Source organism: Schistocerca gregaria, chromosome X, assembly GCF_023897955.1.
Source record: "Schistocerca gregaria isolate iqSchGreg1 chromosome X, iqSchGreg1.2, whole genome shotgun sequence".
NCBI classification, from domain to species: domain Eukaryota; kingdom Metazoa; phylum Arthropoda; class Insecta; order Orthoptera; family Acrididae; genus Schistocerca; species Schistocerca gregaria.
The window spans coordinates 427,474,616-427,546,704 of NC_064931.1; the positions used below are offsets into that span (position 1 = coordinate 427,474,616).

Sequence of the window (72,089 nt, forward strand, 5' to 3'; positions counted from 1 at the left end):
CGTGTAGTTTAGCACGTGACTCACTGCGCCATCTGCAAAGACTTAACGATTCATCTGTGTGCGCACTGGGACGACTTTGTCCCGTGAGCCTTGTAATTTTAGCTATTCCGCTGCAACAAGTAAGAGCTTTGCACACGACTGCATTCAGTTTTGATTGTCAGCTGACAACACTAATTCTCCGAAGTAGGTATCGGGACAGCCAGAGTAGTTTTAACTCCTTAGATACACCAGCAGATTAAAACTGTCTTCGTCAACATTTATTTAGCCACAAGCTTAGTAGTAATCTGTCGTTCGTAATAATTATACCTCGTTAACACTTTCGCTGCGGTATCGGTGCAGGCATGCAACTCTCCAGTGCGGCCCGCCAACGTGTGAGTGTGGGCCGGTAAGACTAACAGCAGGTACCGCTCGGAGCCAACGTCCCTAAGCACACCTGAGCTACAGGCTGACGTCAAGACCTTTTAAGATCTGTAGGACCATGTTCTATACTGACTGACTCAGATGCATTACTTCAAATAAGCGTCGACTGTATTGCGGTCATGTTTTAAAGTAGGTTTGCTGTCTGACACCTATAGTGGTCACAGGCGTCAGATGTTCGTGATTTGTTGATAATTGAACAAAATATAATTCAAACAAAAAACAAATCAATGCATTCAGGAAAAATTTCGATTCCGAAACGCAAATTCTTAAGAAGGGATAAAAGGAAACTGGATTCATTTGAACTTACATTTACTTCAAATGCGTGTTGGTAAGATTGATAGATGTCAATCTAGTAGCATATTTGCTCCTGGTACGAGAGAATGGACCATCTACATTTATCATAGATGCCCAGAGGACGCCCGGATGTGTAAAAATTATTCCTGTAATCGCGGATATTTAGCGTTACCCATATGTAAAGAAACACCCAGGATAACTAGTAATTCGCCTATACTTAGAGGTTTCCATTTATAGATCCTAGATCCCTCTTGTATTTTCGCTCAGCAATATGTTGGCTGCATTATCGTTCGTTTCGTCAACTACAAGTTGCAACAATCTGAAGAAATCCATGGTAGAATTGCCACCAGGATGAATTTGCAAAACGCCTTCCTTCGTAAATGGGTGATACTGCATATTATGTGGTTCTTTATGCCAGGACTCCCCTGGATTCTCCGACAGGTCGAGCTCTTTTTCGTCGTCTATTTCCACACAATCGTCGTGATACGTATTGTCAGATTAGGAACTGTCACGAAACAGATTCGAAAGCTGTGCTTCCATGCCATCATTCTGCAGTCTCTAAATGACAATCTCCGTGGTATGCCTCGTTCTCACTACACAGAAAAATCACTGTCGTCTAGTACACTAAGTAACTGATCCTCTGTCAGTTTAACGCTTTTCCTGCTCCTTTTCACATTGCAAGGTCCAGGTGTGTTTATTAGCCGCTATTACGAACACTATACGTTCGGTAACTGACCACACAAAAGTTTACAGGCTGTGAATCTACCTTAGACAATGCAACTAGACTGAGTAATCCGACAGCGAGCGCTGACGCTTAGCGTCAGCCGCACTGGCTTGCGGCTTCTTGTGACGCTTGTAAGCGGCAGCCGCAGCGAAAATGTTAATTCTTTAGTATTTTGATAGCCCGAGACCTAATATGAAACTTTCATACGAAATTAACAAGCCGAGGAGCTGCATAGAAATTACCTCAAGAATGAGACTACTGCGCGATCCACGGAATTTCATGACTTTTCCATTTTACTATGTACGAGTTTCTTTCCACTTTTATTCGCATATGAATGATAGGTAGAACGACTGCAGGAACGACCGTGTTCTGCAGTTTGATCTCGTCTTTGCATCCTCTATGGCATCGACACGCAGGGGGTTTTAGTGTGTTTCCAAACTCGCTAAGTACCAGTCGTTGGTAGAGTATGTAATTCTTCCGATCTTTTATTAGTCCCTCTCCACGTTATCACACCCAGCCCAATGTAAGGCTCGTGGCTTTCACCGCCACAGAACCTTTCCAGATGGTAACTAGTGTGCAAAATACTGAACATTCTATATGTATTTTTACACATTTCACCTGTATCCCCAGTGAATTTCGTCCTGCAGTTTCGTATGATGATTTGAAGTTCAGGTGCAACCCCTAAAGTTTCGCTGCAGTGTGGGAGGTTCGCTCCTCACAGAGGCTGTAACTGATCTCACTCTGCGAATCACTTTGCATTGCCATAACTGTATCGGAAAAGTTGCAATAGGAACTTATTTCAGTAACTTATTTCAGTAACTCAACAGTGCTGTGGTGCTTAGGGCTCAGATGGTAACAATTGTGGAAACCCTATACAAGTACCTAGAAAGTACTGACAAACTAAGCTAATGACTTGATCCGTGGATAAGCTACAGCTACTATTTTCTTAACGTAGTAGCATTTGAAACACATGAAAAACTTCAAGAAGTATTTAAGAACTCTAAATACAATCAGTCGCGTATTCATACAACAAGGACTAAAATTAACAGGTGAGGAAAATTAAAAGTAGACTCGTGGAAAAACGGTGATGTTAGAAACTAGGCCTACTTGGTACAGGTTGATCAATTGCATTTTAAGTATCGTACCATAGCACTAAGCGATGGAATCTCTACCTTAAGGGCGGATTAGTGGCTGCGCCAATACATGAAGTACTTACATCCAATATGTATTAAATCTTGTGGCTCTACGGAGAGTTAATTGCGTGAGGCTTAACAGCCGTTTCATCAAGATCATGTAACAAATTTCAATGCTAAATACTATAAAGAATGTACTGGACATCATGAAAATAGGAACTTTAGCAAACTTCTGTATGCACTATGGTACAGGTTAACGGTATCCATGACATTTTATCTTTAAAAAGACTTGCGGTAAACTTAATTAACACTGATTAACATTTGTGCAGGAACAAATGCTGCACGGTCATCACTACAGGCCGAAGTGGTTATATTTTAAATTCCATAAGGAAATTAATAGCATGACTGCTGGTGCAAACTATTGCCCTAGGTAGTTTTTATTCCCATACGCGACGGTGAGTCATGTAGCGAGTTAGAGGAAATAAGATCAGTCATAGGCCATTTGTGCATTGATTGCCGACACAATTACCTTACAGCTCTGGTACCGTTCGGTAGGTGAATGTTACCCTTTATGGCGGCTACGGCGTAATGTGTACCATACTGTACTGGTGTCCTTTCACGTCAAGTCACGACAGGAATTACGGGCTTCATGAACAGTTTTCTGATGGCATCACTGTTTAGCAGTTTTTAGGAACTTGTACTTTGAACATAGACTCAAAGTCGTTGACGAAAATAGGGAGAGAAACACTTCGGGTAAATTTCCTTCAGTTTTTGGGTTCCAGTTGCCTAAGACTGAAAATATAGCAAACTCGTTTTCGACATGCCAACTTTATTAAACGTGGCTAACATTTAAAATTCCACAGGAACATAAAACCTCTTACAACAGATGTTTCAGAGCAATAAAATTTAAAATCTATTGCATGTCCTCGCCACGTTTAGTGAAGCATGCTAGTTCCAATACGCATTCTCTAAACCATTATGCTTGCTTAATTTTGCATATTCGTCCAGACTTTAGGCAGATGTTGGAGAATGCCATGTTGTCAAGAGCATTACATGTTTGTTTCGTTGTTATACAGTTCGTTCCGCTACTCCCGATCCCAAGACAGAAGCTTGGCTCAGGGAAGTCCTAAGCTGTGCTGCCTCCACAGGCTCGTCCGGTCTGAATTTGTAGAAGATACCCGCAACAACACCGCCTACGCACGGCCCCACCCAGTACACCTGCAAGAGAAAGGCCAAATAAATATGGAGAAGTGTCAAAATTACAATTGTCAGTAACTCACTATCATAACATTTCACTTTCCATTGACTACACACCCAGTGGTTTGTCCATGAGCCTGTAACGAAAGCCGGTCCGAAGGAACGAGCCGGATTCATACTAGCTCCAGTATACTGCATCTGCAAACAAGGTAATTTAGTCATGGATGATTCTTCAGTAATATTTCTTCCTTAGATTTAAATTAATGTGAATGACTGCACAGCTTATTGAATATTAGGCGTTCGTGTCATTCACGTGCGTTTTCTTTTTCCGCTGCAATCAGGTTTTGCTCTCATTATGTACATCGTGAACTTTATTTTTCAACGTCGGCCATTTGGGCGCTATGCTCTATAACATCCTACTGAATATATGATTTCGTAGTAATGTTGCTCGCAGATCTCTAACGTGTTCTCTCATTTTAAATCCGGAGCTTCGTGCTTCTGGAACTATACTTGGGCGCTTAGTCTGGTATGTACTGAAACTGAACTCAGTGTTCGTCACAAGGAAGAATTCAATTTGGCGTACAAGACAAATGCGATTCGGAGAGTTAATCTCGAGCAGATTTATAGTTACCCGATTCTGACCTTTGCGTCAGTATGTCATTTTGCTTGCTCTCTGAAGACTAAATAGTGTCAACATTCTAGAGTAATTTTATTTGTAGTATACGTTATGGGCAGCTATTGAATGAAACTGAACAGCGAAGAATCTGGAAAAGTTCTCGAGCTGCAGAATTGGTCAATACGGAAGTTGAACTGAAGGTATAAATCTTGACTAGCATTGAACTGTCAGCACTTCGTACCTTACAGAAGACCGTAGTGATTTCGCAAAATCTGACGCCATGCGTTAATGGTAGAGTTGCAGAATAAGAAGCAGCGGTGAAGTGTTCAATAGTTAGGCAGGTATCTTAACCTTTATCAAATTACCAGTTTTATGTACAAATGTACGTCGAACGTGTGTTACCGGTTTCTGTATATTAATCCAAGCACTATAACCTACGTAACGTCCATAATTAAATCTCCAGTTGACGTAGGAAGAGCTTCAACGTTAGCATAGCAGTGGTTCACAGGCAACTATGGAACCATATCACTCATCGAAATTAAGCCTTACTGCACCAATGCACAGCGTCCCTTGGCGGGCGAGGAACATACCGCGAACAAGTGGCAGGCTGTCACTGAGAGGCCGATAGTGAAAGGTCCTGCGGTTGCCGCCCCTCTCGCGGCGCCCAACACTGCGCTGTACACGGCCATTACGAGCACGAACGATGTGAACATCTCGACGAAGTAGCCCTGTGTGGGTGTCACGAGCCGATTCAAGGCAGTAACGCCCAGCGTTGCTACCGTCTCGTTCGGTGTCAGGACCTGTAACAACCACAACATACGGTTACAAGGAGGCGGCGGCTGCTGCTGCGGCAGAAAGCGCTATGTTGAATTACCTGAGATTTTACGTTGACATAGGAGCACAAAAATTAGAGCACTTAATGTCTTGCTACGGTTAACACGTATCAACAAATTTTATAGTCTTAGTATTGTTCTTGTTCAGGAAAAAACTTCGAATAAACTCAGGCGAGCCATCAGTGACGTGTGATTCACAATCAGGAATCTGTCCGTAAGCTTAACGTTCAGCAGTAAGCCAACTATTTGAACCGCATGCTTCCGTTTAGTGCCCGTGTGTAACGCCTATATGTTCAGGAGCCAATAAGGGAACAGGGGTTCCGCACTCCATTCGTTCCAACACAGACGGCATCGGAAACCACGCTTTGGATGTAGAAGATTACCAAGGATTTTAGTCGCTGGTCCGATTATCATCTTGCTGTCTCAGAACATTCCGTTTTGAATTTTTTTTACGGAATGAATGTGTCGTTTTCTGGTAACGAGTTTCCACGTACAGTCATGGCCAGATTTTAAGGCATCTGAATTAGAGACGTGTTTTGACCAGTCTAATGTGCGGGTTTGAAACAGCCTTTTTCTTCCCATTTAATATCTATTTGTTACAGCTAAATAGCTACATTAACAGGTTCATCCCTGAGTACCTGGAGCACGGATGAACCAGCGGTGGCGCCCACGCACTGCGCCGTCACGTACAGCAGAGCTTTCAGCGGGCCCAGGAAGCCGCCCACCACAAAGCCCATAGTCACTGCCGGGTTCACGTGGGCGCCACTTACGTGACCCAGCATCTGAAAGCAAACATTCCGCCAGTTTTATTTATTTTTATCAACTTCTTACAGTACGACTACCAAGAGAGGCAGTCATAGTGGAAAATGACAGTGTTAGCTTCAACACTTTGGAACAGGACGAATAACTTAGTATTTCATGTAGAGTGTCAGGATTTGTTTGATTTCGAACGAAGTGCTTCGTAACTAGTTTAAACATACTGTAACTGCGACGTTTGTTAAACACTACAAGAAATACCAAGTTTAAGTTCTAGTAACTGTGCTATTTTACTCTGTCCTCTTTCATGGCCCTTTATTTTCTAAAGGTGAGGCCAGTGTTTCCAAAATGTGTTGAAGGTGTATAGGCTTTGTGCAAAGCCATGATGCCCTCAGGTTCCGAAATTTGAACCTGAACTTTTATTCGGAGCAGTAAAAACCTTATGCTGTTTTCACTTTTGTTATCAACATTTGAGCCGTGGCTCAGTATTAATGGCACTTCGAACAAAAACTGGATTTTCTTTTTCCGAATACACTGCGGATGCATGTAAATTAGAAATGTATTCTTGCGAAGAAAACTGCAGTCTGCCACTTAACGTCACTATACCAATAGCGCTTTGTCTTGTCCGATACGTAGCTCTTCAGATAGGTTCACGTTAATACTTGAGTCATTTAAGAGAAATGGAATATAGGTGTCAGGTACCTGTTGATTAAACTGTGTCTAAGACCTGCTGTGGAACTATTTGGCTAAGAAAATACCATTAGAAATTTTACTACTTTTGTAGAAGAAATAAGTTTGAATAGTCAGGACGTAGACTTCAGTTTCCTGGTGTGGCACAACGCTCCTAATAATCTTTGCAGTGTCTTATTTTGTGGTGATTCTGTGAGCACAATACTTTCATGTGAATACTCTCCGTTTGTTTGGCCGCTTATGAGTGCTGTGAAGTAGATTGTGTTGAAGGTCAGATTCTGCTCTTACAAACACGGTTATTTTCACTAACTAAATTCTGACTGTCAACGCAGTGGCTTCTGCCTAGCCATTCCTGTAGCGTTCGTTTGAAGTTCATGTATAATTGTGCCAGACTTTTACGTTAGGGGCCTGCCAATAAGTTATATAATATCGCAGTAGAATAATTGCTCGAGTTCCCCGACTCCTTCAAGCCATAAGTTTAATGCGTTTGTTCAATTTTCGTGTCACGGAACGAGTGATTCGTTCAATATAGGTGACAACGGTAACCATGCTTTTCTAGATAAGACCGTCTTACATCTAACCCTCACCACGGTGTAGATAATAGTTCTTGAGTTCACTTTCCCATTTAAATTGTTCATCTCGAAACCCACTTCGTTACCTAGTCGGAGTGTCAGTTCAGAACCGTTATTGCCTGTGCTTCGAGACTTACGTCAATAGTCATACTAATCAGTCCATCGTTGCCATGAACTTAATGTTTGTAATTTTAGCTAATATGGCCGGCTGTAACAAACCTGGAGCGACGTTTTTGTCTCTTCCTGGAAGTATTACACGCCCTTTGAGTTTTCGAAGTGTGGCTGACGTTTTTCAGTAAGGCACGATGAAGGCAATAACAGCACCGACACAACTCGCAGAACTTGCTGCCGTTGCCGCGTTTGCTGTCCGTCGCCAAATCTCAGCCGCAACAAGCAATGACCTGGTACTAGCTCGGTAGCAGCAATGTAATTCTGTCCTTAAGGTATTTCCAATTCGCGTCTCATACTTATTGCAGTTTCTTTACTTCCGCCAAGTTACCGCTACACTGATCGAGTTTATCCTTCTGCAGCGCGACCATTACCGCTGTACCTACCTGTACAAGGCATGCGACAATAAGTCCAAATGACAGGGCGATCTGAACAGTGGTCGGCTGGTAGCCTTCGAACCATGCTGTTGTAGTCGATCCACACCCGACTAGCACCAACAGGAACGTGCCGATAAGCTCCGCAACCAATTGTCTCAGCAGTGTTTTCCAGGGCTTCAGGTCGTCCAACACCAACAGGTCCAGGAAACCTAGAATGATTAGCGTTTCTGAATCAAATTGGCGATCGGAATATTGTACCTGCCAAGACAATTTACATTCGCACGTTCATGATTATACAAAAGAGCGGAAATTAAGTTATCAGTATGTGTGAAGGAGAAAAGCCAGATGAGTGAAAAATTAAGCCTTCAAGTCGTCACGAACGTTTGTGAAACTGCTCAAAGAAACCGTCTGAAAATTAGGACTGACAATGAGAAGTCTATCGTAGTTTTTATGCCAGCACACTAAGTTTTTTGTCTGGCCATGTGAAGGCTAGTATCACCGACTACTGTCGAGATTGATACTGTTCAGTGATATTAAGGGTTATTTATTGAGAGGGTTTGGGTGTAACTTATTACCAGTAAACCAGAAAATATATCCGGCCAGTAGATACTAAATGCTATTAATGTAAAGCTGTGGCAGGTCGCTAGTTAAGAAATTTAAGACTAAATGTGTAGGATAATTTGAGAATATTTAAGCTGTAGGAGACACCCCTCTGAACCTATTTCACTTAAGTGAAGTGATGAAAATTGGAGAGCTTTTCAAGGGAAAAGCTGTCCATAACTAGGGAAAAAGTTGACACCAGCGATCTCAAAAGTGATCCAACTCTCGTAGTCGAATAGGAGAGCTGGGCCCTAATCGTTTGTTAAGTTATATGTAATTTATTACTTTAAAGTTACGAAAGAATCAAAATTATGATTTAATTTTTAACAAACTGGATAGTATGGTTCAAATGTATAGTTAGTAAACAGAAGGAACATTCAATTTTCGGAATTAAAGGATACGCTACGAAAAGTTGAAGTGTAATACTAGCCAGTGACCATGAACACGGACTTAGGGAATTGTGCGTCGTCTCCCGGCCGCGGTGGTCTAGCGGTGAAGGCGCTTAGTCCGGAACCGCGCGACTGCTCCGGTCGCAGGTTCGAATCCTATCTCTGTCATGGATGTGTGTGATGTCCTTGGGTTAGTTATGTTTAAGTAGTTCTAAGTTCTAGGGAGACTCATGACCACAGCAGTTACGTCCCATAGTGCTCAGAGCCATTTGAACCATTTCGTGCGTCGTCTACGACGTCTGGATTGCTTTTCAAGTGTAGTTCCCAACAGACGCCTACCAGCGACAGTAACATGAAAAAAATCTAGATAGTTTTAGGTGAATAATTACTTAACGAATGGATATAAAATGTTTCCGAAGGTAACTGAACGAATTTATCTCACAAATTCAGTTGTTGCATTAGGCGTAGATCTTGTTCAGGTAACACATTGGAGGACAATTGTTAAGTATAGCCGAAGGATAATCACTGAAAATTTAATTACTACGTGGAAGTTTACGTACGTACATACCATTTGTGGGCATACTGGATAGGAGGGGCACACTGTAGCCTTTACAATACAAGCCGACAAATGTACAATGATTCAGAAATGGTCAGAAAGTAAGTAACGACAAACTTAGGCTTAAGATAATTATGGCGTTTATCCACAATACTTTATTATTGTGTATTATATGTCTGTGCAATTTCTGACAATTTTTTCCAACCATAAATAACCAACGAGGTCGACAACTAGCCAATCAATGTTATAGCTCACTATGTCAACTACCTTCAAAGACGTTTATGAAGTAGTAACGTCTGTTAAAAGATTTAAGACTACTCAAAAACAAGTCACTTTGTGTCCCAAGTAAAATTGTAATGACAATAAGATAGATTAAACTAGTTGACATTCTTGGAGGAAATGTCTCGTTTCACCAAGATCAGATTTGAAAATTCAAATGTGCCCAGGAAACACTGAAGTGAGAAATCACTAAGCTTTTCACAAGGTAAAAATATGTGGAGGTCAACTTTAACTTACGGGAATTACGTTCCTTAAGATAAGCAGCCAGCAGAATAAACATATCAGAAGCACGAAAATAAGACGAAAGCATAAATAAACCTATCAAGTAGTACAAAAATAAATGTGAAGACCGTATCAGAAGAACGGAAAGACTGCTTAAGCTAACGAAATGTCTACCACCAAGCTATCCTCTGCCGTATTGACAATATTAAGTACCCCACCCCCGAAACCACTCCCGCTTCCTCTAAAGTTTAGCTGCCATTTTTTACTACCACTGTCTCAGCTGTAGCATGCCTGTATACTCTTCCGTTGTCCGTTCCGTTATTCCAGAAGGCTTTCGGTATTACCCCTTTTCTCTAACCAAGTTGAACATGATTTTTCCCGATTTTTCCTCCTGTTTGAATGCAGTAGCCTAGTTTCGCAAAGATCTATATCACATTGTTCTTTAACTATCGTAAATGACTGCAGTTTATATTTGGCCCTCACCGACCTCACCTCCGTGCCTGTAACAGCACTAAGCAGCTGACTGCTTCGCACCTACCGTCAGACACTAAAGCTACACAACAATTCTCCGGGAAGGTAAAAATTATAAGCTATGAAACATCGCTAAGTACTGTTCTGTCCTCTTCACCTGAGGTAATCTGGTGCGACACCGCTTCCAATAAAACCTAGTAGGAAGTGTGCAATGAAAATTTAATTCTACGTGAAGTGAAGGATGGCTGGAATATCCCACTAAATTTGACAAACGGAACCGCGCTCCGTACAAAAGAGTGAGCTGTTTGTTGTAAGTATTAATACTACAATGAAAGTGCAGGTCGGTAATGATGGGAAGAAAATCCGATATTCTTACGGATGCCACGAGAAAAATAAAACTGCCGTTTTCCTCCTGTTCGGATACCGAGTACGGAATGTTAACCTGCAAACTGTTACATTATTTTTTCATCTACAGATGCTTAATGGATATTACGAACTTTTATGTAAAAATTAAGGTAATTGTTACAATAAGCTTCACGTTTTACATGTTTATCGGGGGGGAGGATACGTCTCTCTTACACTGCCGAACCTCAGGTATTTCTTTTGAAAAAGGGAAAGAAACCCTGATACTACTATGTTTAGTACCTCTACCCTTTATTTCAGAAACAATTTGAGAACGTTAAATTTGGACGTACTGCAAGCTTAACTACGTAGGAGTTAACTACCGATTAAAGGATAAAAATACTTAATATAGAAGTTGGCTTTTAAGAAGTTCCAATTTCGTTAATGGCGAAGTAATTTTTTTTTATTTTTTTATTTTTTTTTTTTACACAAATTACTATTAAACAGTCGTTGCACGGGTGGAATTTCCTTTTGAACTGAAGCTTAATTATCACTAAACACGGAAAAATTTACAACATCGGGAGAAATATGTGCAGGCCTAGCGCGATGGTTCACCTTACATCTTAGAGCCTGATTCCGCTAACGCTTTTTTGTTTACAGGGATGTCTTACTGAGACCCTAATTCTATTACATCCTATTCATTTATTTACTAGGAGCCTTCCCAATGACAGAGCCTTTCTATCCTGTGAGCTGCTTACACAAAGCAACATCTAAGCAGGCAGCAACATGAAGCTGCAATTCTGAACTTAGAATTCCAAGCAGTTCGCGTTCGAAGCGTTCGTGTGCGTGTGCGTGTGCTGCACCGAATTGTCGACGGGTCGCGTGGCATACAGGAACAGTTTTTTAAACCGCGGAAAAATTTTGACGGAAACCTAGAGCTGCGTAAACATTTCTAACAAGGAACGTCAAGCAATGATACCTTTTTACGCCGAAGATAGCACGGCTTCCCATATTTTAGACCGTAACCCTTACTATGAACGCAAACAAATAGGAAAAAAAAAGGTTTATCTGTTCTGTGCGTTGTCGGAGTTACTCTCGCAGTGTTCAGCACTGGGTAAAAAACTGTTCTGTGGTAGAGTTATCCTAATCCCTCCCTCCGCTCCCCTCTCGCGCAATGCTAGTTGATCAAGATACGCTTGTGTACAAGGTAGTAGCCGGTACAGAAGTGAAGCTTACAGCGCAGGTCGTTAATTGGGCAATGAATTTCATAGGTGAGAGCGTTGCGGGTCAGAGGCGACGATCTAGTTAAGATCCCTTTTCGGCCTTCCGGTCTTAAGCTATTAGCGAGTTGCTTCGTCTAATATGCTCTTCATCACGAAGCTGCGAGACGAAACAACGGATTAACTCAGAGGTATCACAGTAACTACGCAGCAGTTAGACTACTGCCTACTATTAACTGTTTCTGCCGTTCGTAAGGCATCCGACTTCAGCATTTAGCCTGGCACTTAATTCGGGCGCAGCGATTAAGAATTTAAGAGCCGAGAGGGGGAGTGTTATTACCACACTATTCCTTATTGACAAGTTGTAGATAAGAACCTATACTTTCCCTCCCTCCCTCCCTCCCCACCGCTATAATATATGCAAATGTCACCATCCACGGATTGTGACCTACTTAATGTTAGAGGCAACGGTGAAACTACGAGTTAGGCTCACCAGAACGTGTAAACATCCTTCATCACAAAAACCAATGACGCATTAGGAATACCAACATCTTGGTCTTTCGAAACCGTCTGGAATTGTGACAGACGGGACTAAATTTAAATTTAACCAAGTATTGTCTTAATTAAACACGAAATGTAACTGCTTAAGAAACATTGGGTTATGATGAAAAGAAGCGTTGTCTTCGGCCCTTTCAAAATAAGCCACGATAATCAGTCGGGATATTATTTGATTAATATGCGGAGTTCAGAGAGCTTTACTCCCACCACTAACATAGTAAACCGAATATAAAATGTGGACGAATAGTTGCATAATCATCACTGTTAATAATAGAGAAATCGTAAATTCCTATCTCACACATCCGGAATTCATTCATGTAATGTTAGAAAACACACGGGAGAACGATTCAACTACCAAAACACCGTATAAAATAATCAGGAGTAACAGCAAAAACGTAAATGAAGGACAAACACCTACATTAACGTTTCTATCTCCAAATAATTGTAAGAGCCTTCAGGCAAGCAGATTTTATCGCATGCTATACTACAAATTACGAAGAACTACGACTTACATTGCGAGGTAAAAAGATGCTTCAACGCGAACATACACATGTTGCTATTCTATAACAACAACAGCGGCGTTGCTAACGGTATCAGAGTACGAGTGAACAGGCTGGCTGCTCCTACATATACCTCTACTTGACCAAACACTATCGCAGCAAAGACGGCACAGGTCAAGACAGCAGTCACTGCTGAACGTGCTACACTATAGTCTCTGTCGAGTTTGCATATCACAATTTCTTTTTTTGTTTAACACAGCGCCTCTGTCCAGTTTGCATACCACTATTTCTTTATTTTTTTGACACACCGCCACTTTCACAGTGTTTTAGATGCTACATTTATCACTCAAAGGTACATCCCTTTTTAAAGGAGTGCTTCATTGTTTTACTTTTCCTGGTTTTAATTAGATGTGTAGCCTCCAAACTTTAACGTTTCAGGTAACAATAGCATCTGACAACCAATCCTCGTCTATCGATAGCATGTAAAATAAAATCTTGCAAGTAACTATCATTTCATTCGATAAACTTCAATTGAAGGATCCAACAGAATTTAACGTTAATGACATCTAATGGGTAACATCAATAGGCAACTTTTTAATTATCAATCTTCTGTTGCTGCTGGCTTTATGTGTAACATCTAATAGAGAGGATTAGCTATATTTTGTTGCAGTCGGTTTAATTCTACAAAGGATGGCAGACTTAAATGAAACATAATGTCTTGTAGAGCCAATGTTCCGTGTGGTTTTAGTGTTCCGTTAAAATATGATTCGGCATTACAGCTACAGGCTACAGGTGTTATTTCTAAGTACAATTAATTTATACATTTTTCAAGAACCATGTGGCTACGATTGGTCTCTGCAGTTTGCCGTTGAACTTCCCTCCAGCAACCTTATCGTTTCCCCCTAATGACCAGTCCTGATGTTCTATGAGGCTAATATCAATACAACACACCGACTCTACATCTACACGCCTTACACATCGTTTCAAGATGCATCTTCCGCAATTTCCGCCTTTCATACAACGAATCCGCTCTGACATTCATCTTTCCTAACATATCAAATCCGTGCTTCCCTGTCCTTTTCGGCTGCAGGGTTCGCTCCTCCTTTCACATCATTTCTGTTACTTTCCTCTCGATAATCATGCTGTTGCCTCCATCCTAGCCTCCGTAAGCAACGTCAAATGACTCCAGGAAGCGTCAAAACACTAGTCTTCCTCTACACGTCTGACACACAGGCTTAATGCATTAGAAATGTTTAGTGTCATCATTATCATACTCTGCTTCACAGTCTAAGCCTGAGTTTGATATTTTGCTCTTGACAAGTGCCATCTGAGAATTTTTATTATCTTATAACTTCTTTTCCGTTAAATACTATGAGTTGAGCTATAGTTTTTAAGAGTTTATAGTCATATATTTTGGCTATTGTCTACAGCGGATGGTTTTCATTTCGAGAGCTACCTTCAGGGGACATTACACTCAACCACGTTACTCTTGTAGAACTAACAAGGGAAAGGGAGACTTCTTTTGCTAGTGCCTTTGTCCCGCATTTTGCGAAGGGTCGGCATTCTTAAGATCGGATTTGCATTGTTAGTTTTCATGGGTGGCCAGATGCCCTCCCTACCGCCACCCCATATCCCCCGGGATAGAATAAGTGTACCCCAGCTGTTTGCGTCTAGTGTAAGCTATGAAATACTGCAAACATGTTTGAAATGTCTGCGAGGCGGGTAACTGAGGCGCGACGTGGGGACGAGCCGGATATTCACCCAGGGGGATGTGGAAAACCGCCAAAAAACCACACCCAGGCTGGTCGGCACACCGGCCTTCGTCGTTAATCCGTGGAGCGGATTCAATCTGGAGCCGGCGTGCCTACCAGGAAGCAACGCATTAGCGATCTCGGCTAACAAGGGAAAGGGAGACGTTACGTATATTTATACAAAACGGAAGTTTAAAAACAATGAGACAAGTACATTTTATAGTGATACAGCAGTTCACTTTTAATTGTAACAGAATATCGATTCCCTACTAAGCTATCTGTCAGACAGCAGAAACCAATTAATACAGATAGGGTAAAAAACTGGAAACCTTGCTATGATCCTATAATTTGATCTCAATAATTAACTTTCCAACCAGCTGGACAAAGACAGTAGAACCCTAACTAATAACGTTTTCTTTGATGAAGCTCAAAACAAGTAAATAGTTGTACACCCAGTAACAAATGTTGTCTCTGATAGTGATGCAACGATAGCATAAATGAGATAGTGCCCTACAGCACAGCTACTGCTCAGTAGAAACCACAATAATTAATGATTCCAGCACATATATTTTTACAAATAGTTTACAAAATCATACTGGGGATAAAATTTATAATGAAACAAACGCTAACATAAATTTTAATCTATTTCATGATAAATTCATATCACTGTCTGAGAACAGATTTCCACGTCAGCTAATCAGAAAGGCCGTTAAACAATCATCTAAAAAAACATTGGATCACTAGAGCTATTAAAATTTCTTGTGGAAGGAGAAGAAAATATATCTGTTAGCAAAAACAAGTAGAGATCCTGCAGTAATTGCACACTACAAAAAGTAATCAAAAATATCAAAAGTTTTAAAAAAATCAAGAAACATGAACATTATTTCAGAAATCAGTAATGTTGACAACACACTTAAGGCTATATGACATGTAGTGAAACGAAAGACAAAACAACAGATCGTAGAACTAGATAAGTTCACATTGAATTCAGTGGAAGGGCTCTAAATAATCAGTGACAGATAGTAAATACAGTAAACAATCATTTATTAATTGTAGTAGACATTATAAGGACAAACAGATCAAGGGAAATGAAACAGTACGTTGAACAAATAACTTACATAAAATTCAGTCATATGGATGTCTCACCCACTTCTCTTTCTGGAATTAAGAAAAATATATATTCTTTCAAAAATAAAAATTTGTCTGTATTTGATGGTTTTTCCAACAGAGTTAAAGATTTGTTCCCATATAATAAGCCTTATATTATCTTAAATACATCATGCATCACTAACTCAGGCCATTTTCCCAGAGAGATTGCAATATACCATTGTCACACCTCCCTATAAAAAAAAGTCAATAATTGCTGACCCATTTCACTACAAATATCAGTTTTCAGAAGTTCATGTATTCTAGAATAGTACATCACCTTCAGGGACTCACACCTAGTGAGTACGTGGCTGGCGACCATGGGGTCCTGAGCTGAGTCCTGGTATTGCTTGCGCTTACTTATGCCAGGCTCCTCACTTTTATCTTTCCTATTTGGCCACCCTCTGCCAACTCTTGTTCTTTTCCGACCCTGACGCTATTAGGTTTCGAGGGCTAGGGCTCTTCCATTTCCAACCTATACTTCTACTGAGCCGAATATCTCCCGGGATAAGGAGATTACCTTTTGTCAATTGCCAACGGCCTTCTAGGAGGGCGGATGAGCGGCTAGAAGGAAGGGCACTCTCTTGCCCTTGGGATGGGAAACTGCTCCTAAAGGCGGAGGAGCCACAAGGTGGCCAACGGCATAGAATGGAGAAGGCAACGGGAAACCACTCCATTAAAGACCCGGGCGGGTATCCCAAGTATCAACAGCTTACGATGGAAACCTCTTTGGTTAAATTCTCCGGAGGTAAAATAGTCCCCCATTCGGATCTCCGGGCGGGGACAACCAAAGAGATACCAAAATCCAAAACCATTAATGTAAGAAGGATAGAAACATGGAACGTCAACTCACTTCTTAAATGTGGTAAACTGGAAAACTTGAAAATGGAAATGAAACGAGTGGATATTGATGTACTGGGAGTCTCAGAAATGAGATGGCCAAACGCTGGTGACTTTTGGTCAGGGAATTACAGAATCATACACACCGGAACAGCACAAGACAATCCCGGGATTGCAGGAGTGGGAATTATCCTCAATAAATAGATGGGGTTAAGAGTAAAAGGATTTGTTCAACATAGTGAGAGGATAATTTATGTCCGATTGGAAACCAAACCAAGAGACACAATCATAATCCAAGTATACATGCCAACTACGAAGCACGAGTCTGATGAAATCGACATGATGTATGACCACCTTGAAGAAGTAATTGGCAGAATTAAAGGAGCTGAAAACCTTGTCATCATGGGAGATATGAATGCCGTTGTTGGGGAAGGTAAAGAAGAGGATGTGGCAGGGAATTTTGGATTAGGATTAAGAAATGAAAGAGGGGATAAACTTGTACAATTTTGCTAAGAAATACACTTTGCATTACAAATACCTTCTTTAATCATCATCCAGTAAGAAGATATACTTGGAAAATGCCTAGTGACATTAACAGATATCAAATTGACTTCATATTAATGGAGCAAAGATTTAAAAACCAAGTTAAGGACAGCAGATCATATCCAGGCTGTGATGTGGAAAAATGACCACATACTCGTTATCATGAAGACTGAACTAAAATTCAAGAACATTAAAAAAAGAAGTACATGTAAATGGGATTTCACAAACCTGAAAAACGAAAATACACTGAAGCACTATCAACTAGAAACAGGCAAGAAAACAAATACACAGGGCTGCAATGACATCCAAAGCAGCTGGAAAAAAATATATAGGAAAACTGTACAGCGGACGAGACCTGTCTGAAAACATCATGGAAGAAGAAACAGAAGTAGATGCACACAACATAGGTGAACCTATATTAAAGGAAGAGTTTGAACTAGCTCTGAAAAAATTGAAAAACAACGAATCGCCTGGTATAGACAATATCCCAACCGAACTTCTGAAATCTGGAGGAGCAAAACTGAATCAGAAGTTGTATAGTCTTGTTTTCATCATGTACGAGCAGGGTAAAATTCCTACAGACTTTGAGAAAAACATTATGATCCCCATTTCGAAGAAGGCAAATGCTACAAGATGTGAAAATTGTAGGACGCTCAGCCTAGTTACTCACGCCTCTAAAATATTAACCTCAATTATCCTAAAACGCATAGAACAAAAAGTCGAAGCTACACTCTCCGAAGACCAGTTTGGATTCCGGAAAGATAGAGGAACCAGAGAAGCAATATTTGCTCTAAAACTAATAACAGAGAAACGACTAGATAAGAACCTGAAAACATACATAGCTTTCGTAGATGTAGAGAAAGCCTTTGATAATGTTAAATGGGATAAGATGTTCGAGGTACTCAAAAAAGTAGGAATAGACCATAAATATAGAAAAATGATATGGAACCTGTACAAAAACAGGACAGCAGTTATCCGTGGACGCACAAAACAAGAAGAGGTGCAGATACGGAAAGGTGTCCGACAAGGTTGCGCGCTATCCCCTGTTATCTTTAACGTATACATTGAAGAGGCGCTGAAAAAAGTAAGGGAAAATTCACGGACAGGTGTAGTAATTCATGGCCAACGAATAGATATGATAAGATATGCCTATGATATAGCTGTCCGGGCTGAAAGTGAAGAAGATCTTGTAGTCCTGCTGAATAGAATGGATAAAGTTGTGGGTGAAGAATATAATATGAGAATTAATAAAGCAAAAACAAAAGTAACGGCATGCGACAAAGAAGATCAAGTGAAAGTCCAAGTTCATGTAGGCAACGAACTGCTTGAACAAGTTGATAAATTTACTTATCTGGGCAGTAATATTAGCAGGGATGGAAGGAGCAAGGCATACGTGAGAAGTAGAACAGCTCATGCAAAGGCTGCTTTTAACAAGAAGAAAAACATATTAACATCTAAGAGCATCAGCCTTGAAATCAGGAAAAATTTTTTGAAATCATATGTGTGGAGTGTGGCATGCTATGGGTGTGCAACATGGACTCTCGGGAAAGAGGAAGACCAGAAGCTAAATTCTTTTGAAATGTGGTGCTATAGATGCATGCTCAAAATAAAATGTATCGACAAACTCACAAACGAAGTGGTTCTGGAAAGAGCAGGCGAGAAGAGAAGCTTCTGGAGTTTCATTGTTAAAAGAAGAGTGCAATTTACTGGCCATCTATTAAGACATAAAGGGCTTCTGAACACAATCATAGAGGGATATGTCGTGGGAAAAAGGCCAAGAGGAAGACCACGACAGAGGTACATGGATCAAATCGTGAAAGATGTGGGATGTGACACCTATAAAGAGATGAAGAGAAAAGCTGAAAGACGCACAGAATGGAGACAAGCTGCCATTGTAGCTGTTGCAAACCAATCCTTGGATTGACCACTACAGAAGAAGACATCACCTGAGCAACTATAAATGCTTAGTAAATCATAGTTTCCCTTACAGAAAACTAGCTCAGCTGAGAATTACATAACTGCGTGGAATATGTTCTTTCGTACGTGTCTGAAAGGACAGTCAACACGCAGAATCCGCGGCTCCGATACATTACATGTAAATGGAAGGTGGAGATGGGGAGAAAGAAACGGAAAGCGAAGGGACTACTAATCTCAGTTGCGTCGGAAATTTACGTGGAATCAATGGCGAGTGAAAGTGTGTGCTGGACTGTGATTCGAACCTATGATCTACTGTCGACTTGACAGTTGCGTTAACCACTGCGCCATCGAAACACAGCGTTTACCGCAATTACACGAACTATCTCGGCACACCTCTCGACCGACCCACTTTCCCACCTAGCGCCACCTATCTGCAGTCCCTGTCCATGTCCTCTACTTTGATATTCCAGCAGGATGTCAGACGTAATTGTGAATCTGCACTGAAAGTTCTGGATCCGTTGCCCATCGAGGAATATCAATTATATGAATGAGCGGTCTCATGTTAGAAAGAACAGACGCATTCCTATGACTGATTCGCCTCGATGGGCAACGACTCCTGTCCGAGAGAACGGACACCACGCATTCGTATAATTGATTCGCTCGATGGCCAACGAATCCATCACTTTCATTGCGGATGCACAATTACAGCTGACCTGTGGGAATCTCAAAGCAGCGAGCATGGAGGAAATGGACAGGGACTTCAGACAGATGGCGCCAGGTGAGAATCTGGGTCGGTTGAGAGCCATGCCCAAATACTCCGAGCAGTTGCGATAAACACTGTGTCCGGGTGGCGCAGCGGTTAACGCAACTTCCTAATAAACAGGAGATCCCGGATTCGAATTCCGCACACACTTTACTTGTAGCCTCTGGTCCAGCGTAAAATCCCAATGCATCTGACATCAATAGTCCCTTTCCTTTCTTTTCTCTCCCTCCATCTTCAGTTTACATCAGCCGAGAATGCTATTTACAAGTGCGCTCATCAGTTTTACAAGCACTAAATAACAAAATAGCGACAGTTGGTATTTTCTCTGAAGTGTGTAACACATTTGACTGTGTGAATCATAGACTCTCCTGGATAAATCGACCTTTTATGGAATTGAATTAATGCATTGCTGTCGGCATCAGATACGTGAACATAACTGATACTGATGATGTCATCGAAAGTCACTCGATATACGCCTTGACATATTGGTATGCAGTTAACTGGGTTTCTGCTTTGATACTCTCCTACGAAGAAAATGCCAAAATGTGAAGATGTAGCTGCGTTCTTTGCTCGCTAGTATGAACAACAACATGTATAAAATGCTTTTATAGATTAATCAATATTTACTTCTCCGCCCTTCAATTATGCAAAAGTTATATACAGCCAATGGGGTCAATTCTGCTTAGAAATAACTAAGTGTACCAGACACGTACGACTGGATTTGTTTTCGAGATAATACGAAATGCTACTACGGTTCCTAATTTAAAGCTGTGTGGTAAATTATTATCCTAACTTTGTGAACCAATTCTCGAAGTAATTAGTACAATAAGTCTGGTGACATAAGTGATCTATGGGCGTTTAACATGCACAGGTGGTACCAGAATACTAGAGAATGAATGTGATTCACTATATCATTCGCATGGTATGGGTTAATTTCTGTAGCAATCTGTAAAGAACAATAGAGGGTGTGGTTTGTAGGCCCCTTTACTCGTTTTAAAATGCGTTTAACAAATCTGATGTATTTGCTGTCAAACATGTGTAAAACTGTAGCAAAAAATGTTCTTCAGTACTGTGTTCACATTACTGAAACAACACCTCGAAAAAAGGCAAATTTTACTTACCTTCTACAAATAAAAGTACTCTGAAGATATTTACCTTTCTTTTCAATTCAGCTTGACATACTTTTATTTGATGGAAGATTCCACAGAAACTAACTAAACTATAAGCGAGGTCTATCAGAAAGTTCGCTTAACTTAAAAAAGAAAATCGTTGTTTAACATCCTGTCAACGACGACGACCCTAGAGAAGAGGCACAGTGAGAGAGAGAATAGTGATGGGCCACGAAACCAGTCAAGACGTTCTCAATGGCACCGTACTGGCATTCGTCTTAAAATATAGAAAAACTGCGGGAAATACAACCCTGGTTGGTCAAACGTGGGTCTGATCACAGCTCCTTCCGAACGCAGGTTCAGTGGATTAAACATGGCTCCATCTTGCTAAGTGTAATTCTGATCAGTTAATTATTTTTTCTAACAATAGCTTCTGCGAAGCTCTCTTTCTTTCGAGGAGATGCGTATACAATTTAAAAAAGAATGCAGGACCAAGCTGTAAGAGTTGTGTGGTTCTGAAAAAACGACAAACGAGAGATAAATGATGACCAAGAGTTAGAAGTAGCTGACAAATTAACATTGTTAGTGGTCTGGAAGACTGTAAAGCTTGTTTTTTCCTTATTCGTGAAAAACCTCTTGCGACTTACGATGAAACAGGTAATTACTCACACTGAAGAATGTACTACCAAAAGCTCAAACAAAACCGAACTAACGTTGTCCAGGATTATTGCACTGCTAATGTGATTTATTTCTCATTTATTTCGCAAGTTTTCTTTATTTTTTCCTGTGATAAAAGTATCATAGCTTAGTATATACTGCCGAGTACTGAATAACAAATTCAAATATAACCGAATACAGGCTGACAAAAAAACTGCTGAACAAACCAAACCAATCGTAACGATAACCGTTCGAGAAGCGGTGAATGAACTCATAGCAAAATATTATCTGCCGGGATACAAAAAAAAAAAAAAAAAAAAAAAAAAAACCATGACACGTTTTTGTCCTATGCAAAATTAGTCGCTTTTTTTTTCAAATTGTTGTTGATCAAGATATCGCCGGAACAGAATATAAATACGTGCATAATGAATTACTAGATTAGTTTTAAATGACACCAATTTCAGGTACCTTTGGCTCCAATATGAAATTTCAATTTTGACGTCGAATATGCTTCGGACAAAGAACAGTTGCAACAGTAGTCCTGGTCAAGAGAAAAGCAAATACAATATTACGGAAAATAATGTAAAAGCATTGTTATTAGTACAATTAAGGCATTAATGGCAGAAAACTTTTGTAATAAAATAAAGGTATTTGTATTATCATTCAAACTTATGCCTACCTTATGTAATAATAAAGGAAGTAAGATTTTAGTTTTACGTCCCGTCAACGACGAGATCATTCGGGACGCGACACAAGCTCAGATTTGGGAGGATGGGGTAGGAAATCCCTTTTAATGCAACCATACCAGCATTTGAGTCAAGAAATTTTGGAAAATACTCGAGAACGCGAATCTGGAAGGTCGTATTCTACCCGATTACGAATCCAATACTTAACCACCTCGCTCTATGCGTTAGATACGTTCCTTATTCATCAAGATACTAGAGGCAAAATGTGAAGAGAAAAAAGATACATCATGTTTCGTGGGCAGCTCACAACTTTAAATGTAACTTATTGCACTTCGTGTATCTTAAGAAAACAGACATGTTAACGATAATCCTACAGTATGTTCATCTTAATTGACTTTAAGCTGTGATATTAATATTCGTTTTGAGCACAAATTTTCAGGAATCAAGAAAATTATTCAGGATGAAATGCCTGAAACATCCGCTTAAAACCTTACGATATATCTTAGAAAAATTAGAAAAGTTAAAGTACAAATCGTAGTTATCAGTACAGCGTAAGATTATGGACAAATTTCTAATTCCTGCGAAATATGCGTACCGCAAACCTAATTTATATCTACAGAAATAGTTTCTCCTAAGATGACCACATCATAGTTTCTAAGTTTAACTATTGCACTGCTGGGAAAATGATAGATATAGAAATAAGCTAGCAAAGACTACGAACACAATTAATGACGTTCAATAAAGGAAAGCGATGGGCGTGGCTCCTCTTGTAGTAATGTGGGTCGACGGAAAAAATTAGAGTTTCAGTCTTTCAGATGGAACGCAGTAGACCTGTCCTGACTTGAATCAGCTGAACATTTATGAAGCTCACATTCTGCCCACACGTCATGTCTTTTTAGGATACCGAAAATGTTCCGTCTTAAAACAGACGATGTATCTCTAATCTCCAATGAAGGGGAACTCAGCCTCCCAGGTGGCTGCAGGTAACGGAAACCAGGTCATTGCCGTATTTCCTGACTTCCATACAGCATTCGAAACAACTTCGCATCGTTGTCCTTACAGAATAACAGGACACGTGTGCGATGAGTCCAAGGCCTTCCCAGTTAACAGAAACCAATAAGTTATTAATGGAGGGATATCGGCAGAAGCCAAAGAAGAGTCAGATGTATCTTGAGAACGTATTATGCTATAGTTACTATTCACAATCTACATGAATTCCCGGAGGATAATATTTCTATTTTGCTGAGGCTCTCCGCAGACGGCACAATTTCATACCCCATACAAAAATTAAGTAAGTGGCGCTAAAACTGACAATTGATACTAAAGATGAGTGAACGAAGTGTAATAATCAGAGCTTGAAGTGCCCTATAGCAAAACAGCTGCTGTACACGCGGGTACTCATATAGAGATCGTAGAAATCATATGTGATATGAAAGTGAAAGGACCTCCATGTCCCGACGGCATACCAGGTGAGATAATACAATCATTAAGTCCTTATGTAGTTTCTTACATGAGCACACTAATTAGTGAATCCATTATCCAGGAGCGCTTTTCAAAATGCTGGAAAATGACAGAAGCAGTCATTATATAAAAAAGGAGAAGATAGATATCCCCTAATTCCCAAATCATACCGGTCGACTTACCTACTATATCTACTATGTAAGATTTTGGAAAAGCACTAACCAATAGATTAAAATGTCACAGGATTCTAACGGGATTAACTAACCCGCAATATGGATACACGAAGGGTAAACGTACTGAGGATGACATTAAAGAGGCGAAAAAATTAGTTTACGCTACAGATACAAAATATGTTATAGGTATGATGATAGACATATCTGGGACATTTGACAGCTTATGGTACACTTCATTCTTTAAAAGATTAAGGAAAACGGGCTGCCTGAGAATTTTGCACAACCGCCAACTGGATTATTGGGAAGAGCGATGTGTGACGCTGTCAAGTCCCACAGCTACAGTTACCAAACTTATTACGAAAGGACGTCCTCAGGGCTCTATTCGCGGTGACGATTGCTCGGACGTTGGTTGGTTGGTTGGTTTGGGAGATTAAAGGGACCAGACTGCTATGATCATCGGTCCTTTGATCGGACGTTAACTTAGAACCACTATTCGGCAGATTACAAAGCAGTCGGAATTGTTAGGAGTTGTTGCATATTCTGAGGATTTGTTACTTTTAGTGCGCGCCAACAGTCGAGATAGGATAGAAAATAAATATAACAAACTTCTCGGAATCCTGCATGAGTGGTGCTGGCAGGTGCGACTTAAGATAGCTCCACAAAAATCGACGTATATGTTACTTAGAGGACGACTTATTAGGGATCTATTGACTAAAATAAATCAGGAGGTCATTCAAAAGTATACCGCTAATCGGTATTTAGGTGTAAACTTGGACGAAAGCTGGACATTGAATGCCCACTTAGAAATTGTAACGAGGAAAGGAAATTTTATAATGAATGAAATTATTAACTTGGGACAAAGGAGGTTCCTTTGAGCGTAATTAGACTGTACCACGAGATTGTATTAACTGTAGTTGTTGGATACGGTGCCAGTGTTTCGGCGCATAGGTTATGACTGGTCAGACCTGCCGCTGCAGTAAGAAAAGTACAGCAAGAAATTCTGCTTCGATGCTGCGGGGCCTTCAGCACCAAAAACGTGCTAACTAAGTTAATGGGTGTTTGTCGTCTGGACATACAAATAACAAAAAAAAAGCTGCCATCTACTGGCTGATGAAGAAACAATACGAAAAAATACCCAAAATTCCCGGGAAACCGGCAACTAATCCAAGAGAAATGAAGAATTTAACATTTACAGAATGGCACCAGAAAAATAACTCATCAGGCACAGGAAGGAGCACGTTTCAGTTTCTTTCTTATGTAACTGAAAAGCATCAGAAGACGTATTTTGGGCCAAGTAGGGGACTGATCCCCTAAATTAGCGGTCATGTGCCATGTCCTAAATATCTGAATAGAAATGAAGGGCTTATTTCAATAGTGCTACAAGTCCATTTTTGTTCATTCTGAGACACAGAGTCCTAAAGTTAAGAGAGCGCTGAAAAATTTGCAGTTGAGATACTAGAAGTTTTAACTTTAGGACTCTATATCTCAGAATGAACGAAAATAGACTTGTGCCACTATTGAAATAAGCCCTTCAAATGGTAAAAGGGCAACGAGCAGCTGTGACTGTGGCGAAATGTGCACACCAGATCATGTCCTATGGGACTGTCCCCTAGTTGAAGACATAGCAAGGACTGCTAGGCAGGCCTTAAGAGGTAAAAGTGTTTATGACATAGTTAGAGTAAACGAGGACTTCAGTATCTTAAATCTTATAGCTGATACTGTCTCAGAAAAAGCAAGGCGTAAGTGTAGCCAACAGAAACCACAGCAGAGGCGAATAAGGCCTGTATACGATCCTAAGGAACGTGAACGAAGCTCGATAGCTCTACGATGACGTGGTCCAGTAATGGGATCAGTGAAGGGAGGTGGTGACAAACGTATACAAGAAGACCGAGAGGAATCAGTGAAAGTGATACACGCTCATCCGTCACCATGCTGTCTGGAGCCAGCAAAATATTGTTGGACTCGACATGATGGCGATCTGGTACGGCGCGTAGACAGAAAGCTGATTAATTTCGATAGTAGTTAATTGTATGTGTGTCCATAACAGAGTACACTAAGGGCAAATAGTGATAATTTGTAACCACAGTAGCAATATTGGAATATTTGTATTAGTAATAGTAACATAGTTTTCAGTAATAGTAGCGTTTGCTGAATAACCCAGGTGGCGGCTTTTTGTGATTGTAACAGTTACATAGTTTGTTATTGTAGCGGTAGTATATGGTGTTATAAGAGCAGTAATAGTAGTAGCTATAATAATGACTGTAAATTAGTCAATATAATTTGAAACACCGAAAAGCTATGAGTCACTTTCTATATGGCTCTCTCTCTATCAGAGTGAAGACCTGACTGAATGTGGACAGAGGTGCCATAGGAAAATGATTGGTAGCCATCTAAATATTACTTGAAAGTAGTTGAAAAAATAAATACAAGGAAAAACAGCATATAGACAATGTAAACATAATTAATGTTCAGAAAAAAGGATGAAAAATGAGTAGATAATTATCAAAATTCACGCACACGTAATTCTGTATGTAACAGACAATTGCTGAAATCGAGAAAGTGGACTATGCAAAATAAATAAATAAAATAAAATAAAATAAAATATGGGTTAAGAGACCTAAAAACACGTTGCATTTGATTACACGACCTGCGAACAGTCAATGGATTATGATGATGATGTTTGGTTTGTGTGTGTGTGTGTGTGAGTGTGTGTGTGTGTGTGTGTGTGTGTGTGTGTGTGTGTGTGTATGTGTGTGGGGTGGGTGGGGGGGGGGGGGGTTATCAGCGCCCGTACAAATTCCCAACCTTTGCACAGTCCAAACTCGCCACTTTTATGAATGATGATGACAACAAAAGTACCCAGTCACCTCGAGGCTTGTGAAAATCCCTGATCCCGCCGGGAATCGAACTCGACCGCGAGACCACGAGCTGCGGACGTCAGTCAATGTAGTCAGTTCCAATTGCAAGTATGTAAGATTACATGAGTCGAACTATAAATATTATATAATTTAGCTCTGAGTACTGCAGATGTGAAGGAATCCAGTGAAAATGTAATTCTCTCATAAACTAGTTACATTACAAAATCTTCATTCGCCTAATTCTTGAGTATTGACTCTCGATTTGGAACCTTTACGAACTGGATTAACGGGACAAGAGAAGATCGAAAGAAGATCACCGCGCTGCGTCATGGATTCGTTTAGTCACAAATTATCCATAAACTTTAATAGGAGGCGGTACAAGACGCGGTCCTTGAATCGTGGACAGCTTTACTCTCTAAATCTGTAGCGCCTACAATTAGAGAGATAAATTATATTACTTCAGCCAACTAATATAGCCCATATTCATTATGACGAGAAGTTATAGGCATTCGAGCTTATCAAGAGGGGCATCTACTATATTTCTTGTCGCTCGTTACCGGCTAAATGGAGCAGGGAGGAAAGGGAGTGTTTGTAGTACTCTATGAACCATCGGCAACATACAGTGCCATGGCTGGTGGAGTGTATATTTAGGAGTGGATGCAGAGTTGTTCGATGGGCAACCAAAACTCGCCAAAAGGAAGTAGATGTCGTATTATTACGAATCTGGACTCCAGTTCGGGAGGTCGCTGATTAAAAGCCCTGATCAGCCAACTGATTTAGTTTTTCCGTACTTTCCCTAAATAGCTTAATTGCTTAAGATGAAAAATGAAATGTCGTGTGACGAGGGCCTCCCGTCGGGTAGACCGTTCGCCTGGTGCAAGTCTTTCGATTTGACGCCACTTCGGCGAGTTGCGCGTCGTGAAATGATGATGATTAGGACAACACAACACCCAGTCCCTGAGCGGAGAAAATCTCCAACCCAGCAGGGAATCGAACCCGGGCCCCTTGGATTGACATTCTGTCGCGCTTACCACTCAGCTACCGGGGGCGGACATTGCTTATGATAAAAGCCGGGACGGTTTCTTTGGAAATACCCTTTTCTCCGGGCTTGTGCACCATTCTTTTTTTCCCCAAAACAGCTGAGGTCAGCTCCGTCTCTAACAACCTCGTCGTTGACGTAGCGTTTAACGTTGATCTCCCTCAATTTCTAGAACTTATTTACTACTGGCCGTTGGTGTGTAATCGATTATGGAAATTTTCTTTCACTCCTATTCTCTTCTTACAAGCGAAATTAAAATCACCTACCACATTTTCACCACCTTGTATCTGTGACCTTAATCGGTCCGTTTTAGCGTTCTCCACCTTGAAGAGAGATTAAAGAATTCATAAAATGTTGATTAATGTCAATAATTCATAGGAGTGCCAACCGTTTCCTTAACAGGAAGAGACCCCTGTGCGTGTATACAGTAATTCACAAATTTACGAAGAAACGAGTTTATTTGTTACTGACAAGGATGACCTACGCATGTACGTCGTTATTAGTTCCGGCCTGTCAGAACTAAAACCACCAATGCAGATCTTAACCAAAAAATTAATTAACTTTATGGTTTGCATCCCGAGGTGAACATGATCGTCGGCCGCGGTGGCCGAGCGGTTCTAGGCGCTACACTCTAGAACCACGCGACCGCTACGGTCGCAGGTACAAATCCTTCCTCAGGCATGGATGTGTGTGATGTCATTAGGTTAGTTAGGTTTAAGTAGTTCTAAGTTCTGGGGGGCTGATGACCTCAGAAGTTAAGTCTCATTGTTTTTTTTTTTCCTTTATTGATTTTCAATTCCCCCCCCCCCCCCCCCCCCCCCCGAAGGGGGCGGGCTGGCAGCAGCTTAGTACGGTCCCATAGTGCTCAGAGCCATTTGTGAACATGATCGCTAGCGACTGGTGGATTTGAGAACTTATTTTTATTTTCTATCGAGTTCAATCAAAGCTCAAACTATACACGTTAATATACTTGTATGTTATGTATTCTTCAATAAAAAAGCTTTGTTGAGTGAGTATTTCTGAAGAGCAAGTTATATATTTAATGGAGTTAGTCGAGCTAAAGGTTGAGAGGTCCACATGCTGACCTTTGGCACGGTGTGGGTTGTCTTTGCCGTGCTGGTGTTTACTCTTGCGCGATACTAATAGTGCCGGGAGCATAGGACTTGGGTAGTCGGTGTAGAGCAGTGACAGTGGTTGGACCGTGCTTACTTTTGTATAATTCAATATGCCTTGCTCCCCGTTCGTAGAAGAATGTTGTAGTACAAAACGTGAGTTTGAATATGGAGCGCTAAATATCTATTTTCGTGTTCTTGCTGGTTGTTACGTGATGTTTCTGAGAAAGTGTCTGTGTTCTATGGTTTGCTTCATTATGGATTTCATACGCCAGCTGTTCACAGGTTTTACTTTTGTTGGTGACTTGTAGTGAGGCTACTCTTCCTGGTAGTGGGTTGCACATGGTGTTCGTATTTCGTGTTGAGCGTTTTAGCGTTTTATTTAAAGTTTTGCTTTATCGGTGCACTGATGTTTGTACTAAGTCTTTGTAGCTCTATGCATAGCGACATCCATGAGTCCCATTATCTTCTTGGTTGAACATTATCGTGGTTTTTGCAGTGTGATTGCCTAGCGCGTGGATAGTATTTTCAGATTAATTTCAAGTATTCACTGATTATAGGGAAAGTTAGACTCGAAGAGATTACTTTTTTCGTATGTGATCAGGACCAGCCCTGATACCTGCATTTGAAGCTGAATCGGTGTGCGGTAGGTACGTTCGTGGGTTTTCAGTTTAAAATGTCCTCAATAACTAAGCAAATCTGCGGAAAGACGTACACAGCATACCGGTTATTGGTAGTCTTATAACGTCGGTGTTAAGTTAAATGTAACCGCACTAGTGTTAGTTTTGCAGTGGAAAGAAAATGATAGGTATAGTAATACATTACTAAGAAGAAACTTGTGCGACGTATGTTACTGTTATCATCTTTCTTATCCAGAGGGAAGGAAGTGGGGGGGGGGAGAGAATAAGATACAGGAAAATTTGTGATGAATGTTGATGACTTTCATGGTGAAAGTGACGTGACTCTCGATCACTAGTTTAATTCGTTCATACGTTAAATTTTAAGCTGGTAGTCAATAAAGCTCACTACGCCTAGAGAACAGATACAAATAATAAATTCATAGGTAGGAATTTTCATGTTCCTTAATCTTAAGCAAGTTGATGAAATGCTGTGGTGTGAATATCTAGACCCCAGCACTGTGATTTAGGGCAATGTTGAACACTAATTTCGATTAGGATGAAGTTGGTTGAAATTTCTGTGAAGTCACTAGTAAGTACCCTGCACTTAATCTCCATAGCTTGAACCGAATGTAGGAAGGTTTCCAGATTCTGACGGGTCCCTGAGCCTTAGTACAAACCGACAACCGGTCAGTGTTAGCGGCAGTTTGAAGACTGAACTGTACCCAGCCAGATAATACGGGTTAACACCAACATATCTCCGTATACGTACCTGAACAATCCGTCCGGTCACTCAGCTTAATTTCCCATGAATTACCTAACCCGGGATATTTGCAGAATTTTAAAATCACGGCTAAAGGTTCGTTTTGGTCGTAGATGAGTCTTCTCGATTTTCTTGTTAACTACGTAGTTCACATTACCGTATCTCCTGTTAATCTCAACTATACGATTAGGAAAATAGCTCAAAATAACTGTAACGTAAGCCATGTAATGGTAAAACGAGTGTAAATTTAGTTTCAACTGTTTTACAGGAATAACAGCAGCAGCAGGAGTGCACGAGGTGAAAGAACGCAGTTCTACACTGCGGAAGTTTGCGGCAGAGTTCTTAGGAACGTTTATATTGGTGCTCGTTGGGTGCGGCTCCACCACTGTGGCTTGGTCCGACGGATACAAGCCAACAACAGTTCAAATTGCCCTGGCGTTTGGGCTCACTGTTGCATGTGTTGTACAGGTTAGTCTCAAATTTCGTAGTAGTTTAAAACAACTTCGGTAGACACGTAGTACTAATGGTAAATTTGGGGTGCACTTAGGTTTAATAGAACCTACTATTGTTCCTACCCACTTTAAACGCTGCGAATGTTACCGCTTTAGCGACGTTTCCTTGAAATCGGTCTTACTGCCCCAGTTCTGGTTGTCACCTTAAGCAGCTATTTTTACCATAACTTTAGACTAAAGAGAAGATAAATTACATGAAGTCTAGTTTGCACAAAAATAGTTTACTATTACAAAACTCGCTGGACGAACATACGTTAATCGAAACTCAAATTCGGTTGCTATTGGGTGCTTAGAATAAATTCCACTAGCAATATAAACATAAATAGCGGATAATTGTTAAATCCAGTCTCTATTGGAAGATCGATTTGTTTCAGAACTCGGTAAATTCTCGCAGGTGAGCGTGCTGGATAAGTACTCACGTTTTATAAAATGAGTCGTAAAACGTATTTGCAGGACTCAATTAGTAAGTGTAATTTCATGGGTGAAACAAGCACACTATAGAAAAAATGTACTTGGTTTTTTAGTGGACCTGCATTAGTACTACGCGGGAAGAATGGTGTTTTAAGTGTTCTTTCGGTCTAAGGTTGTCGAGGTTCTAAGATACTCCGCAGAAGTAGCCTGTAACACGCCGTTTCAGTTAATGAATGCCTCGTATTTTCAACTTTTCACCTTTGTGCTCAGCATGTTTTCTTAATTTAAAATGTACGTGACACTCCATCAGTTACTCCCACAACATCTGAAGTATAAATTCGTAATACTAAGTAATAATTCTAATACAACGCACAATGTGCTAGTGTACGTAGATGGAAAACAATAAACAATCTATCGCTCAGGCAAGTAAAGTTGCCACTTAAACCGATATGACAGCATTAACAACGTTGCCAGCTCATACTGGTGAATAGTCAGGGACTCTAAGGAAGAAAAGATGTCACAATACAATTCGTACTGTAATTTGTGCTGCAGTAATACAGAATACTATAGTAAGACTGATTTCCATTAGTTCCGTATAAAAGGAAAATAGCTTACAGTGAGTGAACTATTTCCAGTGCTGTGAGATGATTTTCTTCGGGATAACACGTGTTCCTTGAATTCACTTAACTCCATGGGATTCGTGTAGGGATGAGAAACAGAAATTACTAGAACGTGGTGATACGCTCTAGCGGTCATGGTCTTTTGGGCATAGCGGATTAGATTTACCTTAAGCCGAGAACTGAGAGCATCCTAACATGCGGCAAATTTTCGAAGGTGCAGTGTGTCAGGGCGTGCTTCAGGCAGATATGGGCAAGTGTTGAATCGAAACATGGGTTTGTTACGCGTGGACAGCTAGTGGTGGGCACAATACTCAATGCCAAATCTTGCACGCAAGTCTGGCGTAGACAACGCGTATCACTAGTGCTGGCGGACAAAATAAAAGTACTACATTGCTCAAGGGTATCGGACGGAACGATTCTGCAAACGGTAGGCTATGGCACCGTAGTAAAGGCTTAGCTGTACGCTCTAGTGCAAAGAAACATAACGTTGCCTAACGTACTGGGCACACTTTCACCTGCCACCGTACCGTTGCAACACGAACGCAGCTGCCATGGACGAAAAGGCATATGTTGGCCAGATCTTCGGTAATAAGTAAAGGCTCCTCCGTACCGTTAATACCAAGGACTGGGAAGTTTAATCCATAAGGTGAGGGACGGTATTGCAGGAGGCGCGATGGTGTCATGGGAGTAGAAATTTACACAGCGAAACCTAAAGACTTTAATAACTCGTCTCGTTCTAAGTGAAACAAATTAATATAGTTGCAGATATCCGTAACGGGTCTCTTCAGAATTCCATATGCTTTTCCGATGAGTGATGGGTACGTAACAAAAGGTTCAAATGGCTCTGAGCACTATGGGAATCAACTGCTGTGGTCATTAGTCCCCTAGAACTTAGAACAACTAAAACCTAACTAACCTAAGGACATCACACACATCCATGCCCGAGGCAGGATTCGAACCTGCGACCGTAGCAGTCGCACGGTTCCGGACTGCGCGCCTAGAACCGCGAGACCACCGCGGCTGGCGGTACGTAACAGAAATGGATCTCCATCAGTTTTCATTAGCCAACACATTCCGGCGTTCGCTGTCATGATCCCGTTCTTGCCTTCATAGAAGAGCAACTCGGATATACTTACCGGATTCGGTGGTGTCGAATCGCTGTTAAGCCTCTCGGAACCTTACTCTTTCATGTCCTCACTCTGAGGTGAATGCTACGTTAGTGTTGGTCTCTTAATACAAGACTTAAGTGTAGGTGATATACAGTAAGAGTACATAAACTCTAGAAGTTGTACAAAACACATCATTTCTTGAACGCCTAATTTCACCTACAGGAAGGTGCAAATTAAACGGTTTGTAGCTATTAAATTCAGTAAATAGCAATATCTAGTACTGATGCGAAAATATTAAGCTTACTGATTCCTTACGCTTTAAGCCTCACTAACACTTCCCATAGCTGTATAGTCGTTGGCGGCTTAAATTTGAGGTGATTACAGTAAAACTCGCTACTTACGAGAACCCGATGGAGAGTAAGTGGAGCAATGACTAGCTGGAAGCATTTGTAACGACACGGGAAGGAAAAGAACAAATAAGGGGAAAGAAACACTCCTCGTAAACAAGAGGAACATGTTAATCGTGCATGTTCCGATGAGCTCTGGAATGCATTCAACCACTCCATAGGATGCTCTTCAACACCTCAGTTGAGAGAATAAGATAATCAATACGATGTTAAATATCACTTGCCGAGAATTTTTAGTTACAAAAATTCTCATTTTCAATCGTCAAATGACTACATGGTCCTCTTACAATCACATTACCTTCCAGCTTATATGGTGCTGAATTTAAGTTGCACGTGACGCTAACAACTCGGACGCGCAAATGTATGCAAATTTAAACAATGGAAAATGTACAGGTTTAAGAAGTCTATCTGCGTATGTTAGAAAAGTTTCTTACCCACTGTCTAGAGCGAATGGGGAAAGTAATGTGAAGAGCTTGATAAAACATTCCATGAAATAAAACGACGTATTAAATGTCATATCAAATTAACACATCAAAATGTGTCGAGTACAAATGAACTCTCCCAGGGCTACTTTCAATTAAACGTTAGACTAGCACCTGTTTCTAACAAACATGCTCGTTCTTTACATTGTAGACATCCATGAGTAACAGTACGTAAAATTAAACATTCTAACATGTTAAATCTAGCCAGTCAGTATGGCTTTCACTTCTTTAACTTAGGTCAGTCCGTGTGCACCTAATGTGGAAGTCTCTAAGCTTTGTTGGTGTGCCGGGTCCTAATAAAATTCCAAGTTTTCTACTGTCTCCGAATCTCTAATTGAATTTGCCTAACGTTCTGCCAGCTTGAATGGGAGGCATTGTCGAAAAGCCACGTGGGAACTACCATAAATCAGTTGATGGTTGGACAATACCAGCCACTCACCACCCCGGCGGTCTCAACTCTTTCGTGGCTACGTCGGTAGCGTGCAATAGACCCTAAGCTGTTACAGAAGCTACCTGCTTACTCTTGGTGCAGCCTTTCACTGTCCTTACTGCCTACTTCCTTTGGCTGGCAGTCTTAGATATTGGCTCAGTTTCCCTAGGCTCTGCTTTCCTTCGTTGGTGTTGTCATTTACATTTCGGCTAAAGTCATTTTGTTCCTTCATGGGTTTGACCTAAATTCTAGAATATTTTCCTGTAGTGCTGATCCACTGGGAAAGACAGCGCTCACTCAAATGTCTGACACGTGGTCTTTCTCGGCTCTGTATGTTGTAAAAATAAACTTTAACGCACTTGGTTGATACAGAAAATTTTATAAATTTTCCATAGTTTTGGACAATTCTGTACATGAATATACATTAAATAATGAACAAAATATTTGAAAATGATTCGGTCGGGTAACATTTAATTCAATATGCGATGAATTTTTACCACGGATGTATGACATGATCGCAAAGGTTCTGGCCCTATTATTTTACGCACATGAAATTTAGTAAAATAAAACCAAATTTCAGGAAATTAAGGTTTTTCTGTATAATTCAGTTGAACACGTAATGTTAGATCTTGGGTATAAACAGGGAAATGAGTGCCCAAATACTGAAATGCATGCGGAAAATTCCGAATCAGTCATGCATCACAAAATGTGAACTCTCTCCATCCTGCTGCATTTTATCTTAAAGCTTCCTCTTACTGAAAGGAGTAAGTTTTGCTTCAATGGTAAATGTGTTCGTACACATTCACTAAAACTCACTTTTTCTCATAACAATATGAATCGTTCCTGTAGGGACGATTCATAGATTAACTACACTATTCTAATCGTGGAATAGCGCTTTTATTGAGAGTTCCGTCGAGCCGAATAAGCTCGTGATGGAAGCTGGAGTACTTCAAAAGATAGAGCGTTAGGCTACGGAGCGAAAGTTCATAATCATAAAATATCTTCGTAATTCTATCTGCACTTCGCAAGCTGTTAAGTGCTGCGCCTGTCCCTCTGTGTGTTCTTACAAAAGATAGGTCGTAAGACATGTTGCAAGAAACAACCGAAGACGGTTGTCATGCTTCCTTCGGTTTCATCTTTCTGCTGAATGTCTATCCTTCATCTGTACAGGGTCGTCGACCTGACCCGCTCGACACATACCGCCTTGCTTCTCTCTTCCACCTGTAGGGCATAACTTCAATTTGCCTTTCGCGATGTGCATTTAAATAACATGTTTCCAATATGTACAACTTCCTATTCTGGCGTAACAATTCGGCATTAACTAAGTTACCTTCGCATTTTCTTCTGTCGCATTTCTTGGTGCGCCACTGTTCGTATTTATTGCTCATAAAGTAACTCAAATTGCGAGTACTTCCGGAGCAGACTGTAAACAAAACATTGCACCAAAGCGAAATGAAACGGAACAGAGAATTTAAAAATAGTGTAAAACTAGCAGTTTTGCGAACGTATAGACATAGCGAACAGAACCGCTAGGAGCCTAAATTTTTGTTTCGTGAAATATTAATGGTTTTGTGAAATTTTGATGTGACACTGCAGCGTACACTATAAAATTCAGTACATAGCTACATTTCTTTTAAACCCAGTAAACGTAATCTGGAAGGCTACAGTAATTACTTAGTCATTCGAAAGCACATGGTCTCCAAAATGACCCACACAGCTATTGCGTAGTCTCACATGTGCTCAAAACAAACGCAGTAGCTCATCCGGCTTGATACGGTCGCTACGGGTATTTCAGTAGAGCCCACTGAGAGCAGACTTCATTTATTACGGTTGAGCCGGTAGCTCCCCGTGTCTCCCTTGGGGCATCAGGACTCGAGGCAACGGACGCATGCCAGACAACCGGTGCTGCGGCTTCATGGGGCGAAATCTTGATAGGCGACAACAGGGTGGACGTTCCGAACATGAAAAGCCTTAAAAAAATGCCGTACCGACCGTCTCAAGACGCTAATTATTCAAAGCGGTCAATTAAAACCTCGCAGCTTTCCCTACCCTGGCTCTCCCGTGGAAGAGGGAAAAATTAAACATCGAGGAGCGAAACAGTTCATCAAATACTTAGTGTGTACTTCAACTAATGGCGGAATACTTAAACTCTTACAGTTATGTGGGACATAATGATCAAATTTCCTGAAGGAAAAAAGCGCAAAAGGTCACAGTTGATCATATTCAGCTGCACTCTACAAATAACCAAACAGGTGAACGTCTGGCTGTCATAAAACCATAAATGAACGTTGCCCTCACAGTAGACTCGGAAAAATGGAAAAGTGAAAGATCTTTCATTAAGAATTCGTACTCAAGACGACGGGCTTCGTTAAAATCTTAAGCAGTTAAGAATACATTTTGTCGCGCCTTAAAGGTCCCAGACAATACAGGTCCTCTAACCATTAAAGGAATCTCCTCCCAGAAAGTTACGTCCTACAGCTGGCGTGAAACGTCTCCCATTAGGTGCTGCAGATAAAATGACGTACTCATCCTGCTGCACAACGATCCAAAATTTTGTAACTACGATCGCTCCACGAAAGTAGTAACTCTGAAAATTGGTATTTAAATTGCACAGAATGCCATACTAAACAATCATTCGTTTGCTCAGTGCTTAACGAAAATACAGGAAAAATCCAATGACAGCTTGTACAGTGAGGCATGCCAAAACGGGAATCCCTACATCCTGTTGTCTGATTACGCTAAAGAATCAGGTGCCATTGACTGAAACTTTCTGTAAACAATTAAGCAAACTGCCGTCTCCAGTAGTTTTCATCGGTGTCTTCGGGAAATATTTACGGCACGTAGCCAGACCATCTCCCTCCCAGAATGCCACTGATAAGCGGCCCAGTGCCAGATACTGAATGAAGCTGTGGCCTGTAACTCAGTTAATGGCTCTTAATTCCCCCACCACCCCCACGTGTCTCGAGTAGGGTCTCCAGATTCCCAGGATGGAGTCCAGCGTCTCAAAAAGGCTACTAGAATGTCCTAAAGTGTCATCAGAGGTAGCAGATGCTAAATCAATGATCACTTATGGGGGGGGCTCACGGTTCTTTGGTGAGTACGTACATGGCGAGCATGGGGCCTCGAGCTATTGCACCCCTCATTCTTTCCAGGGCTGCATTTCCTTGCCCCTTCCCCTTCGCTCTCTCCTACCCCTCTCCTGGTGTCCTTGCTTATTTTGGCCTCGCTATCCTCCTGGTTATGTTGGTACTGCAATTTAATTTCGTTGCATAATCACCTCATCCTTTCGGCATTCCCTGGTCCCCTCCGGTGTTCAGCCTCCATTACTAAATTTCTCTTTCAGTGTGAGCCATTTGGGGAAGAGCACCTTACCTAGTGTATTTGACGTGTGCCCTCCTTGTTCATTCCACCTTCTCTTTCACATCGTTGTCTGATGCTAGGGTGCATAGCCAACACAGTAGCCAGCCCATGTGGGGAGGTCGCTATGTACCCTTTGGGTTGATCACCCTGAACACAAAGGATCACACTGATACCGTAGCTCTGACGTCGTGTAAGCCTAGGAGTGGTTGCTTGTCACCCTTTAGCATTGGAACTCCGGGCAATGGCTGCTGTGCTAGACGGCCCTTGCTGTGACTGGATAGCGCCTGTGAGGAGAGCCCCTGATCGGAGTGGGTGGTATCGGGATGGATTCTATGCAAATGAAATGCATACAGGTCCAGAACTCTGACCGTTCTTCTGCGGCTGACTCTGTGTGGAACTGATTCTTTTAGTGCTGCTTCTCCTGTGCCTTCGGCCTCCTCTTCCATGTCTAACCCCTGGGAAGTGGGTGAGGACCGTCAGCTAGGGCAAAACCTTTCCCCGCTATGCGGTTTGCACCTGGACTGACGGGATACTCTCAAAAATGCCAAACATTCATTCTTTGTGGAACCCATTGAAGACAAGTTTGGCGAAGTGGACTCCCTGAGCAAGATGCGGTCGGGTTCGTTGTTTATCAAAACTGCTTCAGCTGCCCAGTCTACGGCCCTTCTTGCCTGCAACCATCTTGGCTCAACTCCTGAGTCCATTTGCGCCCCCTCCCCCTTAAACAGTCCCTAAATATGGTTCAAAGTGCGATTTTTCAGTGACAACATCCTTCAAACTGATGAGGAACTTCCGAACAATTTCGGATTGCGGGATGTTCACTTCCTTCAGCGTGTTCAGAAGGGTCCAGAGGACAATCGCATTGATACTGATGCCTTTATCCTGGCCTTTGAGGGGGATACCCTCCCTGAGAAAGTATACTATGGTTTATCGATGTAATATGTAGCCGTACATCCCACCTCCTATGAGGTGTTTAAAGTGCTTCCGTTTTGGTCACACGTCTTCCTGCTGTTTGCAGGCCACTTTGTGGTGGCTGCGGACGTAAACTCCTGTGTCTTAATTCTTATAGCAGTCATTCTTCACGTTCACCAGATTGCCTAATATATAAGGAAAGGAAGATACAAGTTTGCCCTTGGTCTTTCAACCTACACGGAGGCTCGTAAGACATATGTGCCTCTTCACCCTGTGTCCATGACGTCTAGTTATCCTTTAGTTAAATCCCCAGTCACAGAAGTGTCCCACTTCTTCGGCGTCTGCTCGTCGAAAGCGTCCCTTACGGGATACCCCTTCTTGGCACCTTCCAGGTCAGAGGTATGCCACGCGACGACCGCGAGAACCACCGTCTGTCGGCCCCCAGGTCACCCGATCTAGCTGCACCTCGTCTTATATGCCACACAGCCCCTCTCGATCTGAAACAGAAAAGAAACAAAAGTGCCGGGACAATGAGCATCTGGTGTCACCAGAGGTCCCATCCCCGGCTTAACAACCAGATTTTGACGTGTTGTTCCTGGATGTCGCCCCCACCTTGTCTGTTACGGGTGACCTGGTGGCATGCCTGGATTTAGCCCGTTCGACGCCATTTGAATGGTCGTTCTGTGGTTATCCAATGGAATTGTAATGGATATTACCGTCACCTTCCGGAACTGAAATCCCTTTTTTCGTCTTACTCTGCAGCTTGTGTGGTTCTACGGAATCGCATTTTGTTGACACTCACCGCCCCTCTGTGGGTTCCATGTTTTCTGTAGAACTCTGATTGGCCCCCTGGTGGCCTTCGTACGTTGGTCCATACAGACGTTGCTAGCACGTGGATTTCTCTTCAAACTACATTGAAAGCGGTTGCGGTTAGGGTCCACCTGGACCCCGAGGTCACAATTCGCAATCATCTCCCTCCTGACAGAACTCTTACACCTGCTGCCTTAGCTGCACGTCCTCAGCAACTTAATCCTCCCTTTCTTCTCCTCGAGGATTTTAATGCTCACCATCCCTTGTGGGGCAGTGCATTTCCATCTAGAGGTGGTCTTCTCGTACACTAGTTCATTGCAGACCATGACTTGTGCCTCCTTCTTAATGTGGCTCCTCCACTCAATTCAGTGCCGGTCATTGTACCTTTTATGCCACTGATCTTTTTCCTCTCCCTCTCCCTCCCTCCCTCCCTCCATTACACTGGTCGCCACATGACTACCTCCGTGATACTGACCATTTCCCGTTGATTCTCTCGCTCCCTTCCCACTCCCCGATGGACAGGTTCTCGTTGATCTTTCTAACGCGCCTATTTTCCTCTAGACAATGTAGAAGTCGTGTTTCCTCCAACTTTTTGTCGGGTTGTATTGATGACATCCTGTGTGACGTGTCTGACGCGATTGTTAGTTGCTAACCTTGTTCTACTGCGCTCGTCTGGACCTTTTCGCCACTGGCAGGTCCCATGGTGTAGTACGGCCATTGCCATCTGTGGTAGCCGTCGAGCTTTGCAACACCTTAAGAGGCACCCATCCGTTGCCAACCCTGTTACCTTTACACGCCTTCGCGCTAAAGCCCCTTATTTAATCAAACGGAGCAAACTGATATGTTGGGAACAGTTTCTTCCTTCGGTTCTACCGTCCTTATGTCACGGGTATGGGCTACACTTCGCTCTCTCAAAGGTTGCCATCGGCAGTTTACCCCCTACTTCTTGAAAGCTATGGGCCAATTAGTCTGGCAAATGTTGTTTGCAAGTTACTTAAACAGATGGTAGCCCGTTGGCTCAATTGGGTCTTCGAATCTCGGTATCTATTGTTCCTTTACCAGTGTGGCTTCTGAGAGGGATGGTCTCCGATCATTTACTTTTCATGGAATCTACTGTGCGGCAGGCTTTCGCAGCGCCGCCATTTGGTTGCAGTAGCTTTCGACCTTCGCAAGGCCTGACACGGCTTGACGCCATCACATCTTACTTACACTTCATCAGTGGGGTCTTCGCGCCTCACTCCCGACTGTTATCCGCCAGTTCCTGTTCATCGGTCTTCCAGGGTTCGGGTTGGTACTGGTGTTAGTTCTCCACGGACACAGGAGACAAGCATTGCCCAGGGTTCTGTATTGAGTGTACTTACTTTCGTCATTGCTATCGATGGACTTATGGCCTCTGTCGGTCCTTTGATCCCCCTGCTCTGTATGTGGATGACTTCTGTGTTTGGGTTAGTTCTTCAATGGCCTCTGCAGTGTGGCAGTTCCAGGGAGCTATACGGCGTGCCTTTGCATGGACCATCTCACGCAGGTTTAAATTCTCTCCTTTAAAATCGCGGGTGGTCCACTTCTGTCGCTGTACTAAGATCCATCCTGACCCTGAGCTCTCTCGATGCACGATTGCCTGTGGTCCCACAGTTTCGTTTCCTGGGTCTTCTTTTCTACAACAAGCTCACTTAGCTGCCCATATCAGACTTCTGAAGGCAGAATGTTTCTGTAAACTTAATGTTCTTAGCTTTCTTGCGGACCGCTCCGTCTACATCGTGCTTTTGTTCTATCTCACTTGGCCTATGGTTGTCAAGTTTATGGTTCAGCTCTTCCTTCCACACTGCACGTGCTGGATCCAGTCCACCATCACATCAGTTTGGCCACTGGTGCCTTCCCTACTAGCCCTCTTAATAGTCCCTGGTTGAGGCTTGGGATCCCCTCCCCCTTTCTGTTCGGCGATACCAGCTTCTGGTGTCATACGCAATCACTGTCCGTTCCTCTCCCACTCATCCTTCCTAGTCTACCCTGTTCCCAGACCATGGTCGTCGCTCACCTGGATATGGATGGATCTCCGCCGAGGTCCGGGAGTCCATCCCCCATGGTGTTGCGTTCCTTTTTACGCCGAATTCTATGGGAGTTTCGGGATGCTGTTGCTTTTTACACTGACAGCTCTAAATCTGCTGATCATGTGGGGTATGCCTTCACGTCCTCTGTCGGAACGGAAAATCTGCTGCCACCTACATGTGTGGTTTTTACTGCGGAATTGATTGCAATTTCCCAGGCCCATACCTTCAATAAGTCTCAACACAACCTCGTTTTGTTACGTACGGACTTGATGAGTGGCCGCCTTGCTAGTGGCCGGTGTTTTTTCGCGCCATCCCTTGGTCTGTCATCCATGACCATCTCGCTGATATTGACCGTGCTGCTTGTTCCATTGACTTCCTTTGGGTCCTTGGCCATGTGGGTATTCCGGGTAATGAGTTCGCTGATCGTTTGGCTGGGGGAGCAGTCACTTACCCCCGTTTTCTGTAACCCCCTCCTGCAGCGGATTTACGGCTTCACATCAAATCCCACTTCGCACAGTCATGGGCCAATTCTTGGGAGGCTACTCCCCTGTCTAATAAATCTTGTGCGATTAAGGTGACACCAGGCCTATGGCGTTCTTCCTTTCCTTTCTTCCGAAAGGACTCGACCACCCTGTCGTCTCTGCATTGGCCATACCAGACTGACCCATGGTTTCCTTTTGCATAATGAGTCACCCACCTTATAGCCTACATTTTGGTGGAATGCCCTTTTTCTTGCTCTGCTTACTAAGCACAGAATCTTCTGAGCTTTACTTTAATGTTGTCCGACGATTCACGGATGGTCGAACTGGTTCTGTTTCCTCCAGGAGTGTACTTCTATTCTCAGTTTTTAGGTTTGTAATCTCACTCTGGTGTCGAGGCAGGGCGGTGAACGTTGGGGTATCTCCCACTGTAAGATTTTCGGATGTTCCCAGGATAACTTTTCCTCCCCTTTAGTCTTTTTATCACTTTCTTGGGATTGGTTAGTCTCCTTTCCTCATACTCGCTTCTGCATTCTACCTGTTCAACGCTTTTAAGTAGCAGGTGGTCTTGCCTGTACTGCACCTCATTTTGTCTTTATCATTGACAAGACTGCACTTCCACTTTTTTATCCTTTCCTGTTTTATCGTTCTGATTTTCCTGTGACGTTAAACTATCTGAATGGACCACATTTGAAACAAGGGACTGATGACCTTGCTATTGGGTCTCTTCAACCCCAAACAACCAACCAAGCTACCTAAGCACAGCCTTCTAAACTCCTGTGCCGAAACGAGCGCTGTATCATTAGACATCTAGAGGCAAACAAGTGTGCTGAGACTTAGTGTTCACTTCTGTTAGCGCCACGTCACCATAACGCGTCTGAGCGTAGCGTACAGGTATTGCACCATAATTTAAGAATGAAATTGAAAATTAAAGTAGCTTTTCTAAGTTTAGTCAAAATACGTCAGTATATTGTTTAAATTGTCTGGGTGATCAGATCTCTTCCTAAATTAACGCTTTATTAAGTGACTCTAGAAAGCCAAAAATTTGCATGAAGTCTGTCTGATATGAAAACCTGATGTGACCCCCCATTAAGCTACCTCTAGTATTAGAGTAACTTGCTGATAATTAAATCTGCAACGAAGTCCTTATTTGTGGTAAAGTATCAGTTCTGTTAATGCTTGAAAGTTTCAATTACAGCACATGATGAAACCCATTAATTGATACAACTAAAAGTTCAGGCTTTGAGACATTGTATAGAAGTCAACATCAAAGTTGTAGTTCAGAAGTCATGTTCTATCAGTTCCGCTCTAAAAATTCTGGACTACATTGAAATGCAGCCGACGTAAAACTTTCTTCGTGACTAGGACCTAATTCAACTCGTACAAAAACCACGAAAATTCTGAATTTACACACAAATGCCATTATCGTTAGAAAATGGCCATTTAATGGCTACCACTGGGGGCATAGAGCGGATGACAGGTGTTCCCTTGGACATCTGCTGCGTCCATATATAAATACTCCCTGAGGCAGTGACTTCACTTAAATTCGCACCCAACTACCTCGTGGTCGGCGTCAAACGCCGGCTTATGTGCTGCCTCGGGTGACGTCACAGACTGCAACTAAACTTCTATTTTCGGTACAAATAGAAAGTGAACGTGAGAACTGTATAGTCTTGGATCCCTTCCATTTCACGGAAGTGTGCCGCCCGTAATAGTAACAATCAGGTGGCAAGTGGTGGTAAGATTTCCCCCTTCTGTGGCGAGCACTTACCGCAGATTAGAAGAGGGTCAAAGACGATTTATTGAGAACTTACTGTAGAGTAACATCTGAACTGCTCATAGTGCGGTTTGATAGCATTATTCTTTTAAGAAATAGGACTATGTTGTACGTATGAAAATTATAAAATGTCTATCAATTATAACTCAATTTTCATGTCATAGATTCTGATCCCGCTGAGTAAAGTAGAAACGTTTATTCCAGTGGGCAAGACAAAAACGTGGACGTGCAGACTATATACTATGTACAGTAGGTTCGCCATCGCTTTGTGGCTGGCTACGAAAATAATTTTCAGGCTTCTCGTAAAAGAGGGTGCCACCACCCCAGTCTTCGCCACTAACGAATCACTGAGAACTGAATTGGTTTTCTATGTAAAAGTGGTTTCTATTTTCAGGTAAGTTTTAAGCTAACTCTGAGATACGTGGATTGGTCTCGAGTTGGCGCATCTACCACTGCACGCAGCGTGTGGTAAACCCTTCCTCTTTAAACGGCTCACTCTTTCATCCCTTACCTGTTTGAATCTTTCTTAAGTGCAGTATCTCCTTTTCTGCCGCACTTCCCACTTCGAGGTACTATTAAGTAGTGGGTGCTTCTTAGGGCTTGTCTGCAATGGAAACGACAGCTGTGGGTGGAAAAAATTCGTGTCGCATGCAGAGGCCCATGTGACTTACGGCCCCACCCTCTTTACTTAGGCGACCTCACCTTTTATTATAGAAAGTTCAAAGAATGTTCACTACTGTTTCGTAGGTATAGGGTCGTAGTAAAGTCAAAGTATCTAACGTTAGTTTCCAGTGCTGGAAACATTCAGAGGCATCAACGGAGTTGGGCCTATCTGTTAAGGAGCTTGTAGAGAGAAAGAGTTCGCGGTGTTCGTCCTTTTGCACTAACGATAAAAACTTAAATTGTTGTCTGATACCGTCATATGCTCCTGTATTTCTATGGCGTCTGTACATCTTAGGGCGATAGGTCTTCATACACTTTCTCAGAAACTAATTGGATGGTTTCTTGTTCCAGTGTATGAGCTGTTGCCGCTAATTGTCACCTTGTTCAGGCGTTGATTGCTCTTACCTTAATAATGGTGGGCGTTCATCATTCTTGTAGTTATGTATACTTTGCTTTGCAGCACGTCACCCATAAAATCAGCAATTAGGCAAATACAAGCGCTGAGAGCTTACCTTATAGGCCAGCTAAGTTGTTTCCAGCATTCTCGCTTTTTACTGTTACCTGTTGGGTAGAAGGTATTCCTTACTGTGAGCCTATCTTCACCTTACATCGGTTTTGGTTCGAGGTGCAAATGCGGCACATCCTCTACCAATCCCTACGTACCGGTCCGATAGCTTCACTTAACTTCACTTCAGTTACGTAAATCGTCAGTTTCACGTTGAACGCAGCGGGTCGGTCTCTCTCTCTCTCTCTCTCTCTCTCTCTCTCTCTCGCGCAATAACAAATCTGCTCTGGTTTCTGGCAGCCGTCACTAACTCAGGATTCTCTCTATAGGACTGAAGACTTCATTAAGCCCCTTAACCGTCAGATACCGACGAAATTTAAAGAAAATTAAATGTACACAGGAAGTCGTGAGGCAAAAGCAAACGACCTATGTTAGAGGCGTTTCTAGCCGTAAGACAAATAAGCGTACTAAATCGTAATTGCTCACTAACAACCATGTGGACAAAACTCCTTCGGGAAGGGGTTGGCACGTGAAATATTGTAGAAGCGGTCAGAGATAACGTCCTAAACTTCATACAGATAATGCCGCCGCCACCACCACCACCACTCCTCTTCGGATTTCACGTTGTATTCATCTGTATATTCGAAAGGCTTGTTTTTATGCGGAATCAATTCTGATGAGCTCTGAGCAGTCTTCCTTGAAAGGATGTTGAAAATTTTTGTGGTTCCATTTATTCTTAAATTTCACTAATCTTCAGTAGCGATACAGTTTGACCTTTGGACATGGTGTGAAGATTTAACTGGTCATCTAGAGCAGGGCTTCACACCATACGTGCTCGCGGAGTAAGCTGGGAGCAGCAAGGCGCGAGCACGGAGCAGCGCGAGCAGGGTACTCCCACTACCGGACCAGAGCGGAGAGTGGGGAGAGTGACGTGGGGCACCAACAGCTGCCGCCTTCAATGTAAATCCGGGGCCATCTGCAGGGATAACACCCACGAATTATTACTGCGACAAATGAAACAAAGGAGAATGTACACGTGCCACATAATTCTATTAGCTTAGTGTGTGCTTCTACATTCGTATTAACTTGTGAACTGTAACACGATAAAAGGTGTCACTGACCAGTGGGATTTTCGGTTATCGTGTACTTTCTGCCCTTTACAATTGCGTCTATGTTCGGAGTAATTGTTCTTGTGCATTGTAGGCACAGTGTGCAGTTTAAATTTCGATCAGACAATGCGTTTCTCAGGCGCGTCTTGTTAAATTTCGTTGCAGAGAACAGTTGTTCACAAATATACGTGGAGCCGAACATTGATATTATTGTGGCCGCCAATTTGTGCAAACGAGGAAATCTATAGTAAGTGAAGTGTCTTTAGAATTCCAAAATGTTTGTCTATATTGTCACACTGCAGGTCAATAATTTCCAGTTCAGGACGAATCTCTTAAATATTCGCTGAATATGGAGAGAACAGATCAAAATCTCTGTATAATGCTGTCAGATCTTGAAAGCGTTCATCAAATTCTTCCTTAAGGGCAACTAAACTGTGTGAATAACGTTCAGTCTTTGTGAACATCTTGCATGAGCGATAACATAGGAAAATGAGCTACGTTTCCTGTTTCCAGCTGACTCACCCAAAGTGTCAAATTCATTTTAAAAGCTCGTATTCGATCTATGAAATGAGTAATTAGCAGATCTTTACCTTGCAGTGAAATGTTCAGAGGATTCAGATGGCTAGTTAATAGTTGCTAAGGACGCGAGATAAAATTTCCGTTAACGTATTTCTCACCTAATAGGCAAAAAAATCGATTTAATAATTCGCCACGACTAAGCCAGCTGACCTCGCTGTAATAATGCAGGCTGCCATTCTGGCTTTCTACATCCTCCAGAAAGCTTTCAAATTCTGTGTTACACCCCCATGCTTCCTTATATAATTAGTTGTACGAACAACACTATCACCTTTTTTAGAGTGATACTCTCTGCACACAAGTTTCCCTGGTGGATCACACAGTGAACGCCCCTTATTTCATTCGGCACGGTCGGCTGTATTTTCTCCTTAAACACCGCAACGAAACCAGATTTTTTTCCTTTTATCGCTGGTGCTCCGTCTGTAGACGCTGAAACTAAAGATTTCCACGACAATCCTATATTTTCAACACTACTTAAAAATATCACCTCTGATCGGATTGTAGTGTTCTTCATGGCTACTACATTGAGGAGCTCCTCCCTCACCTGAATATCTCTAACACCTCTAAGTATGGCAAGCTGCGCTGTTCAAGTGATATAAACACTTTCGTCCAGAGCTAGGGAAAAATCTTTAGATATTTGCAAGCTGGCTCTGGACATCGTCTGCCATGTCGTGTATGCGACGCATAATGGTCTTGTTAGATAATGGCACAATCCGAAACTGTTCAACTTGAGATGGACACAAATGTTCCGCTGGAACTACTAAACATTCTTTTATTAAATTGCCATCAGTGAACGGGTGCAGGGATTTTGCTAAAAGCAAAACAATTTTGTAACTCACTGTGAGAGCTGCCTCAGTTGATTATTCTTAGTCGTCCAGATCTTCGGATAGCTTCCTGGGAAGTTTAATAACTTCCTCTGCACGGTCCAGTCCATCACATTTTCCACTTTCGTAGTCTTTCGCGTGGTACGACATGTCACAGCAAATTAAATTTCCTAAAAGCATTGTTTTGTGACATACTAAACATTTTGCAACACCATGTTTTTCTGTAAACAGATAAAATGGGGGCTGCACTGCGAAAGCATGGTTGGGGGTTACACAACGGCGACTTTACATGATTCTCAACCAGCGAATGACTGTAAGAGGTGATCGTAGTACTTTAAACGTTACAGTCGGCCCGAATTCAATAGGAAAGGTGGGGCCCTATTATACGTGCGCGCACATTTCCCCTCCCTCCCTCCCTCCCTCCCTCCCTCCCGGACTGGCGGAGAAAGCAGCTTACACTCGAACTGAAAGAAAAATTCGCAATTACATAGGAATAAAACACTCTGCTGTGAAGGTTCTATTACCGTCACTTGAATGGCTACTGTAACTGATAGGCAGTAAAGATTTAAGAAGAAACCGCTGCAGTGGTGAGTACTATTGACAGCGTAAGAGTTCACAGATGTATCATCATATTTAACAAAACGAGAAAGTTGTTATCGTGTGGACAAGGGAGCGATACAATATAGACTTAAAAGCTTATGATTAAAGCAGTAGCTGTTACATCAGAACCGCTAAAAATGAGTCAAAAGTTCGCTTTTAGGGTGTCTTTACTCAACGTAAGTATCAAAGAATAAGAGCAACAAATGTTCAGTCTTTCACGATACTGCTAGAAAGCAAAGAAAGGTGCTGTACGTGTCCTCAGCTGTCGACCTCACTCTGCTGCAGACAAGTTAGTTCCATATTTCGAATAAAAAATATATTTAGCGTAAAGAAACCTGATTGTGTGCTAGATTACCAGAAAATCTTTTGGTACGTTGGAGATAAACAGATCGCGACCAAAAGATTGGCGATGCCCAAGGACTCGAATGGACCAGCCGTGCGACCATCCTTCAGATATAAAACTAGGTAATAAAAGATGATACCCTTCTGTTTTACTCAACTTAGATATCTCTGCTACATTTCTTTAGCTGCAATGAGCTGAAATGAAACCGTACGGAAGTTAACGCAATGCGTTTTTATTTTCCGCAAATCTTCAAAATTATTGCATTGTATAAATTATTGTATGCAATGTAATAGGATGGATAACTAGTTATTTACCGATAGAAAATGTGGAAACATGTATTCAAGAAAATGAGTTTCTTAACTCACACAAGTATTTCATACGGGCTGAAAAGCTGTCAAACAGCACGGCTGCCAGCATTTGGCGAATAGAAGTCATAGACGACTCGCCACGGAATGCACAGAGCACGTCTGTAGCAGCGAAAAGGTCAATGCTTTGCTATAACTTCCATATTTTATACCCGATGAACCAGGACACATACTGATCAAAACGACACTTGAGTAAGGTAATAGTTAACAGCCAACGTGTGCAAGTGAGACCTGATCTGTTTCAGAGTCTGGGCCATGTCAGCGGCGCGCACGTGAATCCGGCGGTTACAGTGGGGCTGCTGACGGCGGGCCACATCTTTCTGCTGAGAGCCCTCTTATACGTGGTGGCCCAGTGCGCCGGCGCCGTTGCTGCAGCCCTCGTCCTAAAGGTAAGGATGCATGCGAGTTGCCGGTTGGAGTTTTTTTAGGCAGTATTCAGATAAAGAGCGTCAGTCAGTGCACGAGCGTCAGTCAGTGCACGAGCGTCCCGTTAAATAGAACACCATTGCCACAACATATCTTACATATAACCTTCGTTCCAGCCGTGAGGGAAATAGTCGATTAGAGGTATTCCACAGCTGATTAATTGCAGGAATCAGTGCCTAACATCTTCAGATGCTGCAGTAAACACATTTCGCAACCAATGTGCACAGGTGCAAAAGTGGAAATATCGTCGCACAGTGTTCATTGTAAGCTTCCATAAATCACACTGATACGATGTACTGATGTACTACTCAATGTTAAGCCTGTAGTAGTAGTGCTACGTGGATATGTGCAATGAAATAGGTACTAGTGTTGAATTTATGGATGTGTGTGGCGATGATACTGACACAGGTATTAAACGACTGTAAATGAAATAATTAAGTGGACACCCTAGATGCAAACGGGCGTTACTTAACTTCATTGGGAACATGTTGAAAATCTGTGCCCCAACCGGGACTCTAACTCGGGAACAGATACTACCTTCATATATACACTCCTGGAAATGGAAAAAGAACACATTGACACCGGTGTGTCAGACCCACCATACTTGATCTCGACACTGCGAGATGGCTGTACAAGCAATGATCACACGCACGGCACAGCGGACACACCAGGAACCGCGGTGTTGGCCGTCGAATGGCGCTAGCTGCGCTGCGTTTGTGCACCGCCACCGTCAGTGTCAGCCAGTTTGCCGTGGCATATGGAGCTCCATCGCAATCTTTAACACTGGCAGCATGCCGCGACAGCGTGGACGTGAACCGTATGTGCAGTTGACGGACTATGAGCGAGGGCATATAGTGGGCATGCGGGAGGCCGGGTGGACGTACCGCCGAATTGCTCAACACGTGGGGCGTGAGGTCTCCACAGTACATCGATGTTGTCGCCAGTGGTCGGCGGAAGGTGCACGTGCCCGTCGACCTGGGACCGGACCGCACCGACGCACGGACCGTAGGATCCTAGGCAGTGCCGTAGGGGACCGCACCGCCACTTCCCAGCAAATTAGGGACACTGTTGCTCCTGGGGTATCGGCGAGGACCATTCGCAACCGTCTCCATGAAGCTGGGCTACGGTCCCGCACACCGTTAAGTCGTCTTCCGCTCACGCCCCCAACATCGTGCAGCCCGCCTCCAGTGGTGGTGCGACAGGCGTGAATGGAGGGACGAATGGAGACGTGTCGTCTTCAGCTATGAGTCGCTTCTGCCTTGGTGCCAATGATGGTCGTATGCGTGTTTGGCGCCGTGCAGGTGAGCGCCACAATCAGGACTGCATACGACCGAGGCACACAGGGCCAACACCCGGCATCATGGTGTGGGGAGCGATCTCCTACACTGGCCGTACACCTCCGGTGATCGTCGAGGGGACACTGAATAGTGCACGGTACATCAAAACCGTCATCGAACCCATCGTTCTAACATTCCTAGACTGTCAAGGGAACTTGCTGTTCCAACAGGACAATGCACGTCCGCATGTATCCCGTGCCACCCAACGTGTTCTAGAAGGTGTAAGTCAACTACCCTGGCCAGCAAGATCTCCGGATCTGTCCCCCATTGAGCATGTTTGGGACTGGATGAAGCGTCGTCTCACGTGATCTGCACGTCCAGCACGAACGCTGGTCCAACTGAGGCGCCAGGTGGAAATGGCATGGCAAGCCGTTCCACAGGACTACATCCAACATCTCTACGATCGTCTCCATGGGAGAATAGCAGCCTGCATTGCTGCGAAAGGTGGATACACTGTACTAGTGCCGACGTTGTGCATGCTCTGTTGCCTGTGTCTCTGTGCCTGTGGTTCTGTCAGTGTGATCATGTGATGTATCTGACCCCAGGAATGTGTCAATAAAGTTTCCCCTTCCTGGGACAATAAATTCACGGTGTTCTTATTTCAATTTCCAGTAGTGTAGTTAAAATATGGCTTCCCAGCCATTCACCTCATGCGAACGCATACACTATGCGCGAACTCGTACGGGACTTCGTAATCTGCCACGAATAATGAATATCATGGGCAAACATCTATTAGGCGCACTACGAATGTAGTGGTGTAGACACGTTGGGAATGTGGGTGTCACAGGGAGCGCGCAAGGAATAAGTCTACGCAGACACACTATTCTCTGTGCCCTCGGTGGAGCAAATAGATAGCATCTGCTATGTAAGCAGGAGATCCCGATTTAGAGTTCCGGTCGTGGCACACACTTTAAACGTACCCCAGTGAAGTACATTAACGCCTGTTTGCAGCTAGGGTGTCCATTTCATTTCTAGCAAAGCTGCATGGTCATCTACGGTAACTGTTCTTTCGCGAACAGATACTACTGTCATATATAGTTAAACGACTGTAACTTCAGAGTTAAGTAAAATTGAACATGGTAAATAAAACATGTTACTCATTAAAGGTTTAGGACAATGCCATTCCTGCAATAAGGTATCGGAAAAACTGCAAGTCAAATTTAATAGAAATAGTGTTGAGAAATGAAGGGTAAAGGCTTTCGCAGTCCCCTCCGTGTCGCATTTAATCTCGAAACACCGGAATATGAAGTCGGCGAAATTACTAAAGACATGTAGAGTGAAATAGACCAGTGGTCTTAAGGATTGTAAGAGAAGGAACTTTCGGATATCTCTCATATTTGACAAATTTTTCAGTAGCAGTTGCAGTAACGTATTCTATTGTTACCAAGTGCCTAATACGATGTAATTTGAGGCATAAGTGTATTCCGACAATTGTCATAAATATTGGCATACACAGAACTATGTACCCCCTTGCAATGTTCAGACGTGTACCCCAAAATAAGCAAAGGGAGATGCAGTCTGTACTCGATAGGCAGTTACTCTGTAGCAGAGAAGACGAAAGTTTCACTTCAGTGATCTAACGTAGAAAACGGAGGTCGTGAGTTTCTGCTATTCTCTATACACCCTAAAGTAACGCCTGAGTGGTACACAGGTAGTTATGTAAAGTGCACCCAGAGAAACTTGCCTTCACAAAAGGTAGAGGAAGAGCCCACACATTCCATCCAAACTTGCCTGCTAGGTGAAAATGAAAAAGACCCTCTTGTGGTGCGCTGTCAGACACAATTCTGACAAGAACTGTAATGCCGACTTTTTTAATCAGAAATAATTCTCAGATAACCTGTTACTTCCACTCCCAAATTTCGTTTCTTCAGTAATAGCGGGAAAATACCCTGTCCTGGGATAGGGGTATATTCAAGCACTGTAAGGTACTAGTTACCTTCGTGCACCGTTCAGTTCAGAGAAAATATTAAGCGTATAACCTACATAAAAGCCAAGATTAAGCCCTCAATGTAATCGGAAACGCTAGCAGAAGGTATACGTAATGTTTCAGGCACTGACACCTGAAGAGACCGCATCCACTTTGGGCTTGACGGCGGTGAGCCCACACCTCACGCTGACGCAGGCAGTCTTCGTGGAGGCGATAATAACTTTGGTGCTGGTTATGACTGTGTGCGGCGCCTGCTTCGGGGAGAGCGCGGAGGCGGCGAGTGGTGCTCCCTTCGCCATAGGCCTATCCATAACGGCCTGCCACCTATTCGCGGTAAGTAAATAGTATGCGCCTGCTTCACTCACTTTCAACAGAGGGAAGACTGACCCACGTGTGCTGCTCGCTAATAACGCAACACAGTACAATCAATACAGGTTCATTTTAGACTACTTTCTCGCCACTCAACGAGTGGGGCATATTGCGCAGAAATCAACTAGAATTTGTCAACAGTTCCAAAACGTTCATTGCCGTTCTGGTTTTGTCAGCCGTATCGCAACGAAGTACTAGTGCCTAGTCAGAGCAAGCACTACATAAAACGAGTGCAAAACGAAATTCTACTGCACTTCCACTAGTTACCTCGAACTAGGAAATGACTCCTTAGCTCCACAAGAAACGAATGCAAGAAACTCGGCGAAACAATTCAAATAACTGATAGTGAAATATCTACAGGAGACGCTATCCTCTGTCTCGAGGAAGACGTAAGACTAATTTATCCGAAGACACAGATAGCTGTAATGGCAGGAACATTCCGGCCGGATCCATACGCTAATATTGGAGTAGAGTGTAACAAAACTAAAGATGGAATTGTAACTTCACAAATAAGTTCCTGTTAATTTCAATTCGTACGTCCCCTCATACGCAGTGTTTAATATTTATAGCGAAAATTGACTTACCTTTAGGCAGGTTCCACTGAATTCGGCATTCTCAATGAGCGTTCATTCTGCAAAATATGAAGACCTAAGGTTATGCACTTCGTCTAACAGTCTCCGCGATTTGCTATTACATCCAGGTGCTTCAGTACTAAGCAAAGAAGACTACTAAGGGTATCTCAAACTTGAAGTTATGGTAGAATCACGAAGAAGCCTGCAGTTAACTCCTTACTTACAGAGAATTCTATAAATACAGGAAGCCATATTGATGAAAGAAAAGATAACTCGGCAAATAAAGTGCTGCTTCACTTCCATCACGTGCATGTGTAAGCGTTAAGACAATTCCGCAAAAAGTCCGTGTAATTACCTAGGTAAACTGAATAACATTTTCTAATTCAAAATATCAAGTATGGAACACTTCTTGGAATTCGGCCAAAAAGAACTGAGTTTATATTCGTAGAGACCAGACAGCTAATGGCAACATATTCAAGACTTAAAAAGTAATTCAGCTGTGGAATTTACCAGCGACCGTGAACGCGGTTCAGCGTCAGCTTAGCAATGTCAAGCTAACAAACGTCCAGCAGTAAGAAACAGTCTGCTCTGTAGACGTTACTGAAGCACTGCGTTACTAATTGCTGGGTCTGAATTACGAAAAGTTCCAGCATGTTCTCCACATAACACAATGCATAGTATGTTACGTCTTAATACAACAAACCATAAAGTTACAGCTTAATACTCAGATGTCAATTAGTTCCTGGCTAAGGCAAGCAATTAGTACTTTTTACTCTGCAGCATTATAACCCACTGCTTTTTATACTATTTTCTGCCTTAAGCTGCGCCCTGCTTTTCGGCGCAGTCATAATTCGTATGCACAAAGGCAGCTTAAGAATACAGAAAAGTTTCCTGCATTATCCCCAAAGGGAGGATTCCCCCTAAAATTGCGCCCTGTGGTCTCGCTAACAATGTACCTGGAACACTTCATAGTAGGATAAAATGTGAAACGGATCAAAAACAGAACATCTTTCAAATTTAGTCCATTTATTGGTCAGATATCGGAATAAAAATTCAGTGTTAATTTCAAACCTTAATAATATTCGTGTATTACGTCAATTTTAATTTATAGCTGCAGTTACTTTAAGTTAATTGTTAATAGTTTCACCTCAGTTGGGGCGAATCCGATCACCACTGTATTTTGCGTGCAGGAACGGAATCGGACTTCCAGTGGAGTGTATCTGATCAAGATCTTGATTTAAAAAAAATATTGCTGTATTTCAATAAATTTCTGAGTTTTTACGGGCACATTACACTTGACATTTTTGCTACAAAAACATATGGCTTCACAAAATTCGACAGAACATTTCGTTGGATGTCATCTATACCTTCCGAAATTTACCTCGCCATCCAAGTTTTGGAATAACTTCAATAATTTGGACTCCTATCAGTTGCATCGTAAACTTGCGGAAAGGCAAACATTACTACCGAAAACATACCTTTTTTTCAGAAATGTCGTTTTAGAGGTGTTCAAAATTTTACCAATAAAAAACCTGACCTTTTCTGTAGGAAATTTTACTGTCGTGAAAGCATTCCCTTTACATTTCCTTCAAATCAGTGCCAGTCTTTCCTTGTCCATTTCTTCATTCTCTTTTGACTCGTGCTACTCCAGATCACGGTTACATGTTCCGGATAGGTACTCCCTGCTTGCAGCCCTGTGACTAAAATTTTCATCGAAATCGCTGATAATTATTCATTTCTCTGGAGTTCGCGTGGCTTTCCTTCGTTTGATTAGAGCGAACCTGTTCAAATTGCATTTCAAAGGCTGCTGCTCGAGAAACTTCACATCAGCTGGTGCCATGTGCATTGTTATCGGCTGCTTCTGGAATCTGAAATGACTGCATCGGGACGGAAAGGAAAAATTGCTGCTTTCCGGACTCAGATATAGTGGACTTGGACGTAATAGGTATAGTATCCAAGGTTTTTAAACAACCTTGGAAATTTAGAATTTGGCGCCACTCGTTTTCAAATCATCTTTTCTCCATGCAGGGTATGAAGGTCTAAAAAAAGGCCACATAAAGTGGCTGACAAATAAGCAGAATTAATAAAAGAACAAATTTAATGTTTTGTTCTTGGCGCAGTTTCAGCACGTTGACACGATTCGACAAATCGTCACCTACACTTAAAGTCCATGTAATTACTGAGTGGAAGGCAACACAATTTCAACAAACAATTATTCAAGCAATTTTAGGTCAAGCCAACCACTTCGATTCCTGTCACAACCTGCACCAGTTTTGCCCCCTTCAAAGTATTGTACAAGTGTTGTTCTATAAACTGTTAACGGTAGGACTGAGCTGTCAGCGGCTGCTACTACCATCACACTAATAATTGACTTAAAAACTATCCTGTAAACATGTCGTGTGCCTCGTTTCACTTTCTCGTTTGTCCAGGATCGTCCCAAAGTTTGTCATATTTCATAATGTACCAGGAAGGGGCACCACTAAAGATTACTTCAAGTTTCTTAAAGTAATGGCTGTTCTTCGGATAATTGCTGCCTTTGCCGTCTTCATTTTCGCTTAATTTTTTCAGATGTTACCCTCCCGTACCCAGGTAGATTGTCCCGAAATCTTTCTTCAATCCCCCTGCTCGCTTGAGATCCGCCTGTACCAAGGCCCCTACATCATTATTCCTCAAAGGAAACCCCCGATTTCGCACAACACAATCTTTCAACCATGCTTTTTCCTTCAATGTTGGTTCTCGCTGGTTGGCAGCCTATTTTGTATTCGTAACTTTCGTTCAGTGAGTCACGTAAAATTTGATAAATGGAACTGCCTATTGCATCTGAAGATCTCAAGATGCTTAATTTTCCTGATTTGACAGATTTCACAGCATTTAGAAGAAATTCTGGTTTGTAGTTAATTCCTGTATTGGTCCCAGAAAATATTCGTACGATCGAATGATAGGATTCACCTTTAAAAATGCAATTTTGTAATTAGGGATGTATAGTAAGCAGTATTAGCAATGAATAAAAACGAAACTGGAAGTTTCGACGATCATATGCAAGCAATATGAGAATTAGCCAGTTCCGTCGGAAGTAAAACGCCAACACACGTTTTCGCACTGTTGCGGTAACTACACCAGCGTGCCACGAGACTCGCACACCTGACAATGCGATTAGCCCGTTGATGGCTGTGAGGTGTGACACCTATGTTAGGCCTGTGGTTACACCTGCATTGTACGCAGATGATTGTTGCATATGGTGCAGCTTCCACTTCGTAGCATCTGCTGAGTGCTGGCTCAAGGCGCCGTCCAGCAGGCCTCTGGGCCGTCTCTCGTGGCTTAATTTTCTCCTTCCAAAATGTTGGTTACGTCTTTTTGTCTACCTACAGTACTCCCTGATCTAAAACTTTATTTAGGCGACCACCTTCTCGATGTTGTAGCAGTCCCATTTCTTGGGCCTTACTTTTGAGAGCTGGCGAGTCCGCCCCATATTCGCCACCTGAAGACCACAAGCATGCAAAAGCTTTAATGCCCTCTGCCTCCTGGAACACAAATTTTAGGTGCAGACTGTCACTCTTCTCCATCTTTACCGTGCTATGGTCTTGCCTAGACTAGATTGTGGTGGTCACTATTGCAGCTCAGCACTTCGCAAATACTAGACTCTTGTACACCATTGTGGGGTGCATCTGCCTACTGGTGCCTTTCGCACTACTCGCATTGTTTCCTTCAGTAAGTGGGGATTCCCTCTCTACAAACACCGTGAAGCCAACTCCTTGTTTCTTAACAAATCGCAATTAGACGATTCCCTGACCATCCAATGTACCATGCCCTTGCAAACATAGAACGTATCCCACCTGATAAGTATTTGCCCATGGATGGGATTGTTAGTTAGATTCCGAAAGGGAAGTGAGCCACATTAAATTTCCACTCACTGGAATGTGCCTTGCGCATTTCGTGTCTTCCACTTACTTAGAACACAATTTCTTGCCGGATCATTTCGTGTGAATGGATCTAGTTCAGGGAACAGAGCCCTCCACTATTGTGTATCCATGACTTTCTTTATAGTTCCATGTACTGAATGCTCAGTTGCCTCAGTCCCAAGTCTGGTGGATATCCCAGAGAATGAACTGGCTGACAGTTTGGCTAGAAAAATACTTAAACCTCACTCCATGTCATGATTCCAGCTGCGAATATGCTGGTCTACTTCAAACCTTTGCCCAAAAGTATGACATCTGGTGCACTACTGCTCACAGTGACGATCTCGGCACAATTAGTCTATTGCAATTTGGCGCTCCTCCTTACGCTCCTTTCGGATGAAGACCAGCCTTCAGCCGTCCATAGAGATTTCGATTTGCTTCTGGTTGGGCTCTCAATGTTCCCTTGGTCTGGGACCATCACCACTTCCCCTGGCAGTCAGCTCTTTCACCCCTGTTCTTAGGTTTGCGCTATCCTTTCATACCTTCTGTGTTTACTTCCTGGTTTTATGGTGTCGCTTGTCTTCTATTGGAACCTCTCTTCAATGTATGACATTTGAATCGAGGGTCTGATGTCCTCACCGTGTACTCCTCCCACTCCCCCCCTCCCCCCCCCCCCCAAAAAAATCAATCAAAATCTGACAAACGGTGTAATGGAGGAATACAGAAATATTAAAAGATCGGCTAAACTTACATGAGAAAGGTTGCGTTTCAACAAACGCGATGCGTGGATCAATTTCTCAAAAACTCTAAAATTGACATGCAGTCAGATTATTTTCAAGAATCTGCAAGTTTTTTTAAGTTAAAGAATAACTTTCAAAGTTTCGATATGTCCAACGAAATGAGAAACGCCATCGGACATGAAATGCATGCGTTTAGGTGTTAACGCAGTCGAAATGTTTCCTAGGGTCACAGATTGAGATTACTTTTTAGCAGCACTTCTCCTTCATACTAGAAAATAAAAAGTTGTCATTCACTTCATCTGGCTGTACCAAAGCTTCTACTGTTGTAACTGCAGCACCAGGAACGAACCTTGTACTTAAATTAACTTAACAAATTTATTACGCAGTCAAGAATTAAGATTCTAACAATGTATTTTAGTAAACGAAAACTGTTCACAGATGCAATACACTGGCGCAGGCATGAACCCGGCGCGTTCTCTTGGGCCTGCTATGCTGAAGTGGCAGTGGGACAATCACTGGGTACGTATTTACTTTTACCACTTGCAAATAAGAATTTTTAGTAGTTACTAAACTATTTAACAGATGGTGCTAAAACAGCATCGTAAACAATGCTTTGTTTTGCTATGTGAAATTCCATTAACGGTTATATGCTGCTGACCGTGCCCAGTGCAGTATTGGTTTTATAATTAGTGAAAGTTTAACTTGTTTTCAATCTTGGCGTTACCAGCTGGAAATACGGATACCTTTAGTTCAGCCTACTGTAATGTGAGTGAAAACAAGGATTTTGATCACCTTAAATATATCAAAACAGATACCTTGTTAAACATCCCATTTGTTCCGCGAATGTAATACACTCGAGGTATTTAGTCAAATACACCGCCATGACTGAAATGTATAACATTCTAGACATGCCTTTTGCGCAGACAGCAGCACTAAAGTCGTACAGCTGTGGTCATCAGGCAGCAAAAAAGCCAGTAAGGAACTGAAGTTAACGTATTTTATCATTTCAGAGATGTGACTGCCAGATAAAAAAAGGCGCTTTAACATTCACACGTCAACTTGTACGAATTTCATCTTGGGATTCCATTGATTACATTTCACTCTTAGTGACATAATTAACTACACACACACACACACACACACACACACACACACACACACACACACACACACCGCGCGCGCAACTGAACGAAATGTCTTTCCCCCCCTCCCCTGTGAGCCCACCCTTCTAATGGGATTAGGAATCTAGGCGGAGCTCTTAGTTAAGAATGTGATTCAGACCTCCGAAACAAGTAATAGCTTGCTGTTTAGAGGTTCTTCCAAAATTTGTTACATAAGCGCAGTCTCTGAACGTGTCAGCCACTGACACTATGGAGTAAAATAGTCCTCGCTGCTAGAAAAGCAGAATTTGCTACAAAAAGCTTGTAGCTGGGCGTGGTTACTAAACCCAGAAACACACAAAGTAGCTTAAGAGCGGCACAATACCATTTTAACACTGAAACGTTTCACATACATTAGTGACAAGTATTTGTTTCCTAGGGTCGAATGACAAACTCAGTATAAATAACAGCTTATTTCGAATAAATACGTCCCAAACGCTACAGTGAGTCACCCACTTAAAGTACAGCGTCATCTAAAACGCCTAATGGAGATGTTGACAGCTAAAGTTCCCTAAACCAGAAATATCTTGGGAGAAACAGAACTTATTCCCGTAAGGAATGTATCATCGTTAAATCAGTATTATGCAATGTCACCTGCAGTAATCTCTCATTTATCTGCGTTCGAAAAGCAAAAAACAGCATTTAAACCACAAACGTGGCAATGAGAGGACTTGGTGCTCCTAACGCTGGACTTAATTCCAGCTGTGCATTTGCTGTATAATGTACAACAGCATTTTTCTTTTACACAGAATAGACAAACTAAATAATTAGCGCAAATGTAGCATATTCTAAAAAAATTTAATTTTATTGGTAATAACTAAGCATTGGTGTATAATTAAGCTTTGGTGTATAACGAAATGTAAACATCTAAACAAGTGTCCACGTCAGTCTCGTTCAAATATTTCTGTCGATTTTTACTTTTCTAGATCTACTGGGTGGGACCACTTGTCGGAGGCATTGCAGCTGGCGTCATGTCCAGGTGCTTGTTCACAAAGAACACCACGGAAGCAGCACCTGTTGAGACCACAGCTGACAATGAACGTGAACCGTTATTACCATAGATCCCTGTGTAAATACTAGCACCTCAGTCTGTCTACGGACAGGGAGTTATTTTCTCAAATTACTGCAAATTAAAACTTACATGTATTGCAAAATAATAAAAGCCTATGCTGCTCTGTGTACCTATTTCAAAAATCTTACAATAAAAGATTAAACGTAAATTTTAATCAGAAGCACCCACATAACACAAATAGCTTAAGTTAAACTGAACAATTAAAAGTAAATAATAAAAAGTGGTTTTAATGGATTAGTCTCTATAAACTTTACAATCCTCGAAAGTTCCTTTATTCTAATCATTAAAATTAGTTGATGTTAGCAATACATCAGCTTTGGTCCCGTTTTGAACAGTTTCATTCATCTTCTTACAGGACATGACAGAATAGTCACACATCACTGCCAAGTACGGAACACACATTGATATGGACTGACAAATTTTCACTTGCGTAAATACGTTCTTGTTCTCGGAAAATGGAACAAGGAATAGAGTAGGATGTTTCAGACAGTATACTAGTAGAGTATTCTAGGAAAAATAAATACTAACAATTGTCCGATGTAGACAAGCTAAACAATTTGCGACAAGTTGATTTGATGCCCCGTTTACAGAAATATACACTAACAACCAACGGCCATTCGAAGTTAATGTCCAAATAAATTAGTGCACAAGTACCTTACCATGGCATTGGTGTGTGATATAGTGACAAACGAAAATCTTTCAGACCGGAATTCGAATCCCGATTTCTTGATCAAGGTGAGTAGCATTAATCATCAAGCTATCTGTACACGATCTCCTTGATTTTAACTTAGATATCAAAGTATCTTAATCCCTGTTGTGGGAATACAGCCTACAGCCTACAGATAAGGCATTACGTAATCAATGTAAAAAATAATAGTGCATGCATGGATAACGGAAGCGGTTATTACGAACGCTATCGATAAGCGATACATGCTGTCACGGCCTGGCACTCTCAATAGTATACGGCTAAAAAAAAAGATAATGGCAAGATAATCGACACAATAGTACCTTAAGTCCTGAAGCGGTTGCGTTGCGTTGTTGTGCTCATAACTGAGGAAGTGTTCCAGGCTAGCTGTCATACTGGGTTCCACGAAGTCTAAAAAATGAGATAAGTACACTCCTGGAAATTGAAATAACACCGTGAATTCATTGTCCCAGGAAGGGGTATCTTTATTAACACATAACTGGGGGTCAGATACATCACATGATCATACTGACAGAACCACAGGCACACAGGCACATAGACACAGGCAACAGAGCATGCACAATGTCGGCACTAGTACAGTGTATATCCACCTTTCGCAGCAATGCAGGCTGCTATTCTCCCATGGAGACGATCGTAGAGATGCTGGATGTAGTCCTGTGGAACGGCTTGCCATGCCATTTCCACCTGGCGCCTCAGTTGGAAGAGCGTTCGTGCTGGACGTGCAGACCGCGTGAGACGACACTTCATCCAGTCCCAAACATGCTCAATGGGGGACAGATCCGGAGATCTTGCTGGCCAGGGTAGTTGACTTACACTTTCTAGAGCACGTTGGGTGGCACGGGATACATGCGGACGTGCATTGTCCTGTTGGAACAGCAAGTTCCCTTGCCGGTCTAGGAATGGTAGAACGATGGGTTCGATGACGGTTTGGATGTACCGTGCACTATTCAGTGTCCCCTCGACGATCACCAGAGGTGTACGGCCAGTGTAGGAGATCGCTCCCCACGCTATGATGCCGGGTGTTGGCCCTGTGTGCCTCGGTCGTATGCAGTCCTGATTGTGGCGCTCACCTGCACGGCGCCAAACACGCATACTACCATCATTGGCACCAAGGTAGAAGCGACTCTCATCGCTGAAGACGACACGTCTCCATTCGTCCCTCCATTCACGCCTGTCGCGACACCACTGGAGGCGGGCTGCACGATGTTGGGGCGTGAGCGGAAGACGGCCTAACGGTGTGCGGGACCGTAGCCCAGTTTCATCGAGATGGTTGCGAATGGTCCTCGCCGATACCCCAGGAGCAACAGTGTCCCTAATTTGCTGGGAAGTGGCGGTGCGGTCCCCTACGGCACTGTGTAGCATCCTACGGTCTTGGCGTGCATCCGTGCGTCGGTGCGGTCCGGTCCCAGGTCGACGGGCACGTGCACCTGCACCTTCCGCCGACCACTGGCGACAACATCGATGTACTGTGGAGACCTCACGCCCCACGTGTTGAGCAATTCGGCGGTACGTCCACCCGGCCTCCCGCATGCCCACTATACGCCCTCGCTCAAAGTCCGTCAACTGCACATACGGTTCACGTCCACGCTGTCGCGGCATGCTACCAGTGTTAAAGACTGCGATGGAGCTCCGTATGCCACGGCAAACTGGCTGACACTGACGGCGGCGGTGCACAAACGCTGCGCAGCTAGCGCCATTCGACGGCCAACACCGCGGTTCCTGGTGTGTCCGCTGTGCCGTGCGTGTGATCATTGCTTGTACAGCCCTCTCGCAGTGTCCGGAGCAAGTATGGTGGGTCTGACACACCGGTGTCAATGTGTTCTTTTTTCCATTTCGAGGAGTTCACATATCTCGAGACAAACGTCGCGATGCAGTCAGACATGACTTTCCTGCAAGTGAGCACCCTTCTGACGCAGACTGAAACTGGAGTATGGCAACAGACGGATACTTTCGCGGAATGGTTCAGTTAGCAGAGTCAACAGTATTGATTTCACATACAACATATTTCAAATCTAGAGAGACTGCGGTGCCAAAGACACGAGTAAGTCGTTAAACTCATTTCGGATGTACTTGGCGTGAGCAGATGAGCTCTAGTAAACTACGTACTTACGGCATGTTTGGCTGCGAAGGGCAAATAATTGGCTTGGAACTGTTTCACTGTTCCAGAAAAATACTGCAGTCAGGTCTTTCATTTTAGCTTTCCAAATTAAGGTTGTAATCAAACAGGATCTACCACCTGAAATCCTTTGAAGAGCTACGCGTATAGAACCTTGGTGACTTCTCCGTAAATACCATTTTCTTCGGGTTAAAATTTGGCTCATAAAAATCTGTCGCACGAAACATGCCTGCACATAATTCCTTTACAATAAGATTCAGAAAATCACTCATGGTCTAATTCATGCAGACGAGATGTAAAAATCCCTCACACATAGATAATTCGACTTTGAAAATTGATGAATCAGTCAAGAACTTGAACTGGAAATTATCAATGTTGTAGTGTTCGTACATACGTAACAATGCATCAAGTTAACGAAAACGTAGTCAGTTTTGCATGAGCAGGGGAGGTACTGAGATAAACACACAATAGATTGTGTGTCGGAAGACAGTGATCTGGCACGATGTCATTGTCCGTGAGCAGATAAGTCTGATACAGATAGCTTACTCATTTAAGAAATCGACTGGCCACCTTTGGAAGTGACCTATCAGTATGTGATTAATAACAATGGTTTTACAAATCATACCAAATAGCGCATGTGGTGAGATTTTAAGAAGCATAAAGCCGCTTAAACAAAGTTACTTTGCGCCCTGCAAGTATACAAACGGACTTAAATGTGATTTCTGTAAAGCTGCATGTATAAAACAATTTTAAACAAACAAGGCAATGTGAATCCATCTAGCCTCTCGCGCCTGGCGGTTTTAAACTGCTATTTAAATTTTTCCGTCACAGGTGAAAATGTATCTAATTTCCTTGTTTTAAAAAACTTTAGCCCTCCCCCTTAATGCTAAGTTACTGCAATCAGCATCAACCACGTAATGAAATCTTAGGTGAAATCTTAGGTGAAATCTTAGGTGAAATCTTAGGTGAAGAGACACAAATACTTCCGCACATGATGGGATTTGGAATGAGGTGTGCTAGGACTAACTTTTTGCCTCATTTGCACGATCAGTCACGGAAAACCTTGTTACAAAAATGATAGCGAGGCCTTTAAATTCAATCCTAATCATCAAAACTATGGAGTTGACTCAGATACGATGAACAATAGTGCCCTCAGCGGAATATAGATGAAAATGTGGACTTCTCTTCCTTTAGTAATATGCTGTGTTGATTGTGTTGACAGAATATGGGAGTAGTCTTCCGTGCATGGAGTTACGAAATTTCAGTATTACATATGGAGTACCAACTTCTTGTTCGTCGTATGCGAATGCGTGGCGTCAGGTTCGGTAAGTTAAGCAACAGAGTTCTTAGGCTGCCCTCATATAGTAAGTCAAAAAATTATAATGCTTTAAGAAAACATAGGTGAGATTAGACTTTTATTACACACGGCCGGTTGGTAAGCCTGCTTATGGGCTATGGTTTCTAGGAATTGCAACACTTCGTAGTAGAGGATCCCATGACCATAGTACACATTGCAGGAACACAGTAGTGTGCAAAAGCAAGGTAGCGTCCAGTTGTGTGAAAGATGACTATAACGAATCCCGCTGAATGAGAGCTATGTGCTGTCATTTGCTCCCTGCTTGGTAAAGGTCAAACAGCGAACTTAATTTCCTCGAATAGTAGGTTTATGGCGAAGCTGTTACCAACAGGCGAAGTGTGTTCAAATGGCGTAGTTTAGTGAAGGCGGAACAAATGAATGGGATTACTGAGAAACCACACATGTCCATTTTTGACAATTCAGTTACAGCTTTTTGTACTCTAAACACACAGTCCGTTTATGATACACAGAAACCCCATATACTGTGGCATTTTTTGTTATGCAGCTATTGAGTTAGTTAAATGAAAGATAAACTCCCATCTACAAAACATATGGGCTTTAACAAAATTTTCTTTCCGCACTGTAATAAGCAAGCAATCAATGTGCATGTAAATTACAAGAAAATGCATGACGTAAGGCGATTTCTACATGCTACCAAAAGAAACCATTCAGAAGAATGTCGGCTAATTCTGTCAAAGAATATTCCAAAGAGAATGGGAAACACAGTTCGGTTTGTTTTTGTCCATAATAGCATTAAAGTATGAGGTTAGTAATGAGTTACGCTTATTTACTACAAAATATTGAGAAGGTTCATATGATTACCAAATTCTAACGTAACGCCAAGAAAACGTGTCATTGTCTGCGGTGCATCGGCATTTTTCTCTACATTTCACGACAAAATGAGAAGGAAATTGGAATTCCAGCATAATTTTGATAGCAATGCTATTTGTCTCTCTTGGAAAAACATTTAGTTTTTGGGATACGAGTTTCTAAACGTCCATGAACAGGAGTGGTAGACATGCCATTTTGACAGATGAATTGATATAAAAAAGGAAACGGTTAGTCACGACCACAGATGGATAGTGGACGAATTTATTTGCGACGTTCTCACAAGCATCCAGGGCTCTTAAGACAGACGCTCGGACACCAAGGAATGAGCGCAAGATAGGTCCTCAAAACAGTTGCATAGCAGCATAAGAACACTCGGGTAAGTAGCGCCCGAATGTTTCTTGTGCGACATGAAATGGAAAGTGAGATTTTCACAGAGATCTTGTGATTGGATACTAAGCGTAGGTAACTTATAACACGCCAGGTACAAAATGACAGCTGTTACTGTTGTAACACCGGTTCATCTAGCAAAAAATTCAAAACTACATTTTCGGGCTGAAAATCATGGCCTCGGTATTTTGGGACCGAAAAAATCATTTTGGTCGAATTTCTGCTTGCTGTAGAAACCGCCAATGCACAAATATTGGGAAGCTAAAAGACTCGGAGGCGTTAAGAACAAAAAGAGTTGAATGTTGCCGAGAGGATTGGGCTTATCGGAAAACTTGTAACTACGTCTATAATAAGTTGGCTACTCCAGCACACTGTAATTCATTTAAACACTAGGATTCTTAAGTTTTCTTGTGAATCATGGAGTCCTAATTACATCAGCAGACTGGTGTAACATGTTTACTTCTGAGGAATAAGGTTACAGCCGGCTAGTGTACCCGAGCGGTTCTAGGCGCTACAGTCTGGAACCGCGCGACCGCTACAGTCGCAGGTTCGAATCTTGCCTCGGGCATGAATGTGTGTAATGTCCTTAGGTTAGTTAGGTTTAAGTAGTTGCAAATTTTAGGGGACTGATGGCCTCAGAAGTTAAGTCAGATACTGCTCGGAGCCATTTCAACCAATTAGGTTACGGCTAGTATATAGCCTCTTAGTTCTCGACATTATAATCTACACGCATTGGCAAAATTTACCATCTAGCATCTTAGTTTTTGTTATATAAGACTAAACATTCGCCATTAATCATCAAATAACGTTTTGCATTAGGAAGGTTGATTCTTCCGTTCCTTCTTTGCACAGAGGCTATTGTACAGGAGCCACACACACTACTGGTCATTAAAATAGCTGCATCAAGAAGAAATGCAGATGTTAAACGGGTATTCATTGGACAAATACATTATACTATAACTGACATGTGATTATCTTTTCACGCAATTTGGGTGCATAGATCCTGAGAAATCGTTACCGCCAGAGGTGGTGGTTCTGGGTACTAACGGCCTTGATACGCCTGGGCATTGAGTCGAACAGAACTTGGATGCCGTGTACAGGTGCAGTTGCCCATGCAGCTTCAACAGGATACCACAATTTATCAACAGTAACTGGCCAAGGGTCGTAACACATCTGAAATGTAACGTCCACTGTTCAAAGTGCCGTCATTGCGAACAAGAGGTGACCGAGATGTGTAACCAATGGCATCCTATACAATCACGCCTGGTGATAAGCCAGTATGGTGATGACGAATAATTTTAATTAGGCACACATTAGCTAACCCATGACTCATACAGTACAATGATATTACTCATCCTGTTGTTGTGGTCTTCAGTCCAGAGACTGGTTTGATGCAGCTCTCCATGCTACTCTTTCCTGTGCAAGCTTCATCTCCCAGTACCTACTGCAACCTACATCCTTCTGAATCTTAGTGTATTCATCTCTTGGTCTCCCTCTACGATTTTTACCCTCCACGCTGCCCTCCAGTACTAAAGTGGTGATCCCTTGATGCCTCAGGACATGTACTACTAACAGACCCCTTCTTCCAGTCAAGTTGTGCCACAACTCCTCTTCTCCCCAATTCTATTCAATACCTCCTCATTAGTTATGTGATATACCCATCTAATCTTCAGCCTTCTTCTGTAGCACCACACTTCGAAAGCTTCTATTCTCTTTTTGTCTGAACCATTTACCGTCCACGTTTCACTTCCATACATGGCTACAATCCATACAAATGCTCATCCTAAGTAAAGAAATTTGAGGAATAATTCTATAATAATATACAGTAGAATTCAGTGTTTAGTGTAAGGAATATAAAAGATTTTGCACACATACAGTCACAAATCAGATTGTGGGTACTCTTAAAATTAATATGACTAAGTATTTTCCTTGGATAATTGGTCTCATAGACACAAAAATGTTTGTAACAGATCCCTTTCGTAAGAATGCAGTACCATAATGTCAAATTATATTTTACATATCACGTACTACCAGTTACATTCACTCATTGGTTTGTATCTGATATACACATACATTTATTTGTAGAGTCCAGTATTGATTTGAACAGGTTGCACAGCAACGCATTACAGTAAGATTCAGAAAAAAAACTTCACTGTTCCACTTAACACCTAAGGATATACATTAGCAAAATCAATATTTAGAAATGAAAACATCTTATATGGTATCTTATTAAAAGTTATCTGTAGCAATGTGCAGAGTCTCATCAGTTACAAATGGCACTCACTTTTGATCTAGGAATTAATAACTCGTTAACTTACGATGTACACACGTATGTTATATGTACAAATAGCACACAGAAATGTCTTAATGTATTCCACTTCATGTATTGATCTTTTACAGGCTTTATCTTTAATATAAGGTCCATATAACCCTAAATATGTGTGTAAGCTTATTACATACTAGTATAACACAAATATTTAAATCTACAGAAATGAAAAAATCTTAATAAAACGTAATTTAGAACTGCACGTTTTACAGCTTCCCTATTTGTCCATGGAATGGATTACATTATGTGACAAGATGTTTTGTGAGGCAGTACTTAAATGTTATACTGATACCCTTTAATAATTCCTGGATTATCGGAAAACTTGTATCTTCTTCTATAATAAGTTGGCTAGTTCAGCACACTGTAAGTCATTTAAACACCAGGCTTCTTAAGTTTTCTTGTGAATCAGGGTGTAGTCATAATTCCATCAGCAGATTGGTGTGACATGTTTACTTCTGAGGAATAAGGTCACAGGTAATATATAGCCTCTTAGTTCTCAACATCATAATCTACACCCCCTTGGCAAAATCTACCATCTCGCATCTTAGTTTTTGTTATATAAGACCATACTTTCCCCATTAATCATCAAATAACGTTTTGCATTAGGAAGGTTGATTCTTCCATTCCTTCTTTGCTGCAGAGGGTATTATACAGGAGCCACATAATAGAAGCTATGAATCTACATCTATTGTTAGCAAGTAACAAAATTCTGTGTAATGGAAGTATCTTACTGCAGTGCTGTTTCCAATCGTATCATAGTTTTTTATATCTGTGCATATTTGCCTTCAGTATATTAATATGAAATATTGCCCCTATTATTTCTTAAATTCAATTATAGTCTGATTCCCGTATGGCTTACGCATCCCTGATTATATACTAACCTCCATCCTTGCTTTGTTCGAAGTAGAAGTTTTTTGTACTATGTGCAAAACTAAAAATGTAAGAGATAGACAACAAAGCTTTTTGTACATATTAAATTATATTGCTTGCATTAAGAACGGAATACGTTTTTTATCTCTTGCTGTCCATAAAAAAATCGTGATATTTGCTTTCTTGTTTCGACCCAATGTTCTTATAAACTAGATAATAATTTAACTTGAAATAGACTTTCCGGCCTACAAATTAAGCCACTAGTGACTTCAGTTAGTATGCATTTGAGACCTTAACGCTTGTTACTGTAGACATGTGGTTTAACTTGAACTCTGTAGATTGGATATTAGGATGATGGCTCTGAGAACTATAGGACTTAACTTCTGAGATCATCACTGCCCTAGAACTTAGAACTACTTAAACCTGATTAACCCAAGGACATCACACACATCCAAGCCCGACGCAGGATTCGAACCTGCGACCGTAGCGGTCGTGCTGTTCCAGACTGTAGCGTCTCGAACCGCTCGGTCATCCCGGCCAGCGGACAGTATGCTTAATACAAGAGCGCTAATCTTAACGAGTAGTACCTGGAATCTGCATCATCTGCCCGCTATAGCATTTTAATGTGTTACACTGTGAGAAATGTCACATACACCTTAAATGATTAACTATGTACATTCCTGTAGTACGATACCTAACAGCTTTCTGTGATCTTATCATTTTAAATTCTGTTTTAGTTCTATACGTGGCCTCTTAACAATTGGATCTGGTGATTAACACCATTACACAGAAAATGCGACTGTAATAATTATGAATTAACTACTGTTGCTTCATCTCTAGGCAGTACGACCTTAAAAGCGACTGTGAGTGTAAACATCCCACTTCACTGTCAATAACTAAAACTACCACTTTTATTCTCGAGTCAGGAACATACAAATTTACAAAAGTAGCTACACATCAATCAAAATTATATATATACCGGGTTGTCCATTGATAGTGACCGGGCCAAATATCTCACGAAATAAGCATCAAACGAAAAACCCACAAAGAACGAAACTCTTCTAGCTTGAAGGGAGAAACCAGATGGCGCTATGGTTGGCCCGCTAGATGGCGCTGCCATAGGTCAAACGAATATCAACTACGTTTTTTCAAAGTAGGAACACCCATTTTTTTTAATATTCGTGTAGTACGTAAAGAAAATTAAATTCTTTAGTTGGACCAATTTTTTCGCTTTGTGATAGATTGCGCTGTAATAGTCACTAGCGTATAAATACGTGGTATCACGTATCATTCCGGCAGTGCGGACGGTATTTGCTTCGTGATACATTACCCGTGTTACAATGGACCGTTTACCAATTGTGGAAAAGGTCGATATCGTGTTGATGTATGGCTATTGTGATCAAAATGCCCAACGGGCGCGTGCTATGTATGCTGCTCGGTATCCCGGATGACGACATCCAAGTGTCAGGACCGTTCACCGGATAGGTAATTTACATAATGAAATAGGAAGTGTTCAGCCACATGTGAAACGTCAACTACGACCTACAACGAATGATGACGCCCAAGCAGGTGTTTTAGTTACTGTCGCGGCTAATCCGCACATCAGTAGCAGATAAATTGCGCGAGAATCGGGAATCTCAAAAAAGTCGGTGTTGAGAAGGGTACATCAACATCGATTGCACCCGTACCATATTTCTATGCATCAGCAGTTGCATGGCGATGACTCTGAACGTCGTGTATAGTTCTGACACTGGACACAAGAGAAATTATGGGACGATGACAGATTTTTTGCACGCGTTCTATTTAGTGACGAAGCATCATTCATCAATAGCGGTAACGAACCCGGCATAATATGCACTATCGGGCAACGGCAAATCCACGATGGCTGCGACAAGTGGAACATCAGCGACCTTGGCGGGTTAATGTATAGTGCGGCATTATGAGAGGAAGGATAATTGGCCCCCATTTTATCGATGGCAATCTGAATGGTGCAATGTATGTTGATTTCCTACGTAATGTTCCACCGATGTTACTACAAGATGTTTCAATGCATGACAGAATGGCGACGTACTTCCAACATGATGTCCGGCACATAGCTCGCGTGCGGTTGAAGCGGTGGATTGGTCGTCGAAGCACCGTACCATGGCCCGCACGTCACCGGATCTGACGTCTCCGGATTTCTGTCTGTGGGGAAAGTTGAAGGATATTTGCTATCGTGATCCACCGACAACGCCTGACAACATGCATCAGCGCATTGTTAATTCATGTGCGAACATTACGGAAGGAGAACTATTCGCTGTTGAGAGGAATGTCGTTACACGTATTGCCAAATGCATTGAAGTTGACGCACATTATTTTGAGCATTTATTGCATTGATGTGGTATTTACAGATAATCACGCAGTAAGTGCATGCGTTCTCGGAAATGATGAGTTCACAAAGGTACATGTATCATATTGGAATAACCGAAATAAAATGTTCAAACGTACCTACGTTCTGTATTTTTATTTAATAAACCTGCCTGTACCAACTGTTCGTCTAAAATTGTGAGCCATATGTCTGTGACTATTACAGCGTCATGTATCCCAAAACGAAAAAAGTGGTCCAACTAAAACATACATATTTCTTTACGTACTACACGAATATGTAATAAAAATTGGGGTTCGGATTTAATAAAACGCAGTTGATATCCGTTTGACCTATGGCAGCGCCATCTAGCGGGCCAATCATAGCGTCATCTGGTTTACCCCTTCAAGCTAGACAAGTTTCATTATTTGTAGTTCTTTCATTTGGCGCTTATTTCGTGAAATATTTGGCTCAGTCACGATCAACGAACCACCCTCTATATATATATATATATATATATATATATATATATATATATATATATATATATATATATATATATATATATATATATGATTTCTCTGTGTAGCTAATATAGCTCAGTCTGTTAAGTGACGGAGCTATAGTGGCTACACATACTATTACCGTCCCTTCAAATGTATCTCTCTATATATGCCAACTACTTGTCAGTACCTGTTATAATTAGTATCATGGCAGGGTGGGTGAAACATCCTCATCACAAGCACTTTGTTGTCGGTGACTGGTCCTGTGAAGATGCAAAAGAAGACCTGAGGAAGAAGAACGGAATTCTCCTTCCTTATTAATATACGTGCAATTATTTTAGATCCATCCAATTGTGGTAAGACCAATGTCCTCATGATACTGCTAACACATGTAACACACTAGTTACTGCCTGCCTTCCATGTGGAGCACGTGTTGGTCTCACCGCGGACTTCTAG

The 72,089-nt window shown here is 42.1% G+C and overlaps 2 protein-coding genes across 2 annotated transcripts; one reads left to right on the top strand and one right to left on the bottom strand.

The window, feature by feature from the left end:
* Positions 1-3,380: 3,380 nt before the first annotated feature.
* Positions 3,381-13,019, bottom strand: LOC126299584 (aquaporin AQPcic-like). Its single transcript, XM_049991595.1, has 6 exons — positions 12,930-13,019; positions 7,790-7,989; positions 5,856-5,999; positions 4,975-5,184; positions 3,886-3,966; positions 3,381-3,789 (listed from the first exon to the last, which is right to left on the bottom strand). The coding sequence occupies exons 1-6, from the start codon at positions 12,967-12,969 to the stop codon at positions 3,640-3,642; spliced, it is 825 nt and encodes a 274-aa protein (XP_049847552.1). The 5' UTR covers positions 12,970-13,019; the 3' UTR covers positions 3,381-3,639.
* Positions 13,020-28,912: 15,893 nt separating this feature from the next.
* On the top strand, positions 28,913-60,427 carry LOC126299585 (aquaporin AQPAe.a-like). The gene is made up of 6 exons (XM_049991596.1): positions 28,913-29,128; positions 30,621-30,820; positions 48,940-49,083; positions 52,508-52,717; positions 58,400-58,480; positions 60,048-60,427. Exons 1-6 carry the CDS (start codon positions 29,086-29,088, stop codon positions 60,180-60,182), a joined length of 813 nt encoding a protein of 270 aa, XP_049847553.1. The 5' UTR covers positions 28,913-29,085; the 3' UTR covers positions 60,183-60,427.
* The last annotated feature ends 11,662 nt before the right edge of the window (positions 60,428-72,089 follow it).

Bases quoted from the DNA above. Each gene is read 5' to 3' on its own strand.
- LOC126299584 (XM_049991595.1), bottom strand. From the start codon at position 12,969: ATGTGTATGTTCGCGTTGAAGCATCTTTTTACCTCGCAAT. The intron at 7,990-12,929 runs GTAAGTCGTAGT...TAATCATTCTAG, and splicing joins GCATCTTTTTACCTCGCAAT to GTTTCCTGGACCTGTTGGTG. The intron at 3,967-4,974 runs GTATGTTCCTCG...CCTTGTTTGCAG, and splicing joins CAGCCTGCCACTTGTTCGCG to ATGCAGTATACTGGAGCTAG.
- LOC126299585 (XM_049991596.1), top strand. From the start codon at position 29,086: ATGCCTTGCTCCCCGTTCGTAGAAGAATGTTGTAGTACAAAAC. The intron at 30,821-48,939 runs GTTAGTCTCAAA...GATCTGTTTCAG, and splicing joins CTGTTGCATGTGTTGTACAG to AGTCTGGGCCATGTCAGCGG. The intron at 49,084-52,507 runs GTAAGGATGCAT...GTAATGTTTCAG, and splicing joins CTGCAGCCCTCGTCCTAAAG to GCACTGACACCTGAAGAGAC.